Source organism: Pelodiscus sinensis, chromosome 2 (genome assembly GCF_049634645.1).
Source record: "Pelodiscus sinensis isolate JC-2024 chromosome 2, ASM4963464v1, whole genome shotgun sequence".
NCBI lineage: Eukaryota > Metazoa > Chordata > Testudines > Trionychidae > Pelodiscus > Pelodiscus sinensis.
This window is the reverse complement of record NC_134712.1, coordinates 197982399-198053725: the sequence shown is the minus strand read 5'-3', so window position 1 is coordinate 198053725 and position 71327 is coordinate 197982399. Positions and strand designations below refer to the sequence as shown.

Genomic DNA, 71327 nt, shown 5'->3' with positions numbered 1-71327 from the left:
CCAGTCTTCCGTCCAATGAGGCCATTCAGGTTGGGGCCAGTCTTGTGCTTGCCTCCTTTTTCAACCGTGTGGCACTGAGCACATTTCTGGACGAAGATCTTCTTACCCTTCTCAATGTCGCCCATGTCCGATGCTGGGAGGAAGAGGCAAGAATACCAAGGTCAGGCTGCTGTTCGCGCGCTCCGTTCAGAGGAGAGGCAGGAAAGCAGAGTTACAGTCTGAGCGGAGGCCGTTCCGAGTAGCACCCAGCCGGCTGCAGCCCCTCGGGCGCGTGGCACTGGGAGCTAGCGGGGCTGGACAGCGCTGACCGGGGGCTCAGGCCTCAGCAGCGGCGACACAGGAGGCTGCGGCAGCAGCTCCCCACACGGCGCCCGCGGGAGGGAAGCGCCCTGGGCCGCCGCTGACTGACCTTGGCGACGGGCGGGCCCCGCAAGGAAGCGGCGCTTCCGCCAGGCCGGGCGCGATGCGGGAGGCGGCCCGGGCGGGGCCACGCTCGGGGGGAGGCCGGGCCTGGGTCCCGCGGCGACCTTGGGATGGCGGGAGCCAGACGCGGCGCCCGGGCCCGCAGCGCGGACACGACCCCCCCCCCCCCGCCAGGCTCAGCGCGCACCGGCCCGGCGGAGACAAGAGCCCCTGCAAGCCCCTCCCCCACGGAGAAACCCCTTCTCGCGGCACCCACCTGCCCCGCCTCCGACCGCTGCTACCGCTGTCCCACGCTCGCTGTCTGAGCCCAAGGACACGCCGTACCCGAACCTATGTAGCCGGTGCCACCGCAACCAAACCGCATCGGCACTCGGCCCGCCCTCTCGAAGCGCCGACCAACCAGGTGCCGACTTGGAAAGCGTTGATTTGCCTCTCTACATGCCCATCAGCTCAAACGTCACACGAGCGCAAGCAGCAGGGTAGGCGGCTTCCAAGGAACCCGGTCACCGCCTGATCCGGGTTACGAAATGGCGCATGGCACGCGTCGGGCTGCGTAAGGGGGCGCGGCGAGGCGAGGGGGGGGGGGGGGGAGGAGAGAACGTGGTGCAATTAATGCGCATGCGTACGACCGAGAGACGCAAAGGTCGACGATGCAAGGGAAGGCTAAGTCCGCAGCGTGCACCTCGGCGAAGTCACGCGCTGCCTCTTGCTACAGGCTCCGGGGGAGGAGCCTAAGCAGTGACGTGGCCGGGAAATCCCTCCCCACGTGCGGGTTCCCCCGGGGAGCACGATCCATCCCCCGCCAGCCCGGCCTGGCCCTCGCTGCGGGCCCGTGGTGCCCAAGCCGGGCCTGACTCCCGCTGGCTGCGTGGCTCGTCATCGGGTAACAGGCTGAGCCGAACCCACCCCCACGCTCGTGTGTGTGGAAAGGCTCCCGCCTTGGTCTAAAAGCGATTCGCTCCCTGCGCAAAGCTGCCTGGTTTCTCCATGCTGGGCTCTGTAGTCCTGGCCGGTGTCTAGTCCTGGCCGGTGTCTCTTCCAGCTGTGCAAAAGGCTACCAAGGGCTGGTCCTCACTGAAAAGCAACATCAGCATCAGCCACACCTCTGTGTCACAGATAAGCTGACTTAACTCTCCCATTGGCCTTCTGTTGACCTGGCTGCCACCTCTAGTGAAGGTGAATTAACTACAGTGACTGGAGAATCCTTCTTCTTGTAAAAAAGACAAGGAGTCCAGCGGCACTTCGAAGACCAACACATTTATTAGTACAGTGGTTCTTAAACTTTTTGGACCACGGCCCACCCCACTCAAAACAAACCTTTCTGCAGCCCACCAGCCAATCACCCTTGATGACAAAATAGATGCAGGAGGGGGTGAGGCTGTGGGGTCTGGTCTGGAGGAAGGGTGCATGAGCGGGCTGGGGGTGGAGGGTCTTGGTGTGAGTGAGGGGGATAGGTGTAGGGGTTTGGGCATGAGGAGGATGGGGAGCACTTACCTGACTTCATGGCCCCTGCTGCTCTCTGGCACTACCCCCTGCTTCTCCCATTGGCCAGGATTCCTGCCAATGGGAGCAGCAGGAAAAGCCTCCAGGCTAGCAGTTTCCTGCATCATTGTTTCCCCAGCCAGGAAGAGGGGGAGCAACAGCGTGCAGAGCCACTTTCTGCTCCTGTGAGTCCAGTCCAGCCTGCAACTCCCTTTCCCTGCCCCAGCAGCAGGAAGCCAGTACTGGCAGTCCAATCTCGTGGGCGTGTGTGCGGCTGAAGTGCCAGCATGGGTTCCCTACTGTGGTGGCAGGGGGGAGGCTGAACCCCAAGCCTATGGCTCTTCTACAAGATGGTCATGCACCACTTTGGTTTCAGGCCTCAGCAGCTACAAAGTTAGAAAGTGGCTGCCTGCAGTGCTGCCTGGCACCCTAGGGCAAGACAGGGGCCTGACAAAGCACCTCCCCACACGGCGCCCAGGCTCTGGTAATCCACAAATCACATTTTGAGAACCATTGCATTAGGGTATTAGGCCTGACTCCTTGTTCCTTTTGCTGAAATAGACTTAACAGTGTTACCTCTCTGAAACCTTCCTGTTGTAGTAAGCCTCAACACTGTTACAGCTGCAGTTTAAGGGTTTAAGTGTAGACACAGCCTAACTTAGAACTGCAACTTTTCTCATTTGCTCTACAGCAGTTTGAATGGTCAAGACAGATGAGACTCAAGGCATTCATCTTCATGTGCTGAACTTCAGTACATCTGTCTGAGATTGCTGTGTACACTGAGAGCAATTTTTAAAACTGTTTTTTGCTTCAGCTCTAAAGAAAAGCTTTTTACAATTTTTTTTCCAGACACAACTCAGAAACAGTTTAACTTTGAAACTCAGTGTTTAATGTTCACCAAAGAGCATATCATGCCTATACTTGGAAGCCAAAACACATTGGGAATATGTTAGGAATGTTTGAGGACTATATCCTAGATAGACAAAGAAAAGGACACTTTTTAATGGATGTCACTGGGCACCTGTCCACTTCAGAGACTTAGACCAGCTTAAGACTTCATGCCACTATACATTCTTAAAGCAGCTTAGAGGGTGTTTTTAGCCCTTTCCTTTTTTAAGGACATAGGAAACCAGGAAATTAAAAGCAAAATCATTGTCAGTTTAACATGAAGGAAAATAAACTAAAACCTCTAGAGATCAGGGTTGCCATGTCTAGGGATTTTTATTGCAAATTTCGTGGTATTCCTTTTATTTCTTGAGGGCAGCTCTAGAATTGTGATTATATGAGAATCTCAATAAAAAAAGTTTTGTAGTTCTAATTGTGTCAAAAATCTTGAAGACATGACCTATATGGACCTTAAACATTCACAACCTGCCTGAATGAACACAAAATTGACCTATTTTTTAAACCATGTTTTAAAATCAAACCAATAACATATTGGACCTTAAGTTGTGATTTTTTAATGGTAGAGTTTGGTAATGATTGATAATGCAGAATCTTAAGATTGATATAATTAAAGTAACATGAGCATGTTACATGCAGGCTATATTTTTGTGATAGGATCCCTGGGGTAACTGCTGTGCTCCCTTAACTCTTCAGCTTGGTCTGTCTTTCACAATACTTTGCCAGTGATGAGCAGCAAACCCTTCCAAGTGCTGACACCATTCAGGCACCAGCATGCAGAGGCACATCCAGCTAAGTTGCATAAATACCCTCCAAGCTACTCATAATTTATCCATAGGGAAACATCAGCAAATTTCCCAAGCCCATAGTCATGCATCTGAAAAATATGCCGTCTTTCATTGCTCAAGACCTTCTTTTCAACAGTGCAAGCTTATTCATTAGTATGTCACGTTGCCAAAGGAAAGTGGATACACACCAGTTTTTGTAACCTGAGCAGATTCCCCAAGTGCTTTAGAGAAACTCAATGGTAAGGATAAAACATAGGTACAACTGAAATACTCCTAAAAAAGGACTGTTTTTTAAATATCTCTAACAATTATGCAAAAATGATGCATTTTCCCAACAAAATTATTTGTACTGATTTTTTGAAGAAAAATAGCAAAATCAAATAAATATGTACCGAGGTTAGGTCCAGTTGCTAAGTGAAAAATGGAGAAAAATACTGTCAAAGTTCTTTTAAACAGAAACCATGTAGCTAAGAGATGAACGATATCGGTGTAGAACTAGGCTGGGATTCAGGTACTCTGGATTTAGTTCTCAGTTCTGCTACAGGCTTTGTGCTGGAGCTTAGGCAAGTCACTTCATCCCTGAACCATGGATATGTAAAATGGAGATAAATATACTTCTCTGTCTCATAGAGATTCATTATCATTGGTGAGATACTCTGATAGAATGATGATGTGTCGTTAAAGTACCTATGTAGGTAACCGATACAGAATGTTCTATGCATGAAATACAATATGTGTGGAGGTTGAAGTCACTTTGCTGCTGCTACTTATTTACTGATGAATGTGACTAAAATTTTTGAAAGAGGATGTGACTAAAACTATCTGAAAGTTGGCAATAGAAAAACTGGAAAGTGTTAACTATCAGTGTGTTGAACAGTCAAATTTTTTCCCTTGCTGAGGCATTTTTTCTAACTTAATGGTGATTTAAAAAAAATGTCTTCCTTCCTCACAGTATGGTAATGAGTAGTTTCTAGCTCAGTATGTGATCAATGGGGAAAATAGATAAGTGTTGCTTCTGCTTAAAAATAACTCATAAGACTATCATAGATACTTTACTTAAAAAAAAACCTGCTTCTGGGAAGAGGCCGGCTTCTGATTAAATAACATGCAGAAAAGGGCATTCATCCTCTGAGCTTTGCAGAGTGCAGATTTGGAGAAAGGCTGTGGAGCAAAGTTTGGAAACAAACTCCTAAGAGTCAAAAATGCAAAGGGCAAATAAAAAGGAATCCATATTAATATTTTAAAATTTCATGATTTACACCCTTGCTCTGGCCTTTTTCCCAACGACCTGTCCCTGTCACTCTGTTCCCCTCTCCTTCTGTCACTCATTCTCCCCTACCCTCACAAACTTTTACTGGACTGGACAGGGGGTTGGGCTGCAGAAGGAGGAGAAGAATCCATTTGAGAGTGTGGGCTCTGGGATGAGACTGAGGATGAAAGACTTGGAGTGCAGAAGGGGGCTCAGGGCTGCAGCAGGGGTTGGGGTGCAGGATGTGGAAGGGAGTTCCAATCTGGAGCAAGGAATTGGGGGCTTAGGCTCAAGTCGGGTGGTGCTTACCTCATGTAGGTCCTGGTTGGTGGTGCAGCAGGGCTAAACCAGGCTCACTCCCTGCCCTGGTTCTGCACTGCTTCCAGAAGTGGTGGGAATGTCTGGCTCCTAAGCAGAGGGGCCAATGGGCTCTGTGTGATGTGCACTGCCTGCATCTGCAAGTGTCACTCCTGCAACTCCCACTGGCAAGGGTTCCCAGCCAGTGGGAGCTGCAGAGCTGGCACTGAGGGAGCGAGAGTGATTGTACCTGCATCTAGGAGGTGCAGGGATATGCCCGCCGCTTCTGAGAGTGGCAGGGAGCCTGCCCTAACCTTGTTGCCCCACCAAATGGATATTTTTACAGTCTGGTCAGTGGTGCTGATGACAAAAACCAGATGCCTACCAGTCCTAGATCTGACACAAGATTTTTAAAAACTTGGGGTTTGTCTTAGACTCGTGTTCTGTTTGTACAGAACCTAGTGCAAGAGGTTCTTGGTACATGAGTGTTTCTCCTACACTCCACAGTAATGCAAGTAGTAAATAATAATAATCCCCAGTGCTCAAGCAGGTCTGACTCCATCCGTAAGACGGCACAATACAACTGCACTAATTGCAGTTGGCCTACCTTGCTTCTGAATAGCTGGTCAGAGCTGCCACTAGCTCAGTTTACTTTTTAATCGTTTTTGCTAACGGCTAAAATAATTGGGACTAGGCTGTTCAGACACTTTCCTGCTGTGACAAGTACCTCTGCAGCTCTGTTATGGCCAGAGATTATCATCCTGTCATTGTGTTATCATTTAGTGCTAAGATGGGGAACCTAAGACCTGGGAGCTGGATGCGGCCCCTGACTTGCCTGGAACAGTCCCCCATGTCTCAGAGCTCCCCGCTAACATTGGGGAGCCCGTGCTGGTGCTCTAGTTGCTGCTCCCTCTGTGGGGCTGGAGCACACAAAATCTATTAGCCTGGTCCCCCCTAGATTTTGGTGTGTAAGGGGAACGTGGGGAGTGCCTTTCTCCTCAGTCGTGGGTCACATCAGTGAGGGTTTGTTTTATTTTGTTTTTCATTTGTGTTTTCATTTGGTTTTCATTTTGTTTTATTTTGTTTTCATTTGGTTTTCATTTGTGTGCAGCCCCCAACTGCCTTTTCTGTGGGTCAGCAGCCCCCAACTCAAAAAAGGTTCCCCATCTCTGATTTAGTGGCATTATCTAAAGTAAGTCTAAGTTATAGCATTGTAAATAGTTGTAGCAGAAGAGGTTATATGTCAAATTATTCTCCAAGGCATCAGCCTACGGCTGAGAAAAGCTTCACATTAAATCTCCCTTGTAAGGAGATTTGTATGGTTGAGTGTCCTTATGTAATGATATCTTAATCTCATGTAATCTACAGAGCCTTTGCAGTTCTTGTAGTAAACCAGGCAAGACATCAAGGTGTTTCTTAAATAAGAGCATCAGGATGGTGCTACAACTCATGTGAGATTCATTAAGAAGAAGAGAAGCCCGACTATGACCCTGGAATTTTCTGTGAACTAACCCTGATGCCATGTGTAGGACCAAATCCTGTCTCCTATCATGGAGGGCCAGGACCCAGCACAAACAGCAGTGCTCTTCTGCAGAAGGAGGGGAGGTGCAGAATTTGGAGGTTTTGTGTTGATGTCCATACACTCTGTGCCCTGTAGAACTCCATAGGGGCTCCTTGGCTACGTCTAGACTGGCATGATTTTCCACAAATGCTTTTAACTGAAAAGTTTTTCCGTTAAAAGCATTTGCGGAAAAGAACGTCTAGATTGGCATGGACACTTTTCCGCAAAAGCACTTTTTTGCGGAAAAGCGTCCGTGCCAATCTAGACGTGGTTTTGCGCAAGAAAGCCCCGATCGCCATTTTCACCATCGGGGCTTTTTTGTGCAAAACAGTTTTTAGCTGTGTATACTGGCCCTCTTGCGCAAAAACATTTCCGGAAAAGGGCTTTTGCCCGAACGGAAACGTCAAAGCATTTGTGCAAGAAGCATTGATTTCGGACAGTAGAAAGTCTGCTTTTGCGCAAAATCAAGTGTCCAGTGTAGACAGCTAGCAAGTTTTTACACAAAAGCAGGTGCCCTGGGCTGTGTCTAGACTGGCAAGTTTTTCTGGAAAATCATCTGCTTTTCCGGAAAAACTTGCCAGCTATCTACACTGGCCACTTGAATTTCTGGAAAAGCACTGACGATCTCGTGTAAAATCATCAGTGCTTTTCCGGAAAAAACTATGCTGCTCCCGTTCGGGCAAAAGTCTTTTTCCGAAAGACTTTTGCGCAAAAGGGCCAGTGTAGACAGCATAGTACTGTTTTCCGCAAAAAAGCCCTGATCGTGAAAATGGCGATCGGGGCATTTTTGCGGAAAACCGTGTCTAGATTGGCCACGGACGCTTTTCCACAAAAAGTGCTTTTTCGGAAAAGCGTCCTGCCAATCTAGATGCGCTTTTCCGAAAATGCTTTTAACGGAAAACTTTTCCGTTAAATGCATTTTCGGAAATTCATGCCAGTGTAGATGTAGCCCTGGTGTTTAGAGCTGCAGGCTGACCGGGTAAGATGGTGGATGCATAAGAATACATCAGTAAGCCATTATTCTTTGCAGAAAAGCACAAAAGCTATAGCAACTTCAGGGCTGCAGTGACAGCTGTGGAATTGCCTCACAGGGAGATGTGATTCCTTACTTCACAGATCTCCATATAGCACAGTCACTTTTTGTGGTATCAAGTATCAGAGGGGTAGCTGTGTTAGTCTGAATCTGCAAAAGCTGCGAGGAGTACTGTGGCACCTTATAGACTAACCAAAGTGTTGGAGCATAAGCTTTCATGGGCAAACACTCACTTCATCAGATGCATGTAGTGGAAATTTCCAGAGACAGGTATAAATATGCAGGCCAGAATCAGACTAGAGATGACAAGGGTCATTGGGAGAGTTGGTTTCAGCTCCCTGCTCCAGATAGGGGATTCAAACATGGATCTCCCAGATCCCAAGTAAATACCCTAACTGTAGGCAAGCATACTCGCATGCTTTCTCTTACTACTTGACCTGGTCTCCCTCAACTAACTTTAGGCCAAGTTATGTGTGGTTTGAGCATGACTACCAGATGGGGCCCTGCAAGTGAGCTAGTCTGAGAACCCTGTTGGGGTGTAAGTGTGAGGCAGGGCACTGAGCAGAAAGGAGTTTGGTAGTGTCAGGATTTCGGCAGCTTTGCTTTTGCCCACCAGCAGAAATCTAGTTAGTGTGTGTGGATAGAGGGGAAAGTTGGTGGATTTCAGTGGTACCTAAATGCTGGAAGTAGGCACCTAAAATAGCTGTGGATTTAAACCTTTGTCCATAATGAGACATTTGAGATCAGACTACCTGCCTGATAGATAGTTTGAGTGATGTTTTAATACCAAGGCCACAAAATTAATGCTCATTTTGTCTTGTGACTCTAGTAACGTGGGAACTGCTATACCAGAACATATCTGTGGTCCAGTCCTGTCTGATCAATGCTGAATGCTTTCATGGGCTCTTAAATCTGCCCTTGATCAGCTTATATCCTGAAGCGTAAGGGTTGATATCACTTAGAATGTTTATTCAATCTACTAGAACTGCAGATGCTCTTCTTATGCTCCTAGAATTTGTGTCTAATCCTTTTTTGAATGGTGCTAAGCTCTTTTCCTTAATAGTATCCTGAGCAGCATTTTAAACAAGTAAATTAGTACACCGTTTATAACGTGCTTCTTTTGATCTGATTAATTTCACTGAGCAAAAGGTCCAGTGGTTTCTCAGTATACAACTGAGACTATATTATATGAATGTCTGAGTGGTAATGTTTCTCATTATACAACTTTTCTATATGATGCATGTTATGTCCCTTAACAAACTAGTTCATCTATTTCCAAATAAATAGTCTTAGTCTTTTACAATCTTCGCGGTATGTAAATAACCCCCTCAAGTTTCTTATAGTTATTGCCTCTCTCTGGACCTTTCTTATTTCTAAGATGTTGTTTATGAACTGAGGTGAACAACATTTTATGTAGCAGACAGAAGATTTTTACACTAGCACCTCATTCTGTATTCTTTGTGGTTTACCATCTCTTTTGAGTGTTGCTGCACATTAAGTAGAAGTTGTTACTGATTTTGAAATGAGAGGTTACAACTAATTTAGAATCCATTAGCGTCCAGGTGTACCTTGCAGTCTGCTTGATGTGTCTCAATTAAATTTAATATGCCTTTGTGTTGTCTACTTAATACTGTGTTATATCCTTCAGGAGTCCTCATACTCAACCTTAGTATTAACACCTAATTTAACCATCCCTCATCTTAATAACCAAGGACCTGATTTTGTCCACATGCAGACAGGATGCACTGCTAGGGTTGCCAGGTGTCTGGTATTATACTCAACAACTTTGGTACCCCCCCCCCCTTTTTTTTCCTTCAACGAAATTTTTTCCCGGTGGTTTTTTTTTGGGGGGGGGGGGAAGAGAGGTGTTTGGTATTTTTGTTTCAGCTATCTGGCAACCCAACGCACTGCATGTTTTTCCCCCTCCCACACAAAGGGGGCTCAGGTAGATACATTGCATCGTTTCCTCTGTAACCTAGATAGGCAGATTGCTCTCTGCCGGTCTCGATATCTGTTCAGGGAAGACGACAATACTGGGAAGCATAATTCCTTTTCCAGTCAGCCTGTGGAGTTCTCACACATAGATATTATAAATCCCTGGCCAGAGCTGGCCCTACCATGAGGCAAACTGAGGCGGCCGCCTCAGGTGCCAGACTGTGGGGGGGGCACCACTAGGACCCAGAGTGTAGAAAATTGTGTCTGCTGCTGGTGCATATGTAGGTAGCAGAGCAGTACCATGAGAGGAGTAGAATGGGAAGAAGGCAGAATTGAGGCGTTTCAAAGTTTTGGCCCAAGCGAAGGGGCATGGAGGCGTCATTTGAGCTCCCCGCCTCAGGTGCCAAAATGTTGTGGGCCGGCCCTGTCCCTGGCTATGTTATCTTTCAGTGCCTAGCTAGTGCCTAAGGAGACTCCTGGGGGCAGCTTCTAGCTGCTTAGAGCCGTGGACTGAGGTCAGGGAGTCAGGGAGTTGGGAAGGGACTATGAGGGACACTGATTCTGACATCCTGCTAATCTGGGGAGTATGTTTATGGGGAGCGAAGAGGCAATTCCTGCTCCTTCGGTGGAACAGTTCAGCAGCCTAAAGTGAAAAAAGCGTTGTGGCATTTTCCCCCTCCACTTGGGGGCCTAATTTAATAATCCTGGGTTTAAATAACTAATTAAAAACCTATATAGGGTTGTGTCATTACCAAATGTTGGCACTGTACTAATCCCAATCTGCCTCCTAGCTCCTTAATAAATTCACTTGGACCATACTTAACCCAAGGATCAACACTGAAAAATCCCACTACAGGCAGTCCCCGGGTTACGTACAAGATAGGGACTGTATGTTTGTTCTTAAGTTGAATTTGTATGTAAGTCGGAACTGGTACATATTGTAGGGGAAACTCTAGCCAAACATATCTCCAGAGCTCAGTTTTATTCTCCCACACCTCACTTCCCTCAGTCCTTTATTCTCAAGCTGAGGTGTTTGCTGAGAAAAGCCGCTCCACGTCTTCCTGGTCTGCTCGGGGGGTGGGGGTGGGGGGCACTAGCTTCGCATCTCCCTGGTCTGCTGGGGGGAAGCAGCTAGTGCGGGGTTGCCTCACCCTGTTTGTAAGTAGGGATCCGATGTAAGTTGGATCCATGTAACCCGGGGACTGCCTGTATTAACCTCTCTTGGCAGTCAGAATAGCTGTTTAGCCTTACATTTTGTGTTCTTATTTCATGGCCAGTTCTTAACCCACAACAGGACTTTACACTAAGTTTCCTTAATAGTGTCTCATTTTTTTGGGAGGGGGAGAGAGGCTCTATCAAAATGATTCAGCTTGCTTAAATGCATTCTGTATAGTGGTTTTCCATTAGCTTCTATTCTGTCAATGTTGTTAAGGATTCCTCAACAGGTAGAGAAGTACAAGCCAGCCTTCCCACAATAGTGCTGCTCTGTTTCTATCTCAAACTTGAAGTCCTTTATACTTTTCCCAACTGTTTTTCCCACCACTGAGCTAATTCCCTTAATCAGCCTTAGGCCTTATTTTAAAAACAGCTACTATGGTGGCGGCTTGCAGTCCTTTGATGGTTGTCCTTAATGGCAAATTACATGTTTGGCTTAGTGGTTTCCCTATTAATTCTAGGGCTCCTTCAGAACCATTGGGTGAAAGCAGTTCATCCCCGGTGATTCAATACAATTTAATTTTGTATTCCATCACCTTTATTTTTAAACAGACCTGTGTCTCAGACTGTGGATGTTCTTTTCATTACTTTACCAGTGAAACTGAGAGAAAGGAGTCCAAAATATAAGCCAGAAAGCATTATGTTGTAAATACAAAGAGAGGGACTGATTTTTTTAATTTAAAGGGACAAAGGCACATGTCAGTTATAGAAATAAAATGAATTGAAGCCATAGAATGTGTGCCTCCTCCCTTCATGAATATTATCCCGGAGGTCTTTTACTTCTCCTTTAATAGAATTATGAAAACGTTTGTGTGCTCCTGTTTTAGAAAAGGAATTCTGAAGCTCAAGTAATGATGTCTGAGGTCGAGGCACCCCAGAATTAGGAATCCATTCAGGCAGTGCTATGTTGGGTGGGTTGCTCTCCAAACTCAAAGTATATTGGGTTTCCTCTTGATCACTGTTTTCAGCTTGGAAAATGCTGCCTTCTCCCCCCATTTGACCCTTTAGTAAGCCTGGCTTACTAAGACTAACAGGGTTGTGCCACACAATGTATTGGTCTAAATGGCTGGGTTTCAAATCTTCGTAGTAGAGGGAATTCCATGATGGGGCAGGAGGAGGTTCAGATTTAGGCCTGACTGAAAGCTGCCTTCTATACAAAGCTTCTGTTTTCCATGTATCTGTGATTTTCTGAAATTTGTTTACTGTAGGTCTGTTTTCCTGACTCTCACCTCTCTGGTAACATACATCAGGCAATTGAAGAGTCCGCAATGAGTCCTCTTCTCTTTTCTTGTCTTCATTTGTTGTATGTTTACATTGCCGATCCAGATTTGTTGCTGTTTTCCTATTGCTGAGTATCATGTCTGAGTAACTGGGTATGACAGCATGAACTGTGTACAAAACTGGAGGCACAGTGATGTCTGAGGAATCCTGTTCTTGTAAAATTGATTCATGGGGTCGCCGACCTTGAAGGAAACGTGCAATGCGCCCTTCTAAAGGCCTTACTTGTGAGAGACTAGGCAGAAACGATTCTTTCTGTGGAAGGAAAAAATAGGATTAGGGGTGGCATCTAAACCTAGGCATTTCATGAAAGAACAGTGTTGTGGCTGCTGGTCCTAATTGCTGAGTTTATCTCCAAGGGCGACATTTTAGGAGAGCAGGGGGGCAGCAGCTGTGCATACCAGGACATGGCTTGCTCTATCAGGGAGCAAGGGGCAAGTACTCGCATTCTGTGATTTACTCCAGGAGTAAGAGGCATGCACGGAATCCAAATACTTTATGGAATCCAAGTACTTTAGAATCCACATATTTTCCTCTCAAAAAAACAAACAAAAAAAAACCACACCAGGGAAAAAATTCTGTTGAGAAAAAAAAGGAGGAGACCATAGTTGAGCAAAAAAAAAGGACCCTGTGAGTTAAGCAAAAAAAAATTTCAAAACCAGTGTGGCCCCTTTAAGAAATGCTTTTGAGGCTTTTTCGCCCTAACAGGCTGCCAGCGGCCGTCCACCATCTTGTCTCCTTGCTCTGGGCCAGACAGCTCCCCTGCGGAACCAGATAAGCACCCAGGATTTTCGCCTCCTGGCCGGGAAAAAATTGGAAAATACTGGACATTTTAGGTGTCTGGTATTTTCTGAATTTTTTTACCAGACAGGAGGTGAAAATACCGGACTGTCCGGGTCAATACTGGACACCTGGCAACCCTACCTGGTACAGCTTGCAGTCTAAAACTTAAATAACTCAAATGTTTTATTTCTGCTATTTATTGTAAAGGGCTAATAGAATAATATTGTTGTGTGGCGTAGTGGGGGTGCTGTCTGCTCTGGATCCCTCTGCACGGTGAGGTGTAATTCCCACTGACTCACCCACGTGTTGTGATGTAGTGTCAGTACCTTGCTGGTTGCTGTGCTTGGGTTGTGGGCTGTGAATGACCCCTACTGGCCTCTGCCGGTGAGCACTGCCCAGCAGGTGGGCTGCCTAAGTCATGTAGACAAAGACCCAACAGGTCAGACAAGTTGGGGCAAGGAGGGAACTAGGGAAGTGAGTGTTTGGGGGAAGGGTCAGTCTTGAGCTGGAATCATGAAGGAACCAGTCTAAGGAGGGGGCTGGAATCTAGGGTCCCAGGGACCCCATCTCAAGGGGTCGGAGGCATCCTGGCCCAGAGTCCTGTAGCAATAGCACGTCTATGCTGTGCTGTATCTTGGAGAAGCAATAAACCCACTATTCTACTGGCTGGTGGAGTCTGTTGTTGCTGCTATGAGGGTGCAGTGTCGGGGGAATCCCAACTGCATCGTCACATGTTGGAACAAAGCTGTCTGGTCCAGGATGGACCTTTTCCACACAAAAGTTCTGAGGCCACAGGGCAAGATAAACAGACTTGTGTTTGAATTAATGAGAGCTGCCATTTGATTTTCTCAACTTGAAGCAATTGTTGAAAATACATTTTTAAGCCTTTTTCATACATGATAAAGGAGCAGAAAAAGGGCCCAAACTACTTTGTCCAGGTCGTCTTTAAAAGAAGACTCAGCAGCTTTTCTATTTACATTATGGGTAAATTTTTTTAGGGATGTCAGCTGAGTAAGAAAATTAATTGTGACTAATTGCAGTTTTAATCTCACTGTTATACAATACCAGAATACCAATTTAAATTTATTATTCATATATTAAATATTTTTATATATTTTTAAATATATTTATTTAAATTGCAATGTAGAATACAAAGTGTAAAGTGCTCACTTTAAATTACTATTTTTATTACAATGATTTGCACTGTAAAATAGATAATCTACAAAATAAAGTAGGAAGGGTCACAACAATGTTAGCATATCTGGCAAGAAAATATCTTAGAATGCTGGCTACATGACTGCCATGCGAGCATCTACTTTCACTGTCAGGTGATAGTGTAAATAAGTAGTAGACAGTATTATCTCCTGTAAATGTAAATAAACTTTTTTGTCTTAGCAATTGGCTGAACAAGAAGTAGGACTGAGTGGATCTCTGGCTCTGTAGTTTTAAATTGTTTTGTTTTTGTGTAGTTATATAAAATAGTTATTCTACATTTATAAGTTGCACTTTCATGATAAAAAGATTGCACTAGAGCATTTGTAAGAGTTGAACTGAAAAATACCATTTCTTTTGGGGTTTTTTTTATAGTGTAAAAATCTGTAGTAAAAATAATGTAAAATGATCACTGTGCAATTTAAAAAAAAAGAGTAATTCTATGGCACCTTAGAGACTAAAAACATATGTACAGTATCATGAGCTTTCATGGGCAAACCCCACTTCTCTAGGTGAGCTTGACTAACATGACTACACTTCTGAGATTGTGCACTTTGTACTCTGTGTTATAACTGAAATCAGTAAATTTGAAAATGTAGAAAAACATACTAAGTATTTATAGTACATTTTAACTGGTGTCCTATTATCATTTAACAGTGTGATTAAAACAATTGTGATTAATTTTAAAATTTGAGTTAATTTTGAGTTAATCACTTGCATTAATTGAAATGGACAGCTGTAAACATTTTCAAAAGCATCTAAGGCAGAGGTGGGCAATAAAACAGTGGTGGTTCACCAGGGTTAGCCTTTAGTGAGCTGCTGCTACTATATTTATCTGCACCTCCACAGGTACAGGCAGTCACTAAGATCTACTATACCTGGAAATTATATATCCAGCTGTTGTGTAGATATATACTAAATTAATAAGTCCTATTTTTAAAAGTGGCATAGCCACTTAGATATTTAAATCCCATATTTAAATTACTTTCATTTAGTGACCATGTCACTTTTAAAAATGGGATGGAGTTCTAGTAACTTAAGTGCCTTTGAAAATATTACTTCTTTCTACTCTGAAATCTGACTTTGTACAAATCTGTACCTTCTGACTCAGCAGAGGTGCCTCTTATGTGTATTCAAAATCACCTTGGATCTTTTAGTGAGAAATAATGTTTGAATTAATTTTTTATTCTTGCTAGCACTGCAAAACCAGCCCAGCTGTGGGGAAGTGAATTGGAATCCATTCCTTCTTGTGCATTTTCAACAGAACCATTTACGTAGTTCCAATCAATTATGCCTGGGCAAACCTACTGAAGACAATGGGACTGTATAGGTGTCACAGAGGGCAGAAACTGGCCTGCAGAACATGCATTATAGATAATGATGCATGAGAAGAAAGCAATTTAGCTTGATTGATATTGAGTTTGCATGGCTGGCAGTTATGAAAACAAATTTTCACTTGTAACATGAGCACATTTAATATTAAAATTAAGAGACAATAAACTCCCAAGGCCATTTTACCCTTTTGCAGAGTAGAACTGCATTTTAAAAAAGATTCAAAGAACTTTGAAGGAAAAGGAAAGTTACTCACATGAATGTAGCAGAATGGATCATGCAAGAGTAATGGAAAGCTCTCTCAAAAACCTCATCTAATGCTGCTTAGTAGACAGACATTAACCTGTGATGCTACATGGACTTTTACCAAATGGAAGACATGTCTATGCATTATCAAAAAAGATGGAGTTTGATAAAAGCAATAGACCAGATCCTCAGCTGATGGCTTCAATGGAGCAATTCAAGATTAGAAAGGCAAAGGCACAAAATGAGATCAAACTAGCTACAGGCATAAAGGGAAACAAGAAGACTTTTTATAAATACATTAAAAGCAAGAGGAAGACCAAGGACAGGGTAGGCCCACTGCTTAGTGAGGAGGGAGAAGCAGTAACAGGAAACTTGGAAATGGCGGAGATGCTCAATGACTTCTTTGTTTCGGTCTTCACCGAGAAGTCTGGAGGTGTGCCTAACGTAGTGAATACAAGCAGAGAGAGGGTAGGTTTAGAAGATAGGATTCACAAAGAACAAGTTAAAAGTCACTTAGGAAAGTTAGATGTCAGCAAGTCACCAGGTCCTGATGAAATGCATCCCAGGATACTCAAGGAGCTGATAGAGGAGGTATCTGAGCCTTTAGCTATGATCTTTGAAAAATCATGGCAGACGGGAGATTCCAGAAGACTGGAAAAGGGCAAATATTGTGCCCATCTATAAAAAGGGGAATAAGAACAACCCAGGAAACTACAGACCGGTCAGTTTAACGTCTGTCCCAGGGAAGATAATGGAGCAGGTAATTAAGGAAATCCTATGCAAACACTTGGAAGGTAATAAAGTGATAGGGAATAGCCAGCATGGGTTTGTGAAGAACAAGTCATGCCAAACTAATCTGATAGCTTTCTTTGATAAGATAACGAGCCTTGTGGATAAGGGAGAAGCGGTGGATGTCATATACCTAGACTTTAGTAAGGCATTTGATACGGTCTCGCATGATATTCTTATTGATAAACTAGGCAAATATAACTTAGATAGGGCCACGATAAGGTGGGTGCATAATTGGCTGGATAACCGTAGTCAGAGAGTTGTTGTTAACGGTTCTAAATCCTGCTGGAAAGGGATAACAAGTGGAGTTCCGCAAGGGTCTGTTTTGGGACCCGTACTGTTCAATATCTTCATCAATGATGTAGATATTGGGATAGAGAGTACGCTTATTAAGTTTGCGGATGATACCAAACTGGGTGGGGTTGCGACTTCTTTGGAGGATAGGGACATAATTCAAAATGACCTTAGCAAGTTAGAGAAATGGTCAGAGGTAAACAGGATGAGGTTTAATAAAGAGAAATGCAAAGTGCTCCACTTAGGAAGGAACAATCAGTTCCATACATACAAGATGGGAAGCGACTGTCTAGGAAGGAGCATGGCAGAAAGGGATCTAGGGGTCATAGTGGACCACAAGTTGAATATGAGTCAACAGTGTGATGCTGTTGCCAAAAAAGCAAATATGATTCTAGGTTGTATCAACAGGTGTGTTGTAAGCAAAACTCGTGAAGTCATTCTGCCGCTCTACTCTGCACTAGTTAGGCCTCAGCTGGAGTACTGTGTCCAGTTCTGGGCGCCACATTTCAAGAAAGATGTGGAGAAATTGGAAAGGGTACAGAGAAGAGCGACAAGAATGATTAAAGGTCTAGAGAACATGACCTATGAAGCCAGGCTTCATGAACTGGGCTTGTTTAGTTTGGAAAAAAGAAGATTAAGGGGGGACATGATAGCGGTTTTCAAATATCTAAAAGGGTGTCACAAGGAGGAAGGAGAAAATTTGTTCCTCTTGGTTTCTGAGGACAGGACAAGGAGTAATGGGCTTAAAGTGCAGCAAGGGAGGTTTAGATTGGACATTAGGAAAAAATTCCTAACTGTCAGGGTGGTCAAATATTGGAATAAATTGCCAAGGGAGGTGGTGGAATCTCCCTCTCTGGAGATATTTAAGAACAGGTTAGATAGACATCTGTCAGGGATGCTGTAGGTGGAGCTTGGTCCTGCCTTAAGGGCGGGGGGCTGGACTCGATGACCTCTTGAGGTCCCTTCCAGTCCTATTATTCTATGATTCTATGATTTACACTAGTTGAGGATCTGACCCAATGTGTTTCAGCCTCTGCTCTGGTGCACCACTCTTAAGAGACCTCCCTTCTGATTTTCAGGGTAGCATTACTAATGTTTGTAGAGGCAAAAGGTATTGTTAAGTGCTGTTGTGTGCTGGTGAGAGCTTTGAAAGACAGAGGAAATGCAACTTGGGTATAGAATCACAATCAAGAAAATTAGTAATTGAACATGTCTTTGATACATTATATACCTTCTGTCAACAAAATAAACCATCACAGATTTTAACTTATGAATAATTTATCTCCTATTTAGAGTGAACCTGATCTTGTGTAAATATATTACTGGGGCTAGTGTTTACTACTGCAAGTCATATCTGGATCTACTCCGATTAGTGGGTGTTAATTCTGGTTGCAGGCTGAGGTTTTTAGTGTTTGCAGGACTTACAAGTTCCACATCTTCCTCTAATTCTCCAGTCACTCTGCCAATTAGCTTCATGTCAGAATCATCCAGTACCAGGGGATTCATGGGACCTCTACCTTAAAAAGAAAAGAAAATTGGTTTCTATTCTTCTTTGGTTAAAAAATGCTTAGTCACATATATGGAAAAACTCAAATAACTGATACCCTGTGTGACATTTATTGTACAGCTGCTTTTTAAAAATACCCCAAATCTTAAAATAGGACTAAAAAATGGAAAAATAAATGCACTGGATAAATACTGATATTGTGTTATTTTTTGTTCTTTATCTCTATTAGTTCATATTCAAAATAATACATACCTGTGAAATCATAGTTATATGTTGTTATCCACTGGGCCTTCTCTACATTTCGTAGCATATTGGCAGTTCTTGAAGAGAGATTATTTTCTAGTAAGTTGCATGTAGAGTTAGGAGCCACAATCTTTGGTGGCTTTGGATAATATATCTGACTGCTTCCCTCAACAAATTTAGGAAACTGGAGGAAAAATAAAATAGGGAAAGTATAAAAACCTTGCTGCATCTCTGTGAGGTGACTGTAAGACATGGAATATCTGTGGATAATTTAAAGTTCTGATATAAAAGAATCCAGAAAATATGGTCTTTTGGGGAAACATTAAGTGGTAGCATGGGTGAGCTGACCATACATGTATTTCTGAAGGAAGGGCCTATGCACCTCTTACTCTTGTGAGTAATCCTTACTGTTTCAACTCAGCATTAGCCATTTTCCACACTGTTCTTCCAGCAATTTTGTTTATTTGATGGAATTACTCACGGGGATAGTTTGTATACCCTGTGTCACTGGATTTTCAGCCCTGTATTACAATCTGATTAGAATATTTAACAGCTGCATAATTCAGATGTAACAAAGCACTTCATGTGAGGCTCTTCCATGCTCTCATATTTTCAAGGGCACACCTAGGCTGGAGCCTAAATACCATTCATACACGTTCATATTAACAGGGCGCTTCACTGGGATTGTCTAGTTAATGGGCTTGTATCTCTCCATATCCATAGGAAATCCGTCCCCTGAAACTGTATCTGTTTCCTCTGTTTACCACTGGCCTCCCCTACACTCTTCATCTTTTCCTAGGTATGTTTTTCATCTAATTTAGGCTGAGCAGAGACCTCCTCTTTCTATTCACCCGAAGACAAAAATTGGCTTTTAAGGGGGGGGGAGCTATATGTTTAGGGTCAAAGCCATCCATTCGTTCTGTGTTCATGCAGGACCCCTGGCAATGGAACCAGTGTGCTTCAGATGATAAAGCAGAGCTAGATTCAGAGATTTGTGGACAGGATGTGCACGTATTGCAAAACATGGAGACCAGTTCTGCAGGGAGAAGAGAGAGACTCTCTGTAAGGCAGAGTGGGGATAGGACAAGGGCAAAGTCAGAGAGTATCTGCAACTATACAGATTGTCTGGTGGTGGTCACTCTGGTGGTGAGAGCTGCAAAGCAGTGTCTCACTGGCCATTGGCCATTTTGTTAATCTAGCACAAGAAATTCCTCCTCCTACATGTGTGATAAAAAATGTGAATTTTCTTAATCACAGCAACAGTTACCTACATGAAAGTATGTATGTTGTCCTGGCCAATGCAAGGCCTCCTTCTGGGAATCATATGGAATGTTGATGACTTCATGTCTATATGGATTACCTAAATGGATCAGAAAAAACAACAATGTATAACAATGGCTAACAATAATAATAATTAATAATATGCATCAGATACAGCCAGAGAGAGAGAAGTTCACTGGGGGCAGAGGTTTGTACCACAAATCATCCTCTCTGGGATGGGTTTTATTGCAAGGGCTCTCGTTTAATGCAAATCAGCACCAATTTTGCAAGACTCTGCATTCTTTCTGTGTAGTTTTACAAGCAGTAAACAACACCACAAAATACTGTAGGATAAGTAAGATCTGATGAATTGTAAGATTGGTCCTCTGCCCATAAAACCACTTTCAAAGGTGGAATTGAATGCTGCTGATCAGTGAAGTAGCTGAGCACGAGTCTGGGGCAATTGAGCCCTGGTCTAAGCTACAAATTATATCTCTATAATTACATCACTCACGGGTGTGACATAGCAGCTCCTGCCTCTCAGGGAAGTGGAGTATCTATGCCAATGGGAGAAGCTCCACTGTTGGGCTACGTCTACACTGGCCACAATTTCCGGAAAAGGGATGCAAATCAGGTAAGTCAGGATAGGGAAATCCGCGGGGGATTTAAATATCCCCCGTGGATTTAAATAAACATGTCCTCCGCTTTTTTCCGGCTTGGGGAAAAGCCGGAAAAAAAGTGTCTAGACTGGCACGATCCTCCGGAATAAAGCCCTTTTCCGGAGGATCTCTTATTCCTACTTCGAAAAAAGCGGCGGACATGTTTATTTAAATCCACGGGGGATATTTAAATCCCCCGCGGATTTCCCTATCCTGACTTACCTGATTTGCATCCCTTTTCCGGAAATTGTGGCCAGTGTAGATGTAGCCTTTGGTGTAGGCAGCCTCTTCACTAAACACCATAGTAGCACAGCGCTGCAAGTATAGATGAGTTCTCAGAGCACAAGGGGTGTGGAAATGTTTGCTGCATGTTTTTGTACCCCATGACTTCACAGTGCACATTCTGCCATTTGTAAACACCTGGGTTTCATCCCTGGTGTAACTCTTATGGTCAATGGAGCTACTTTGGGATGAATTTATTGGGCCCAGGATTTACAAACTTTTGATTCTTGCCATGGCTTTTTCTAGCCCTGTTACTAGCAATAATTATTCCCATACCTGGAGGGCATTGTACACTAAATTATATGCTTCACCTCTGCTGGAATTTGAGGGCCATGATAGCAGCATGCTTGATACCAGCACTTGAGACTCCTGCTTAAGCCAGTCTGCTTAGCTCCGTTGCTATTTTTGCACACCGCCTTCCTTTCCACAACATCACAAACTTCTGAGAACACCAAACAATTGCCCACTGCTGCTTTACCTTTGGTCTTTCTCAAAACAATCACATCATAAGGCTTTGTAGGGACGTTGGGATGAAAAGGCCGGTGGCTGCTTGCTTGGATGCCAGTGTCTCGGTCTTCTGGTGATTTAAAGGTTGGGAACATGGCATACCTGGAGATGTGTGTCTGGTAGGGGTGTGAGACTGGAAATGGGAGGCATAATTGTCTTGGATTGATTTTAGATGGAAAGAAGAGCAGAAAGAAACACGGTTACCTTACATTAAATAAATATAGATTTGTCTTAATAGTTAAATAAGGCATTGTAAATCCAACAGGGCCAAATTCAACCCTGGAATAGTTCTACTTAAGTCACTGAAGTTACAGGTGGGAGGAATGTAATCTGCTGTGTTTAAAACAGATAGTGAGTCATTGTGTGTCAGACACTTGTAAGGAGATGCAATAATTGCTTAATTGAGAGGAGGCCTGAGAGACAAAGAAGGGGGTCTTTTAGTTTCTTTAATCTTGTTTTCCCTTACCTCACCAAGAATTTTCCTGCTCACCTCCAGACTACTGAGGCACTTTTCTGCATTCCCTTCCCTTCTTCTGATGCAAAAAAGATAAATTGTCTTTGTAGTTTTTGCAACCCTTGGGGCCAGCATTTGGGCCACAGAAATGCCATTACTGGCAAAGGGGCATCAAATAAAACTGTACAGTCATCATGTCTCTAGGATCAACTCTGCAGCTGTGCAGACACGAAGACCAAAACAAATATCTGATTTCTATTTGTTAGATTTGAGAGGGGGTGTTTGAAATCAGAGTTCAGACCCAGATCAGAATTTTATAAGAGGTCCCTACCAAAATAATTTTCATGCTACCTATAATTCTACCTGGGCCCACACTACCTTCCTTGGAGAGGTCATCCACAGCTTCAGCCTGCAGAGTAACACTATCCTTACAGGCTCATTAGTCCATAAACATTACAGCCCTCCTCTCTTTTGGAAACTTGCTCCTGTCTCTGTAATGGTACATGACAGGAAGCTCTGCAGAGAAAGGTATAGTTTGAAGCTCTCTTAGCCAGGACTCTCTGGTCCGGCAACATCCATGGTGTGGCGCAAATGTTGCAGGACCAGAGAGTTCCAGTGGAGGGCCAGTGGCAAGGATCCCACAAAGCTGGCTGGGCAGTGGGATGCCCATAGAGAACCCACCATCAGCACATGGCAGCAGGTCTGCCCAGCAGTGTTGGGAGACACGCACATGGCTGGGTGCTGCGGTAGCTTGGTGGGGCAGGGATCTACAACATGCGGCTGCCTGGCGGGTCCTAGAGCCCTAGCGCAATCCATGTGGCTGCCCAGCAGGTCCCAGAGCCAGGGCAGTGATGGCTGCCCAGCGGGGTCAGCAGGGCAGTGTGGCCAGGAGTAGGTGAGGAACCAGCCGGGAGGCCAGTGGGATGGGCGGGGGGCTGAGAAATGATCTCCTCTAGTCCAGCAAAATCCCTTACCTGAGACCGATCAGGTTCTGAGGTTGCCGGACCAGGGAGGTCCAACCTGAACCCACAATAGGGTGAGTAAAAGACTGAAGCACACACATGAGAAACTTTCCTGGACAGTATTTTCCTATGGACTCAAGAACTGGTGTAGGAGGAAGCAGAGGACAAAGTGATAAGACAAAAAACAGACACAAGGAGCAGTGACAGAAAAAATTAGCAAGAGAATGAAAACAAAGGAAAGAACCAATCGCAATACAAATAGCATCCACCTGCCTCACATACAAGTACAAACTTCAGAAAAGCAAACAGGCGAGAAGAAGTGTGTAAGAAGAGTGAAGGCACAGGAGGTGAGATGCCATCTTACATATGGAGTGCTGAAATCAGCTGAGGTACTGTCAGGCAGCCAAAACAAGGATATAAAAGAGGAGACTAGAAGGCAAGACAAGACCTGCTTATTGGCACAGTACAGTTGTAATGCATTGCTCTGGCATGTGTGAGATTGACCTTTTTCTAGACTTAGGCCTATGCATGGGAAAAAAGGAGAGTGTAGTTGTGCTGCCTGCCTGTTGTTGGGAGAATGCTACCACTTTCCCCTTTTACAGTATCATTGTTCTAGGCACATTTATGCCCCAGTCCAACAAAGTTCTTAACCTGGACACTTAAGGTAAGTGTGAGAAGTCCCACTGAAATAATTTTGCTGGATCAGGGCATTGATTAATATAGAGGAAATACCAAGGTGCTTAACTGCTTTGTTGGCTTCATACCTTAATGCTACAATTCAGTGATGGTAACTGGCAACTGCTTTACTCGTGTAAAATAAAAAATCAAATACAAAACGTAATGTTTTCTAATATTAATTTTAGCTTAGCACTGCAGAAAAGATCAAACACATTAATAAGCAGAAGAAAGCTACAAAATAATATGTGTCCCGAAGACTTGGAGCAATTTATATTTTTTTAAAAAGGCAGGAGGAATGAGGAAGTGTGGCTTCATTATAGGCTATACTGTTCTTTGGCAATAAACAAACATATGACTTTCTAAACCCAAAGATCAAATCTTATAAATGCATGGACTTTGTACATAATGAGTCACATTTGCTGTTTACTTTTAGGTAGCAAATGGAGACGAATTCTACCCTCAGCTCCTAGCAGAGATCCCACTGAAGCTAACAGATATCAGGCCTGTGCATCTAAACTCAAAATTGTGCCTATTGAAATAATTTTTTCTGGGTAGGGAGGGGTGCTAAGAGAAATTCTCACCCCGGACACTGAGAACTGGAATTTCTTTCCCATACTGCTGGGGCTACTATTTTCATCTTTCAGTTTTTGAATAGTAAGGAAATCAAAGAACTACATAAAATGTCCTAAAATCTTGTGACAAGTGAATTAACAGAGATCCAGGGGTCTTTCTCAAGGGAAACAAACACTAGGTTTCTGTTTCAATACGAGGGAATAGCATGATCTGGCTTCACATCACAGTTTACAGTTGCTTATTGTGAACAGACATATTTTCCAACCTGCTTTTAAAAAAAATACAGTCCATATACTATATATAAAACCAAATTCACCCCTTTCCTGAGACTAGATTCCACTTACCAAAATATCAACAATAAGCAAACAAAGAATAGCTTAGCTAGGGAGTCTCGCAACACATTTTTGGTGACTTCAGAAAATAGCTACCAACTCTTGCTGGTGGCCACTCTGAGAAATTTTCCTAGAGTACTTAACTAACTTTTGGAAAACCCAGTTAATATGCACATGTCCTTGTACAAATCACTGTAATTTATGTATGCAGGATTTTTTATAGACCCAATAATAAAAATTATGTACCGTTGTCTCTATTTTTGAGTGGACCTAAACAGAATAAAAGCACAAGTAAGATGCTTTGCATGTTCTTATCTTTTTTGTTGCTTTTTTTTTTGTTCCTGTTTTGGTCGCTATTTTTTAGACTTGCTAGCTAGTAAGTCTGCTGCTGTGAAAAGTGATACTTGTATGTTCATGTCTCCAGGAAGGTGAGGAACCCACTGGCTGCTAGCTCCAGAGAGGAGCAAGGACCAACCCTGGTAAGGGGTCAGGGGGAGGGGCTGTGGCTTCCCCCCACCCCCACACACATGCACCCAATCAGTGCCAAGGATGCTGTGGCCACAAGAAAAGCCCCTGGTGGCTGCATGTAGCCACAGGGGTTGCACTTGAGAAATTCTGGCTTAGACTTTCTGACCAAGCTTGGCTTTACCTAGGTGTAAGGGAACTGTTAGCCCCTTACTAAAACTCTGTGGGAGTTTTTGGTTGGTCAGCTCCCCAGTATCAAAAGGGGAAGGGTCCATGAGAAATCAGGGCCCTGAGACTGACAGACCCCAGAGACAATAAAAAAGCTCAGCTCAGCCTGATTGACAGGTTGGACAGGCCAGTGAGGAAATTAGGAGGCCAGGCCCGTCCTCCTTGTGAGCTGGGATTTTCTGGGTCTCTCTGAGAAAAGGAGAGAGCGCTAAGAGCAGCAAGAGGAGCAAGCTGTGTGGAGAGACAGACCTGCAGTGTCGGAACCAGAGGCCCATACAGCCCACAGAATGCAGATCCTTTGCTAAGAAGCAGATCTGCAGTGTCAGAGCCAGGCACGCACAGCCCAAGGAGCAGACCCTGTGGTGAGGAGCAGACCTGCAGTGACCAGAGAGCCAAAGGGGTCAGAGAAGCAACCCAAGGAGGTGGAGGCTAGCAAAGCAGCACAGTCTGCAGCTGGATGTGGTGAGCAGCTGGGACCAGCAAAGTGAAGGGAGAGGCTCTGGACAGGGAGACACCACCAGCCAAGAGGCCCTGCAGGCCAGACTTGGGGTACGTCTAGACTACATGCCTCTGTCGCCAGAGGCATGTAGATTAGGCTACCAGACATAGGAAAATGAAGCGTCGATTTAAATAATCGCCGCTTCATTTAATTTTACATGGCTGCCACGCTGAGCCGACAAACAGCTGATCAGCTGTTTGTCGGCTCAGCGCGATAGTCTGGACGCGTGGGTGTCGACATCAAAGGCATTTGTCGACCACCCAGGTATGCCTCCTGGGATTTAAATCGCCGCTTCATTTTCCTATGTCTAGTAGCCTAATCTACATGCCTCTGGCGACAGAGGCATGTAGTCTAGATGTACCCTTAGAGAGGGAATGTAACTCCAACTGGGAGAGGGGTCCTGCCACCTAGAGCCTGAAGTCATGCGGTCACTTCTAGACCAAGCGTGTCCAACCTGCAGCCAGCCCGCCCCCTCCTCCCCCTCGCAGCATAACCAGGGCCTGAGAAAGATCCCTGGGACCTATAAGGAAGAGACTGTGAACTGTTCTTACACTCTGCAAACTGCTGTTTGTGCTGTCCCCGTGCTATAGAGCGGGGCTGTGTGTTCTCTTTTAACCTTTCTCATTTTTCCTTATTCTTTTCTTCTTAATCAGTTGCTGTTTAATAAATTGTATTTGCTTTGATCTGTATGAAATAATCACTGGGTCAAGAAAGCATCCAGTGTGAAGAGAGCACCCCAGAGTGGGGACACCCTAGCCCCTGCCCCAAGTAACTACAAGGTCAGGGATTAAGCCCCAGAAAACCTGGGCCCAGCCTTGTTGGGATTTCGAGGACTCTGCTACTCAGGAGAGTGGAAGGGGAGACCTCAGGGTCAGGGAGGCTTTTGGGTAAAGGAAGTGGTGCGGGGACTCAGATCCTTTCGCTGGCCCATTTCACCAGGGTAGTATAGAAGCCAGGAAATCTCTCCACAATAGCGGGACCATTCCCCCGCTTACATAGGGCCCCATTCTGAAGTCCATACCCTATATTTTCTTCACTAAACAGGAGCTTCCTCTCCCCCCTGCCCGTATATGTAGGCAGGGTAATAAAGTGTGACTGTAAACCCCCTTCAATGTCCACTGGCCAAGGATTCAATGTCATGTAGCAGCAACTTCCATCAACCCTGACAAGATCACTCCACTTAACACATTGCTATCATGATACTTATTGATAAAGAATGTCATGTAAGAGATTAAATGGAAGCTGGGGACATAGTGGTCATTAATATAATTCTGAAATGTGTGTCCCTGTACCACTCTGTGAGCAACACTGTAACTGCCTGCACTTTACATCTGCCCTTATAGACATATGCTTAGTTTAACACCAATGCATCCTGTCTGCTAAAACAGAGGAGTAACAAGATCACTCGTAATCCAGGGAAAGAATCACATTTGTATGAAGTGAACTGAAAAATACTACTTTTGTTGCCTTTTTAGAGTGCAAATATTTGTAATAAAAATAATATAAAGTGATCAATGTACACTTTGCATTGAGCTCTTAGGCATCACTCAGCAAGATCAACACCTGTAAATTTCAACTATTTCAGCATAGATACAACCTTTCTTTTGTGGCATAAGGAAAAATGAAAAGTGATATACACTTACTTGAGTGAATTATCTAGAGGTTTAGGAAGCCTGTATTAGAGAAAAGAAAACATTAGGTGAGTAATTTGGAGTGATCTATATTCATTGTGATGCTCTCTCCCCTTTTTTATCTAAATCAATACAATCAACAAACATTAGTGACAAATTAATATGTAATAAAAACAGATAATACTCTCACTGATATCAGTTTCTCTATGTGAAAGTTCTTTATATATTTATGTGCCAAAATATGAATGCTCCCTTGGAGGTGTAGATGTGCAATTTCAGAAGAAATGGGAAAGCATCAACCTCTAACACTTCCTTATGCTTGCCCTGCCTTAGTAAACATCATTATACAATACTTTTTTAAAAAAAAGCTTGTACTTCTGATAGTTAGGATTCAAACAGAAAAATCAGAAAATATATCCACTCTGTTTACCATGTTAATGGAGAAATTCTATAATAATTTTGCAATGATAAGTTAGTTATTCTTCATGGTAGAAGCTTATTTGTTTAAAGTAGTAAGATAGAGCACAGCACTAATTTTGGAGAGCAAATCTTTAATCACAGAGTCTCTTGGCATTACCATCAAGCCAGAAGGACTTATTCTTCAAAAACCAGAAAGTCTTTCAAAATGGGAGTACGCCATATAGATATATGTGTGTCAGTGCCAAATTTTGAAATAAAGCGCTATTTTGAGCCATCCCCTATTCCTCGTAGAATGAGGTTTACAGGGATGGCAAAATAGCACGTCTGCTATATTTTGAAACAGCGGACGCATTCAGAAGACACGGGGTAGACATACCGGCTGTGTCTACACTGGGCCACTTATTCCGGAAAATCAGTCGCTTTTCTGGAATAAGCTGCGAGCTGTCTACACTGGCCCTTGAATTTCCGGAAAAGCAACGATGCTCTACTGTACAAAATCAGCCGCTATTCCGGAAAAACTATTCTGCTCCCGCTCGGGCATAAGTCCTTATTCCGGAACACTGTTCCGGAAAAGGGCCAGTGTAGACAGCACAGTAGTCTTTTCCGGAAAAGCGCGTCTACATTGGCCACAGATGCTTTTCCGGAAAAAGGGCTTTTCCGGAAAAGCAGCCTGCCAATGTAGACGCTCCTTTTCCGGAAAAACTGAAAACGGAATAGTATTCCATTTTAAGCATTTCCGGAAATTCATGCCAGTGTAGACACAGCCACCCTGTATTTCTTCCATAAAAGAGGAAGCTCAATGAATACAGTATAATTAGGGTACGTCTACACAGCAACATTATTTCAAAATAACTAGTGTTATTTCAAAATAACTTAGTCTATTTCTACACAGAAGGCAGTTATTTCAAAATAATGTTGAAATACTGTCAAGCTGGAGGACTTCTTACTCCGACTCCTGTAACCCTCCTTGTCTGAGGAGTAAGGGAAGTCAGAAGAAGAGTGCTCTATTTCAAAGTAAATGCTGTGTAGTTTTGAAATAAGCTATTTTGAAATAAGCTACACAATTTACGTAGCTCAATTTGAGTAGCTTATTTCGAGTTAAGCTCTGCTGTGTAGACACACCCTTAGATTTCATATCTTAACTCTTGTACTTCTTCCTTGTTTTTATCTTTGCTTTATATTTTCTAAGCCCTTTGACTTCCATAACTCTCCCTGACCATATCATTTCTCCCCTTATATCTCCATCTCCCACTGCTTCTCCTCTGCTTCTTGGACATGATCCAAAGCCCACTGATGTCAGGAGAAAGCGTCCCTAATGAGATCATGCCCATGCTCATGTGATTGCAAAGCTACTGATACTTATGCTTGGTCTACACTCCAGAGTTACGTCAACATAAGGCAACTATTGTTGACCTATGTCAGTGTCTACACTACAGTCTTTCTCCTGCCAATGTAAGTGTCCTACTACAGCAACATCATAACTCCACTTCCACGAGAAGCACAGGGCTGTTGGCTGTCACTCTTGTCAATTTAACAGCTCCTTGTCAATTTAACAGCTCCATGAAATCAGCCTCAAAGCCAGTCCCCAGCTGGAAGGCTGTGGGATCTCTGCTCCAAGCTGGACTGCTACCAGGCTCCTGGCTTCAGCTGCCCCCCGGGTTCCCCAGTGTTAGCTCTGCTGCCCCCTGGGGTCCTGGTTCTTCGCTTCCCACCAGGAGCATGGCAGCTGACTGGCAGCTGGTGCAGCAGCTCAACCGCTCGCTCAGAGCTACTACAAGGGGACCCAGCTCAAAGGCAGCTTGATGGGATGTCACCCCCAAATCTCCTATGCATTTTGAGCACCTATGTAGAAACTTGGCTACCTGGAGGCAGTCAGCTGAGTGTGGTAGCAAAGGGGGGGGGGAGGGCAGACGAGAATGGACTTGAGGAATGGCAGCTATAAATGGTACGTTTGACCACTCCTGAACACAAAGTCTGTGTAAAATATCTAAATAGATTAGAACTGGTATTTACGCATCCTACACATTCAGTGAGCCCTTAGGATGGATCACAGGGATTGCCTGGCAGCCAATGGTGCGACAACTGCAAGCTTGTGAGGCTGACCTTGCTGTGGGGCAGGACCAGAGAGGAATGCAGTTGCACAGATCTTCATTTGGTGGGCCCCAGATCACTGGCATGAAGAGAAGGATTTTCTGCAAGGCCAACGAAAATCTGTTGGCCTTGCCCAGCATCTCTGGTGGCCTCTTGGATCAGGATGGTGAATGGAAGTGTCTGATGGTACGTCAAAGTTCCTATGAGGGGTTGATTACCCTTGTTCTCCTTTGCATATTTTTAACTGGGAGGGAAGATATGGCCCAGTGTTCATTCACTTTGAAATGCAATTCTTGTATATGCAAAGCCATTCATTGTCATGCAAAACTACGTAAGGATTTGTGGTTATTACAAATTCACAGTAATCCCATACTAGGATATGACATCTAGTTATTGCAAATGCACACTCACTTTCCATGATAGACCATAATGGCCCAAAAGAGCCATCCCAAGCTATAATGTCAATACACCGGGTGTAAAGAGCTCCTTAGTAAGTCTCCAGAGCAGCACTCAGCCAGTAGTTTTCAACACCGTTTTGCAAGGCTATCACCATCTTACAGTGTAATACTGCATAAATGTCTTCACTCTGAAAGGCCTGTGAGTACGAATGTGGCACATTTTCTATGCATTTTACATTTTAAAAGAGATCTACTCTTAACATAAAAAATATCTTTCAGAGATAAAATATGAGTAAATCTGGTCTTTTGGAAACAATGAACAGAGACTGAAACATTAAAAAGTGTAGAAGGAAGCCTTCTCTTCTAGATTACATTTTATTTTTTTAAATAGTTAAGATCATATTTAGAATAATTAAGAATATACTCTAAAGTAAAATATTCGGAGGCCACGGCTGGGCTCTCTTCAGTATATACTGGGACAGATTTTGATCTCCATAATGTAGCCTGCCCAAAGGCAGATCAGAACAGCAATCACTGGAAAGAGGCCATAGGGCCATGGCCCCTATGTAAGTCTGCACATAATGGGGCTGGTAATCTAAGCACCCCTGTCCTCGCATAGAAGATGGTTGGTTTCAGAACCAGCATCAAACATGGAAGCACATGGGGTGGGCCTGAGTAGGCAAGACTGAGTGTGTGATTATGAGGTTACTGTGGAAGAGATGGAAGAACCTGTTGCCTGAGTCTATGCCTTGGATTGGGGATGGATTTCACTCCATAGTCCTCCTGTATTTCATCTTTTGTTTCAGCTTTTATGCAGGCAGAGTGAATTATCTCTAGTTTGAATTAGAATTTACAGGGTATTCATCTAGCCATCAAATGACAAGGGGCCACTTCCTTGCCTGGTGTCATTCTAGTGAAATCAATGGAGTTACTGAAGGAATGGGTTAGGCCCATGAAAGGTAAGATAAAACAGTCAGCTGGCTGAACATCCCAGACACATGAGAGGTGATCTGAAACCCACCCAAAGAAAAAGACTGAGTCAAAGCTGAGTATCTTATTATCTTTAACCCACTGGGCCTGATTCTGCATTTCTTGTATACCTGCTGGGGTATCATGCAAAGGCTGGCAGGGCTGAGCTCAGTGTACCTAGAAACTTTTATTACATCAGTTTTCAAATGCTCCAGGAATTACAAATCTCCACACTATGGATAAATCCTCACCACTTGTGCAAAGCTCAAGCAAATGTGCTTTGTGTGTGTAGGGAAGAGGGGAATAGATGCAGGACTTGTAAGGAAGGATTTCTCCCCACAATCTGCAGTCACAGTTTGCAACAGCTGCACAGCCAATGCCTGTAGGCTGCACTGTTGGTCAAGGCCCAGGGAAAGTAGGTTTTGGCCAATGTCCTCTTTCAATTTACCAAACCCACCTTCCCTTGGTCTTTCAAATCTCTGTTCTTTCAAATCTTCTTTCAAATCTCATGGAGGCAGCCAGCAAATAGCACTACACGCTGGAGCACAGGGCTGCAGATTTACCCCGTGCCGCTTCTTTGTGGCCTGTCTGCACCCAAACACAGCAGAATTGTGATAGAGCTGCTACCTTTCCAGCCCTTGTGGGCTCACACAATATGCCCAAGTGGGTGGCAATGCCATGGCACACTATGGAATTTGGCAGACACTATACAGGGGAAGGGAGGGTTGCTTGCCCCCCGGCTGCTTTTAATCAGCTTGAATGGTTTTTGTACTGCATTGCCAGTTTCCGGTGAAAAGAGTTAGTGTGCTCGCCTTTCCCCTGGGGACCAACACTCCCTGTTAGTTGCTGGTATTTGTGGATGTGCGGTGATTTTGTAACTACCGCATGTCACTTGTCTGGGAACATAGCTGGCAACTGTTTCCGTGTGCTGGCCCCTCACCATTCTGAGACAGTAGCACAGGGATAGTCAATAAGCAGACAAGTCAAATCTGGACCAGCAGATGCTTTTGAATGGACCCTAAAATCTTTTTATTTACTTATTGTTATTGTTGGGGTTACTTTTATATTCCTCTGGAGTCTGCACCTCGGCTATACCTTGATCAAGAAATTTGTATCTTGACAAAGAATCACTTAATATCCCTGATGAAGCTGGTCCTCTCAGCCTGGGGAACCAGAAAGCAAGAAGGACTGAGGCTCATCAGCAGGGAGGGGAAGGAATGGGGAAGAGGAGGCAGGGGATCCCAGGAAGGGACTGTCATGGGGCTCCCTCATGCTCCTGTGAGTTGGTGAGCTCACAAGGGGAGAGGCCCGTGTTCCTGTGTGTCTAGAAAATCAAAGAGGGCTGTGGCCACAGGTGTTGAGTAATAATTAGCTCCTGTTAGCACTAGGATCCCTATTGGTGGTGGTGGTGGGGTGGCCAGGGGCTAGTTTTTCTGAATCTCAGAGATGGCAACTCAGATTGACAGGAGGAAGGGGTGAAGGTGAATCACACAGTGTTGTTCACACTGGCCGACAATCGGGGGAAATTAATGCAGCCTTAACTGTAAGGTATACATAACTAAGCATATATAATGTTGCTACAAGGACCTTAACATGTTCATTTCCTGACTGTGGAGTGTTTTAATTCTGACTGATGTCTCATTAATCTAAATGGTCTGGGGTATGAGCTGCATGTTTCAGTGTTTTGCTGGTTCCATCAAGTGGTAGAATGGTGTACTACAGGTTGAACCAGCCACATTCAATTTCAGGCAAGATAGTGATAGAAATGTAGCCGTGTTAGTCTGGTGTAGCTGAAACAAAAAACAGGACTATGTAGCACTTTAAAGACTAACAAGATGGTTTATTAGGTGATGAACTTTCGTGGGCCAGACCCACTTCCCCAGATCAAATAGTGGAAGAAAATTGTCATAACCATATATACCAAAGGATACAATTTAAAAAAATGAACACACATGAAAAGGACAAATCAAATTTCAGAACAGAAGGCGGATGAGGGGGGAGGTAAATGTCTGTGAGCTAATGATATTAGAGGTGATAATTGGGGAAACTATCTTTGTAATGGGTAAGGTAATTAGAGTCTTTATTCAAACTTAAGTGTAAAGTGTCAAATTTGAGCATGAATGACAGTTCAGAGGATTCTCTTTCAAGTGTATTCTTAAAAGGCCTTTGAAGCAGGATGCAGGTAATCAAGTCGTTGAGACAATGTCCTTTCTGGTTGAAATGGCAAGAAACTGTTTTTTCTTTGTGATCCTATCTAATATCTGTTTTGTGGGCATTGATCCTTTGGTGAAGTGTCTGAGACGTTTGTCCAATGTACATAGCAGACGGACACTTTTGGCACATGATAGCATAAATTATATTTCTGGATGTGCAGGAATATGTGTTCTTGATCTTATAACTCACTTGGGGTATGTCTACACTACCCCCCTAGTTCGAACTAGGGGGGTAATGTATGCATACCGAACTTGCTAATGAAGCCCGGGATTTGAATTTCCCGGCCTTCATTAGCATAAAGCCGGCGCCGCCATTTTTAAAAGCCGGCTAGTGCGAACCCCGTGCCGCGCGGCTACACGCGGCACGGACTAGATAGTTCGATTAGGCTTCCACGAGGCGTACAGATAGTTTGGATTAGAAGCCTAATCCGAACTATCTAGTCCGTGCCGCGTGTAGCCGCGCGGCACGGGGTTCGCACTAGCTGGCTTTTATAAATGGTGGCGCCGGCTTTATGCTAATGAAGCCCGGGAAATTCAAATCCCGGGCTTCATTAGCAAGTTCGGTATGCATACATTACCCCCCTAGTTCGAACTAAGGGGGTAGTGTAGACATACCCTTGGTTAGGTCCAATAATGGTATCAGCAGAGAGAATATGTGGACAAAGCTGGCAACGGAGTTTGTTGCAAGGGAAGGTACCAGGGTTGGTACCTCAAGAACACATATTCCTGCGCATCCAGAAATATAATTTATTTCGCCAAAGGATCAATGTCCACAAAACAGATATGAGCTGTTCTTCCACTTTTTTCAGGAAGAACGGCTCTTGTGCAAGAGGGGTTTTTTGCACAAAAAGGAGCTGTGTAGACGGCTTCTTTTTGCTCAAAAACCTCTTGCACAAAAATGAAGTCTCATTAATTATGCAAATGAGGCGTGGCGATAGTCCATGATTCGCCTCATTTGCATATTTTTGCGCAAGAGAGGGCAGTGTAGATGTAGCCTATGTGTTTTCTATAGTCACTGATCAACCACATTTTATACAAAGTAAAGCAGCAGGTCATATTTCATCATAAACATGAACCCATGATGCTGACTCTTCCACCCTCATGACTTCTCATTGCATTCACCACACTAAATAAATGATCCAATCTACATGGTAATGGAAACTTACAGATCATCATTCATACGAACATCACTTTTTTTCATTTGGGTTACATCGTAGTACTGCTCAATGGGAAGACCTCTGCATAAAGAGAGAGAAAAACACAAAACAACATTTTACTTATTGGTTATAAAACTCCAAAGAAACACATTTGATTTTTTTTTCTTGTAAAAAATGCAGACATGGCATGTGCTTTTGTCTGCAGTTCACACACTGCCCATACTACCATTCAGAGATACTGGAAATTTGGATTCTTACTATCAGATTCAGACCTTAACACTGAAGTTTCACAGGACCAGATTTTCAGAAGTGCTGACTGTAGTCAGTCAGGCAGGGTCATTCTGATGGGTTCCTGTTCCGGGAATGATGATAACTGGAAGGCTGCTTGCGTGTGTGCTCAGTGATGTGTGCTGTGTCGACTTGCACAATTAGTTGACACAGCAGACCAAAATGAGCCCCCAAAGACCACAAACCAGATAAGGATCGAAGGTGCCTAGCCAGATTTATTATTAAGTGAAGTACAGTAAAAGTTATCAGTAGACTCTACCGAACCACTATGCATATGTACCCCGTAACAATGGAATCACTCAATCAGTGGGTGATCGCACTGCCCCCTAGGTTACTCAAAGACTGTTCCCCCAAGGCACCACTTTATATACAAGTACAAACAAGTTACATGGACACTCCTGATGTGTCAAGTTGACACCCTCTGATGTTGTCAGCTTATCAAACTCTGATGCTACTTAGATACTATCTATTACCCTGTACCTCGTAGTTTGATTAGATCATTTCTATCCATCATGCTGTCATTTTAGTCCCTTTCCTGAACCTGGGTCTGTATCTGTGGGGAATGTTACTAAGGTCTTTCTTAATGAGCTGGTGGTACCATGTGCTTTCAATTTATGACCAGTACCAGTTACTGTTCTACACCTGGTCCTATTACCCAGGTAATAGGTTCTACCCTCTCAGCCCTGATCTTGCCGAGTTCTGTGAGTAGGGGCCTGCCTCTTACTCACAGCTTAGCTTTGCTTTATGTTAGCCATGTTTTGTCCATTGTTAACTAGGCCTCAGTCCTCTAGCCAGACCTTTGCAACATGGGCTTATGTTTTAGGCCTTCATTTTACTACATTAAGAGGCAGGCTCCTGCTCACACTGATCACCTTCATCAATGATTTCTATAGGCACAGGATCAAACCCTAAGAGCCTGATCCTTCGAGGAGCTGAGCATTTTCTAGAAGAAGCCGAAGATCCTCTACGACCATTGATGTCATAGGTGCTGGAACTAGGCATGCTGAGGGTGCTGCAGCACCTTCTGACCTGAAGTGGTTTCCATTAGATACAGGCGTTACAAATTTGGTTCAATGGCTCTCAGCACCCCCACTATGCAAATTGTTCCAGCATTCCCGATTGACCTCAACGGACTGACAGAACTGGACATTTAGTGGGCCAAAATCCACAACTTTTTTCAGTGGTCCTTCTTGCTGCTGAAGAGACACATGACCTCTGAGTGAGACGACAGCATCTTAGCTGCCTCTGATGGCACAGATGCTGGTTATCAGCAGCTAACATGGGGCAGGACAGAGAAAGGGAGAACAAAAGGGACAGCAAACTGAAGAACATACGACCAGAGAAACTAGTTATAACTGGCAATGTTATCCTTGGAATAAGAACAGCCTGTGGGCTGCTGACCCTCACCTGCAAAGGCTAAGCTTGCATAGAGGAAAAGGAAGCCTGGTCAGGAAGTAGCGAGAGGAAAGTGCTGGTAGAGAATGGCAGGGCATGTATTAATATATTCTGCTTGGCTTAACATAGTGGCTTGGATTGTTGGAGAGTTGACAGTCATCTCTCCATGTAGTGTTGCTGTTGACATATTGATCCCAGGATATTAGAGGGACAAGGTGGGTGAGGTAATAGCTCGTATTAGAAGTTGGTCTCAGTGGTTACATATGGCAGAGGAAGGAGGAGGGGCACCAGCCCCATCTTTCTGTGCCCCTTGCTCCAACCCTGCCCCACCCTTACTCCACCCCTCCCCAGGGCTGGAGCTGCCCGGCATGTGCCTTCCCTGCTGCCACTGCCGATGAGTGGAGGGAGGGGGGGAGGGTGAGGGGGCTGCACCACACTGCGCTATATAGATTCCAGCTGCCCATGCCAGCCCTCCTGCTAGCTGCTGGCCAGCCCTTTTTGCTTTGGGAGGGGAAGTATGGGGAGTGCACCTCCACACATCACCTGTGGTTGGTCAGTGAAAGATATTCTCTCACTCACCGTGTCTACCTAGTAATCGCTCTCTGGGGCTATGTCTAGACTACAGGCTTCTTTCAGAAGAAGCTTTTCCAGAAAGAGAGTGTCCACACAGCAAAAGTGCATCGAAAAAGCGATCTGCTTTTTTGAAAGATAGCATCCACATTGATTGGACGCTATCTCGCATTTGAGTTGTGATTACTATGGACAGAGTGGCCACCTGTGCTTTTTCCTGGAGGCCTCTTCTTTTGAAAAAACACTGGCCCTTTTTCTGGAAAAACTCTGCAGTGTGGACATACCCAGGATTTCATTTAACAGCTACTGCTAACACCTTATGTCTGTGTGAGATGTGAGGATGTATGCTCCCCTCTATCAATACCTGCAATAGCAGTCAGTGGACTACCCCTCATAGGGGACTCTAGTGGATCAGTGAAGCTTGCATTAGTCATCCCACCTACCTACCTACCAACAAACTTTCTCTGATAATTGGCTAAGTTGCACTCAGTATTCTGGGACATGTTAGCCTTGAACACAGATCTCAATGGGAACACCTCACATAAACTATTTCCATACTATAAATTCTCTTTTCAACTTTACAATAAAAATGTAACGATGATCTGGAACTTTTCAATTTTTATCTGTTTTACACTTCAAAAGTATAATGCTGCAATGATGCGTTTTCAGATACACACACAGCCTTTGTATCTCTTCCAGCTGAGTGGAATAACGTAGTAAATGAGATACAGCATCTGGGATTGGAATAACCTTTGGTTCAATGCATCTGCAGGGAGTCATTAGTTTTGTCCGTCAAAGGAGACACTTTGGCTTCCCACGCATTTTGTGTCAGTTGACAACTGAACATTTTGCATTGGACACTGCATCCCCCAGCACTGACAGGATTATAAATAATTTTAAATAACTCAATGCTTCTGAAAAATAGTCTTCCCTGTTTTGCTACTGCACACTGACATCTGCTGAGGAAAACTGCACATTACTTCAATTATTTTTCCACGTAAAAGCAGCTCTGCCAATAACACGGGTACCTCTCTGAAACATGTAGTCAGAAAATTAAATCTTCCTTAATGTGTGCTCACATAACAACTTCACCTTAAGGAACCACTCCAGAATACATTTAAAAGCCAAAGATTTGTCAGACAGCAGTTTGCTGGAAAAATACTTTCCCCACTTTTTACCCTCCATAAACTTTCTATTGAATTTGGGTTGTGAAAATGAAGCAATGAAGCACTGGTTATAATCACAGATATTGGAACTGTACAGGCAGTCCCCGGGTTACGTACAAGATAGGGACTATAGGTTTGTTCTTACATACAAATTCAACTTAAGTCGGAACTGGCTCCAGATTCAGCTGCTGCTGCTGAAACTGACCAGGGGTGACTACAGGAAGCTGGAGGCAGAATTGCTCTGCCCCCAGCTTCCTGGAATCAGCCACTGATCAGTTTCAACAGCGGCTGAATCTCGAGCCTGGGACAGAACCGCTGGGCTGCCAGGTAGGTCCCTGCAGGACCAACCCGGCAGCACCCCAGCTGCTCTACCCCAGGGTCCACAACAAAAGCCTGGTCTGCTGGTGGGCGGAGGCGCACTAGCTGCGCCTCCCCCAGCAGACCAGGAACACGGGAAGCAAAGCCGAAGTGGCGGCGGGGTGCCGCGCCTCTGAGACTTTGCTCCGGGTGTCCCTGGTCTGCTGGAGATGGTCCCCAGCAGACCAGGGGCACCCGGAGCAGCTTTTCTCACCCCGGAGGTCGAGGTGGCAGGACCGCTGTGCTCTGGGCGGTCCCGCTGCCTGCAAGCTCCGGGACGAGAAAGCCCTGTTCGTAAGTGCGGATCCAACGTAAGTTGGATCCGCGTAACTCGGGGACTGCCTGTAATACTTACAGGCTGCGTCTAGACTGGCAAGTTTTTCTGCAAAAGCAAATACTTTTGCGGAAAAACTTGCCAGCTGTCTACACTGGCCGCTTGAATTTGCGCAAGAACACTGACGATTTAATGTAAGATTGTCACTGTTCTTGCGCAAACACTATGATGCTCCCGCTCAGGGATAAGCCCTCTTGCGCAAATGATTTGCGCAAGAAGGCCAGTGTAGACAGGTAAAAACTGTTTTGCGCAAAAAAGCCCCAATGGCGAAAATGGCGATCGGGGCTTACTTGCGCAAAACCACATCTAGATTGGCACGGACGGTTTTCCGCAAAAAGTGCTTTTGCGCAAAAGCGTCCGTGCCAATCTAGACACTCTTTTCTGCAAATGCTTTTAACAGAAAAACTTTTCCATTAAAAGCATTTGCGGAAAATCATGTCAGTCTAGAAGCAGCCACACTGTTTGCTATACTTCCTTACCAGCAGGCCAAACAAATGTACAGATGATACCAAAGTAGAAGTATACTCACTCACAGAAATGAACGAGTAAACCAACTCCTAAATATGGAATTTAAAAAAAATGCAAGTACTTTTGTGTGGGACTCACAAACAGACAACAGCCTCCTAACAGAATCAACTATCTCGTTCCACGAGGAGTAACGTAGTTCGGAATAGGAAGCCTAATCCGAACTACCTAGTCCATGCCGCGTGTAGCCGCAGGCACGGAGTCCGAACTAGCGGACATTTAAAAATGGCGGCGCCCGGCAAGATGCAAATGAAGCCTGGGAAATTCAAATCCCGGGCTTCATTTGAAACTTTGGTTGCCTACATTAACCACCCTAGTTCAAACTAGGGTGGTAGTGTAGACATACCCTCAGATTCTAGTAAGTTTTCTTAGTATTTTAAATACAAGTTGCATATTTTTGTGTGTGCATCTGTGCAAATGAATTCAGGCTTTTTGTACCTCCAAAAAGCACAATGAGTACAGTCACAGATTTATACAGTACTTCCCTTGCATTTTTACAGCTTTCCGACCCAGACTAAATTGTACCGTAAGAAGCACTTAATACACTTCTAACCTGCCTTCTTGGTAAAATTAATTGGAAACAACATGCTAAGGCAGCTGCAAAGGGATTCTGCTTCAACTGCCAGAAACCAATATTCACAGCCCTTAAAATGTAGAGAAGGAGATAGATAAAAGGACCTAAATAAAACTTTCCAGGCAATGTAGAAGTAACATTGCTTTTCTGTTTGGATGGTAATATGAATGTTTACGGAAACTATTCCAGTGTGCAGGCCAATACTCAGCTGAGTGGTAACTCTATTGGACAGTTAGGGGTTACTTGGACTCTATCTGTAATTCAGACTTCAGGGTTGCTCTAAAAGCACCCGCAGTTCTGGCCCCCACGGGGCCACTGAGCTGGCTTATGATCACAAGATCTTACACCTTGGTACATTCCTGAAACACCTGTTATGCTGGAGACTAAAAGCAGATGGCTAGACTGACTATTGTACTATTAAAGCTAATCTTCTGTACCCCTTTCACCACCAGAGTAGAAGAGAAGGGGATGAAACAGGGGCCAGGATCTGGCCCAGTATGTCTACACACCAAATACGTCTAGGATTTATATATTTAAAAAACCCCAAGATCAATAAAAATTCTTGTTTGGAGTCTTTCCAAGGAATTGTCACCATAAAGTCAATTTCTATAAGGAAAATTGATTACATGATGGGGGAGGAGAGGCGCAGGACAATGCCCTTATCTCCTCTTTGTCCTCCCCTTCTCATTTAGCAGAGAGTAACACCACTGAACATTATTCCATAATTCCTTTGCAAAAGGGTTGAGATATCTGAAGTCATATCTATTGCCCAGGCTCCTCCGCTGGTGTTACAGAGCCAGAAAGTCAGAGAGATATTCAGGGTAGCTAATGTAGGGTATCTTGGTATAATAGGATTTTCAGACATTTTTCTTTCTCTTTTGTTTTGGAAGTGGGGTGAACCTGATGCTACTTGTATTGGAAGCACTAAGCTCAGTGAACTTCACCACACACGTCTTGAAGGTTATGCAATCTTTGGAGACACCTGTCATCTATGTATCTCCTTTGCATTGCACACACACATAGCTGTAGGAAATTACCTTTTAGAATGGTAGGAAGAATAGATTGGGGCTTTCAGAGACAAGGGAATGCACAACTGCGAATTCTGAGCCTTGTTTAATTTGATCAGGCAGGGCTGAGTGGCAATTTTCAAATGGAGATAATGGGCCACATTCTGGCAGTGCAAAGCAGCTAGAAAGCAAACTCCCCAGCTACCTGGGTATAATTTTGAACAAAGAGGAATTCATGGGTCTTGAGGAGTCGTGTAGAATTATCTCCTCTCTCAGCCATGGGTGCAGAATGCATAACCATGGAAAGGGAGCATGGCTGATCACCTGCCTATGGTTCCTGGGACTGCAAGATGCTGGGTGTAAGTCAGAGCAGTCTTAAAAAAAATGCTGAGAGCCAAAGTTCCTCCTGACTTCAGTGGGATTTGTGGATGTTGAATTAGTGAGACTTTCCTTATGGTCAGAGAGGAAGTTTATGACAATTGATAATAAATACTACACAGTTACCAAATGATAGGAAATATAAACTAAATGTGGAGATCCAAAGCTCTAAGAGTGTTAGTAAATACATGGAGGGTGACCCTGGATACTATGACTGAAGAACATTGCAGGATAGAGCAGTGTCCAAAATGGACGTAACAAAGTCTATCCCCAGAGTACAAATTATGTACACAGCTCTATCTGCATTGCTGTCCAATCGCACTGCATTTCATTAGCTGTTTCTAGACTACAACACTTCCAAAAATTGGAATGTATGAAACATGCAACCAACTGACCTTGGCCAGGAATCTCCACCATAAGCATAATGTTGATGTCCTTTAGCAAGCAAACAAGGAGGCTCATTCTTTGGTCTGTGATCTTCTGGCAGTGAAACTGGTGCAATTCCTCCATATTCTCTTTCAGTTCCCCAGGGAAGCCTGCACCACTGATGTGAATCTCTTAACTCCTCATATCTAAAACAAAGAATAAAGTTCTTAAACAGCAGCAGTGATGGTGCCTCAAATAACGTCGTGGATGTTTTAACCATGAAGGCACTGGATTTATTATTCCCTTGGCTATTAGCTACTCAACTTTTTGATCACAGCTGTCATAATGTGCCTGCTCCAGTTGAAGTCAATGGAAGTAGAAACAAGTCTAGTATGTTTTGATTGGCTGGAGGAAGAGGTAGGTGAATGTATGTCCGACCTCCTATAACATACATTGGGTGTCTGAGCTGCTGAAACATGGGCAGGCACTTTGTCCTTTAGGTGCTAAATACCATTGCATAAGCTCATATGCTGAGGGAGTTTCACAGAACCAAATGTCAGTGAGGCATCTAATTCTCAGGGTCTGTCTAGACTACAGGCTTTTGTCGACAGAGGCTTTGTTGACAGATACTGTTGACAAAGCTTCTGTCGACAAAGTGTGTCTAGACTACAGCCAGTTCTGTTGACAAAGCACCCACTTTGTCAACATGACAGTGTAGACGCAAAGGACAGTGTAGATGCAATAACGCCTTCTGTTGACAGAACTCCGTCGACAAAAGGCGTTAGTCCTTGTAGAATGAGGTTTACCGTCGTCGACAAAACTGCCGAGTTCTATTGACATGATGTCAGCAGAACTCGGCGGTAGTGTAGACGCAGGTATAGTTTTGTCGACAAAAGTCCACTTTTGTCAACAAAACCCCATAGTCTAGACACAGCCTCATTGACTGCATGAATTAGACACCTAAGTACAATTGTGCTTTTGAAAATCTTCCCAGAGGGCAATTGCCCTAGGCCTGGCAATACTAAATGATCTGGAGCTCCCAGCCATTGTTGCTGCTACTGCGGCAGCAGCAATGGCAGTGACTGGAGCTTGGGCCCTTTAAATTGCTGCAGGAGTGATGTGCAGTGTACTCTGGGCACCATTGAGGGCTGGCGGAGTGGAGAAGGGCATAGCATGGTGCTCTCCAGGCATCACTATGGGCTGCCTAGTCCCAACCCCACCCCTTCTGACTGAGTCCCTACCTCTTCCGGGGCATGGAGCAGGCTCCCCCTCTCCCCCCGCCTTACCCAGGGGCTCAGCAAGGCTGTTGGCCCTTATATTGACCTCTCTCTAGAGAGTGGGTGAGAGATATCCTCTACACCAGGAGTGAGGAACTATTTTTGGGTTGGAGGCCACTGATCCACCGAAAAATCAGTCAGGGACTGCACATAAATGAGAAGTGAAAAAAGAAAAAAAATCGTCATTGACAGAAAAGGAAAAAGACACTCCCCACATTCCCCTTGCACACTCGAGCCTAGGGAGCCTGACTAGTATATTTTGTGTGCTCCAGCCCTCTGGGGGGTAGAGACGGGGACTGACTACAGAGGGGTTAGTGTGCCAATGCTGGTGTGGGGGAACTCTGAGCCCCGGGGGCAAGCTGGAGGCTGCATCCAGCCCCCAGGCCTTAAGTTCTCCACCCCTGATCTACAGTACCTATAGTTCACCAGGGCACACAAGCTCTATCAGTTTATCTGACAAGTTTCTGAGAATGGTTGAAGAGTTCCAGCAAAATTCAGTGTATCCAAACGACCAACAGTTCTACAGTACTATGTGTGTTGTTTACATCACTTGTTTCATGAAGATGAACACCAGTGAATATTTTACACACTTCCTTTTCCTCTGCTTGTTTTCATCTGGCAGGAATTTCCAGATAATAATGTAGGTACAAAATCCACCCTGTCATTCTTATGGATGGAGAAAAGGGCCAGAAAAAAAAAAAAAAAAAGATTGTTTCCCCTAGAGATGATGATTTTCTCTAAAACCTCTCCACTGAACAGATCAGTTAAAATACTTTTGAAATTGAGACAATGAAAAAATGTGGGTACTGGCTCTGGGAGTTGTAGCCAGACATGAATCCCATCTTGTTCCCCCCCGCCAGAGAGCAAGAGAAAGGCAGTCAGCCTTTGATGCCCTGGGAACGCAGGTGTGCTGCCTGTCCCTGACTCTACCATAAACAGAAACCAGATAGTAAATGGGCTAGCTGACGACCCAGGGCCTCCCGCCGTCCTGATGGCTAGTACCAGTAATTGACACGCCTGCACTGTCTCAGGAGAGGAATCTTCGCCCATCATATACCAAAGGTGCCCATTGTCTGCATTTTCCCAGGTGTGAATTATGCTTTGCACCCTTCGTGGGAAACTTGGCATTCAAAGCCATTTTTCCTAATTGGCCACTTGAGACCAGGAAGAAGCCTACATGACCCAAGGGGCATAAGAGGGGTATAGTAGCCCACCCCATTTGAGCTCTAATCATCTATACCTGCTGGCAGGTATTGATTGTCTCCCGAGGTCCGTGGGATGCCCAACCTCGCCCTACTTCTTCCCGAGGGATTGAGAGAAAGACGCTGGCCACGCCAAGTCTGGAACGCAGGGGTGAGAATTATACCTGCTAGGTGTCTATTTTGCATGCATTTAATAAGAGCTCAGACAACCAAAAGGGTTTCATGGTACCTGTAAGTGACTTATTAGTGTAATTTCTGTCCTGTCCTTTGTAGTGGCTGTGTTATCTGTAACACAGCAGTAGCATTTAACAGCTAAGTTTACCCTGTAACAATAAAATAGTAACTGTTTAAGCTTTAACCTGACTCCTTCAGTTGCTGTAACAGAACCAAGCACAATTTAAAAGAACTTCAGCTGGTCATAAGGGACTCACTGCCCTGACCGTCGGCTGACAGGAGTAGGAGTCCAGTGATCCCTCCCAAAAAGACTGATTATGATGCTGTGCTAAGAACAAGCATCTTCATCTTTCCAGTTTATATGCCTGTCCAGCTGGCAGGGCAAAGAACTAAGATCCGAGTCCCCTGGACCCTATTTCCAACCCTGTCATTATATGGCCATGAATCTTTTCTGGCATAAGCTATGTCTCCACTATAGATTTCTTCTGGAATGTTGATCAGGAGTATTATTTGTGATTGGGATGGATTGATTCAAATCAAAGCAATTAAAATCATGATTCAATCACCAAATGGAAAGCCTGGATTTAAATCAACTTTACCATTTGTACTTCAGCTACTTTCTAAAGTGTGGTGAATGCTCATTGGTTGATATAATATAATAATTAAAAAACTTGCTGATTTAAAACTAAATAGAGCCTTCCCATTAGATTTGATACATCTTTTTGCTACGGAGGAAGGTACACAAGAACTATATACATTTATTTAAGCAATTATATAGCCTAATATTTTCAGTCTCATTACAGTACTTGTATATTGTAGTATGTTAGAAAATAGTGATTATATTTTGCTTATTTACAAAATAACTTTTGGCTCATGTCATGTGTCAAGCTGTACTTGTGTGGTAACTAGAATCTAATTAAACAAACAGCAGCATAGAAATGTATATTAGTTAAACAAAACAAAGTGAAACATCTTGGATAAGTGAACTTCTCTTATCAAACATGTTCCACATCTTAGCCTCATGTCTTCGTCCCCCCATGTCAGCTTCCCAGGCCTATTCCTCTCCCTATGCCTGGCTGCCCCTCCCCTGGTGTCCTCTGCATCTGAGTCAGGCTACCTTAGTGTCAGGAGGAAGGAGGAGATGCGCTTAGTTCCAATATCCAGCTGAAGGGAGTGAGTGTCAGGAAATTCCTGTTCTGCTTCAGGGGGTAGCATGCCCACTTTAGACAGAATCTTTGTAGAATTCAGCTGCCATCCTCTAATACGTTTTTACTGAGTACGTGCAAAGTGAGACTTTTCAAAGGCTTGTAACTTGGCAAATTTGGATTTCCCTCACCTGCATGGGAACAGCAAAGGGCACATCTCTGGGACCCTCCTACCAAATGTCATCAGATGGCTTTCCATTTGTAATCAACAATCAACTAGGTAATTCTCAGGTCCTTGACTGAGGTAAGAGAGTTCAGTTACAGATTTTAGGACACCACAAAAATTCAACCTATGCAATCTATTTTATAGACACAGACACTTAGGGCCACATTTTGCAACTCAATTGAAATCAATGGTGCTGCACTAGTATAAATGGCAGCAGAGTTTGGTACCAATACTTGAACAGTTTCAGCAAAGCACATTTTCTTTTAGTAGGCATGTCTTACCTTTCCTGAGACACAGTGGGGCGTGAAGGAATTTGCAGTGGTGTCAGTGCATCATTAGACTCTATGGTTTTCGATAATATGTCAGTTCCCTCCCTTTCTCTATAGTAGTATGGCAGGCCATGTAGAAGCTCCATGCTTCATATTTGCACTTTCTGGTTTGCAGGGAGGCTACCTGGATAAAAGATTAAATCATCAAAAGAACCAGCCAGTGCCTCAGGATACAATCTGAGCAAGTACCACGGATAGCTTCTGCTGAACCCTGATACCTTTCAGCTGTGGAAACAGTGACCACTTTCACTATTGCAAATGATCTCTTCTATCAGATTACAATGTAAAATAAACAAAAAGGCCATTTACAGACACAAATATAGCACTAAGTATGGCTTTTTTCATCTAACAAACAATAGCTGGAAATAAATTGCAGGGAAAGTAAAATCTTCCCTTGGAACATGGACTCTGAAAAGATTCAGTAGTTATTTATTGGAGCAAAATGCAGGACAATGTAGCACTTTAAAGACTAACAAGATGGTTTATTAGATGATGAGCTTTCGTGGGCCAGACCCACTTCCTCAGATCAAATAGTGGAATTTATAGTTATTTATTGGATTTATCCTTAAAATTCAAGGTCTTGCTTGCTCTATGGACATTAATGATCCCATGTCTCATTTCACAACATAAGGAGTTTGCACACTGTATAAAAGTAGGAAAAACTTGGCAAGGGAGCAAAGTGGAAGGTGTTTTGTACCCTTGAAGCCAGAAATGTTTGCATTTCGGTGATGCTGTACGTATTGTATAGATAAACTATGGAGCATGGAAAACACTTTGGGATGAAAAGTGATGCAACAGAATTAATGCAGGATTCTCTACTGCCTGTAGCTTTGTGCAGTCATCTACAGAGAGCAAAGTGCAACCATTCTGATTACATAGGAACAACTTAACCATGCAGGAGAAGATGGCAGGAACAGGAGTAAGCACTGTGTTTCACTTATCCACACAATGAAACTCCTCTGGCTCACAGCACAAGAATCCTCTCTGAAAAGCCACAAGTCCTTCCCTACTTCCTTCTGCATCATAAACCACATTAATGCCCTCTCCCTACCTAGACTCTACTGCTTCTGGCAGAACCCTCTTGCCTCTCAAAGAGGACATTGGGAAGAGAAAGGATAAGCTGTGAAGTGTATGAGAATCTGAGGGAGACTATGTCTGTAGGTGGGGATCAGGGGATATGGGGCAGTGAGAGATCTGAGGGGAAGTGGATATCTCTTGCTGTAAGTAATGGGGGAACTCTGAGGAGCAGAGGGATCCAGGCAGAGGAGAAGCAGCTCAAGACACAAGTGGAGAGAACATGGGGGTTGGGAAGCACTAGAGTTTCTTTACCTTCTCTACCCAACAAATCTCCCATTTGGAGCTTTGCATGTTACGTAACCCAAGTATATATTGCTTCCTCCTTCCCCTTCTCCAGCAGCCTGTGCTGCTCCTCAGCTCTTCCATTCTGTTATTTGTCCTCCATCAATGTTGTCCCTTCTTGGCCTACCACATGCCTAGGGCTCATAGGGCAAGCATAAGACCCCAGAGACACCCTTTATGGTTCCTGGAGATGTCAGAGGGCTCAGTGGAGGGTTGATACACTTACTGGCAACGCCATACTCCTGTACACCTTCTAAGCTCCACTGGAGACAGGTTGCTTGCCTAAGACAAGTGTACATTAGTGGGGCTTCCCAACTCAGATGGCAGGAATTCACAAGGAAGGGGGGGGGGGAGGGAAGAGATCCCCTAAACTTTGCTCCCCGCTCTGCTGTTACAACTCCCCAGTACATATACAAGAATTTAACAAATTCCTGATCAGGCAAACAGGATACTAAAGGCAACCATCCATCACACTTCATTAAGGGCCAGTACTTCTGAGCTGCTGAAAGCACTGAGTATCTGACAGGATTAGCCTCTGCCTCATGTGGTAGCTAATTACTTAAGTGTCACTAGACACAGAGCTAATTGTCTCTTACCAGACAATACTATCAGAGAACATACAGGAAAAAAGGAGCTTTTAGTGCTCAAATCACGCTTACTATCTGAGATGTGTGTGACATGAATTATTAAACCTGTGTTCTATGACTCCATTTTTGATACTCTCGTGGAATGAGGAGTAACGGTAGTTCGAACTAGGAAGCCTAGTTCGAACTACCTAGTTCGTGCCCCGTGTAGCCGCGCTGCACAGGGTTCGAACGAGCGGGGTTTTAAAAATGGCGGCGCCCCGCTTATGCAAATGAAGCCTGGGAAATTCAAATCCCTGGCTTCATTTGCAAGTGCGGTATGCCTACATTACCCTCCTGGTTCGAACTAGGAGGGTAGTGTAGACATACCCATATATAGCAACAGAACCAAAACAGTGCCACTGTGGTTAATCAAAAGTAAAAAAGCAGGGAGAATAAAAGGCTTTGTTTAAAAAGTGAAGTTAAAGCTTAGTGAGGAAAATCAAAAGGAACATAAACTCTGGCAACTGAAATGTAAAAATATAATTGGGAAAGCCAAAAAAGGATTTGAAGAACAGATAGCCAAAACCTCAAAATATAGTAGCAAATATTTTTAAATACATCAGAAGCAGGAAACCTGTTGAACAGCCAATAGGGCCACTGGATGATCAAGATGCTAAAGGAGAATTCAAGGATGGTTAGGCTATTGTGGAGAAACTACATGAATTCTTTGCATCAGTCTTCACGGGTAACGCTGTGAGGGAGATTCCAAATCTGAGCCATTCTTTTTAGGTGACAAAACTGTCCCAGATTGAGGTGTCATTAGGGAAGGTTTTGGAACACAATGATAAATTAAACAGTAATAAGTTACCAGGACCAGATGGCATTCACCCAAGAACTCTGAAGGAACTCAAATGTGAAATTGCAGAATTACTTACTGTGGTTTATAACCTATCTTTTAAATCAGTTTCTGTCCCAAATGACCAGAAGTTAGCTAGCACAACACCAATTTTTAAAAAGGGCTCCAGAGGTGATCCTGACAATCAGTGGCCAGTAAGTCTAACTTCAGTACTGGGCAAACTGGTTGAAACTATAGTAAAGAACAGAGTTGTCAAACACACAGATTAACATAATTTGTCGGTGAAGAGTCTACATGGTTTTTGTAAAGGGAAATCATGCCGCACCTATTTACTAGTATTCTTTGAGGGGGTCAAATAAGCATGACAGGATACTGGGCAAGATGGACTTTTCGTCTAACCTTGTGTGGCCATTCTTATGTTCAATATATTATTTTAGTGTCTTATGTACTAGGAAATAGATAGGAAGTGTGAGATCAAATTTATATTTTGATTGCCTTTATCAGATAGTAGCTGATATGGTAAGCTGAAAAGAAGTGCAAAAAAAAAAATCTCCTTTAGATATGTGGGTGTACCTGGTGGGCACATTGATTTGGCATGTGGACTTTGTGAGTATTTGACATTCATGTACAAGGGCCTACTTGACCACTACTGTGACCATATGCTGAAGCGTGAGATTCAGTCACTCACTATCACCTTGCAAAGGAACCAATGATCATAGTGTCTGGTTTGAAATTTGCAAACAGGTAAGAAACAGTGGTCAGATTTTTCTGCTAGTGATACTGCTGCAAGTCTATACTGATCATGTAAATGTTCTTGAGTCTGGATTAACACTGGTGGGTGGAGGAAATCTGGTCCCTGCTTACTAGAAATGGATCCTAGCTGAACCACCCAGTGTGTTCCCTGGTGAACCTCCAATACTCACAGGGCCTTCTCAAGGCCCTGTTGCCTCTAGGAAATCCCCCCAACACTCACCTGTTGTCCCTGGGGAACACTAAGGTGACCACCCATCCCTAACTGGAAAGGACAGAGCTGAAAGGTACATTTCAAGTTGTGGTCCTAGACTGCATGACTCCCTAGGGCATCATTTGTCCTGGATTCCCTTCAGAGCAACTCAGCACATGCCATCCTCTCAGGGGTGAAGTCAGCCTCTTCCTTCTTACCAGAAAGCCCCAAACCTGCTCCTCTTCTTCCCCACAAGACCCTACCCCTGACCCAGCCAGAAGCTGGTGCTGGGCTGTAGTGAGAGCTGCCCAGGGACTGGAGGCCACCATTAGAGGTGCCAGGCATCCAGTTTTTGACAGCAACTCCCAGTCTAAAAAAGACCCTGGAGACTCCAGTCTGCACTGCTGATCAGGCCATTAAAAGTCTGGGAAATGACACAGCAGGGGCCCAGGACTAAGGCTCTCTACCTACCTGCCGTGGCTCCGGGTGGTTCTCAAAAGTGGACACTAGGTCCCTGCAGCCCTTAGGCACAGGAAGGCTCCATGCACTGCACTTACCCCGAGTGCTGGCTTGCAGCTCCCATTGACTGGGAACCATGTCCAATGGGAACTGTGAGGCAGTGTCTGCAGGCATGAGGGCAGCATGTGGAACTTCCCTGACCACTCATGCAGCTAGGGGCTGAGGGACCTGGTGACCGCTTCCTGGGAGCCATGCTAAGCTATATTGGGACCTCTATGTTAAAAAAAAAATAGAAAAAAATAGAAAGTAGCCCAACATCAACAATCTGGCATTTATTAACCAACCTTTCTATAGTAAACCAGGAGCGTTCCCTGACAGAATAGTGAGAGAATGGATTTTTAAAACATACAGTTGGTTTCAGGCTTCAGGGATTGTTACAAACAGCTTAGAGGGATAGAAATTATACTGACCATTCTGAAGAATGCTAAAACTGTTGCTTCCTTTGAAAAAACATAAAGTTCTGTATAAATTTAAAGCATAGGAGGTGTTGCAAACATAGTGCTAACCCATTCTCCAGGGAGCTCTCAGTGCTGGGGGCCAGTTTGTAGTGATCAATCCTCCTTATCCCCCAGCTCAATGTCTGGCAGACTGCAGAATGAACACCTAGTGGGAAATCGAATAGGGACAAAACTATAAACTCAAGCCTACCTTCTGGCTCAGGGTGTATCCTGTGGGCATATTCAGACCTGCACTCAGGGTAGGCTCTGACATCATAATGACAGATGGCTGTAGCTTTTGAGTATATCCTATAGTACAGCTTGTGATGTAGGCAGCTTCTCACCCAGGACTAGCCCCTGTGGTTTGAAATGGCAGGTGTTGCAGCAGTAATCAGTGGAATCCTCAGGATCTGGAGAGAAGGATGTAAAGGAAGGGGTAGCTGATGACCTGCTCCACTTCTTCTGAGACAGTAAAGGTTACTATGTATGAACAACCTAGAAGCATCGAGTTAGCAGATGTGGTGCTGGGATTAGCAGTCAATGTAGCTCAAAACAACACCATGGTTGTTAAAAATGTCTACCATGTTTATACACGACTGAAGAATCAAGTAGCTAACGCAGGGAGATTCTTCACAAATGGGATCATGTACACAACTCTTTGTAAAGTAGGCAAGCCCCAAGACAGCATGATATCAGACAAGCATCATTCCTTATAGCCCAGCCCCGGAAACAGAAATGTCCTTTCCATCTGCATAGGACAGGAATCTTATACCATTCTCTGCAGGATTGTGTGGTTGCCTCTATCAGGGTATGTCTACACTACCACCCTAGTTCGAACTAGGGTGGTAATGTAGGCAACCGGAGTTGCAAATGAAGCCCGGGATTTGAATTTCCCGGGATTCATTTGCATAAAGCCGAGCGCCACCATTTTTAAATGTCTGCTAGTGTGGACTCCGTGCCGCGCGGCTACACGCGGCATGGACTAGGTAGTTCGGACTAGGCTTCAGACTATCGTGAAACGAGGAGTAACGGTAGTTCAGACTAGGAAACCTAGTCCGAACTACCTAGTCCGTGCCGCGTGTAGCCGCGTGGCACGGAGTCCGCAGTAGCGGACATTTAAAAATGGCGGTGCCCGGCTTTATGCAAATGAAGCCCGGAAAATTCAAATCCCGGGCTTCATTTGCAACTCCGGTTGCCTACATTACCACCCTAGTTCGAACTAGGGTGGTAGTGTAGACATACCCCCTGAGACAAGATACTGGGCTAGATGGACCCTTTGTCTGATCCAGTATGGCAATTTCCTATACTTGACAAAGCTCCTTTGGTCTCTTGATTGGCTTTGCTTTCTTTCTTCAATGTGTGTCTTCTTGGAGATGAGCTGGAGCTAAAATAATCTGGTAAGTTTAAGAAGAAAACTGGTTTTCACTTTTGTGTGCAGCGAACAGAGTAGGAATAGGAGGATCTACTTTTTTTGGTTAAAGAAGATGGAAGAAAATGGAAAGCAACCCTTTGGCAAAGAATATTGTATAAGCAGCTCCTCTTAAGGCATAGAAAATACTTTATTTTATCATTCAGAAGTCCCAGTAGCCAGTTTACTGAACTTTTTGGAACATTGTACAAGTTGAACCTCTCTGGTCCAGCAACTTCCGTGGTCCGGCAAGCTTTTAGTTCAACAGATGTTCACTTATCACAAGTATGGCCAAGATTTCCGTGGTCACATAAGATGACACCCACCAGTCTTGACTCTCAGTGTTCTGTGCTGTTATTTAGCTCTAATTTACCCCTAAATGTCTTCTAAGAGCCCAGTAAGCTGTGGAAGTGCTGGTAATGCTGCTAGACAATATTGACCTCCCGTGGTTCGGCAAATTCAAGGCCCGAGGATACCAGACTAGAGAGGTTCAACTTGTATTACTTTTTACCTATCTGGACTGGTGAAGTACATTTTAGTGTTTATTTGCTAGGGCCTGCACAGGTTTGGAAACACCAAGTCCTCTGGCTTGTATTTCCGTGCAGTGTCGATATGCCTTAAGGGCACAGAACATGAACTTACAAGCATATGATTAAATATTTTTAAACCCTGGGAAAGTAAGAAGCAAAAGTGGCGACGTGGCAACATTTTTGATGGCAAAAGTGGCGATGTGGCAAAGAATAGGAACATGTGAGGAGGATTTCTTCCAGGTTATTCAAGAGAACTCAAGAAATTGTGCCTTTCACATGATTTTGAAACAACATTGACCAAACTGACAGCCGTACTGCAGGCTTCAGCACTGAATGGCTGCAGGGAGATTCCACAGCAACTTTTCCAGCTCTCTGTTCCACATAGGTACATTCTGGCTCTTTTCTTTTCTGCCTTGCTCGTTTGGGAATGCTCCATTCTTGTGGCTTGCTGAAGGGGATGTTTTCATTCTTCATTTCAGGACTTTGCAACTTTTGTCCTCCCATAACCCAAAAGCTACTGCTAAATTTCTCCCCATATCAGGTGCAACTCAGTGGAAAGGGGAAAAGGTCAGAGCATAGAAAAAGCAGAACCATGGCTCCAAAACCAAGCAGAACTCTGGAGAGCAGAGAAGAAAAAGCCCTATAAGGAGGTGCTGGAGATTTCTCTGCCCACAGCACAAGGAGGCATTCTGCCTCTCTGAGCCATAATGCCTCCTAGTGCTGCTCCAGGTTAACACAGCTGCACATCTCCCCTTCCTAAGGGCTCTGAGCTATTAGCATCATCTAGCCTATACGGCTGAAGTGGATCAATCAATGGGAAAAAAGAATTTTAGCAGATCTGAATGGCAAGTAGAAAATCATCTGTCTCTGGGTAGCAATAAATTAGGCACCCTGGCAGATGTATCTTCTTAGGTCACAGCCATTTCAAACCCTCCATTAACTAATGTGGAAAGATCAAAGATAGCAAAGAAAGCTGGCAGAATTTAAATTGTCACCCATCCTGCTTAGAACTGAATGAGTTTAATGTGCCATAATGCATTTTAATAAATGGAAACAGAAAAAGGAATGATCATTTCTCATAAAAAAGAATTTTTCTGATACTTATAGGAAAATCATTTAAAGGAAGAAAAGTATCTTAAATTCAATCAAGAGAAAACTTACTATACAAAGTCAAATGTATCCCCACATACATGCAGGGGTTCCATTTAGAGTGCCTAGGGGGCTGCAGCCCCTGAAGTTTGAATCCCTATATTTGATACTTGTAGTCTGCTTAAAGTACCTGCTGTAGCCCCAGATAGAGTTCTTAACTTTGCCAGCTTTGCCTTTTGGGGCAGGGAGTTTGTTTATGAACAGAGGGCAACAGGATGATTAAGGTAACAAAAGGCTTATCATTCAAGTAACTGAAGGATCATTAGATGATCACGTGAACTAGTGCTGTTCAACTTATTTATAAATTATCTTGAAAAAAAGGGTAAACAGTGAGGTAGCAAGATTTGTAGTTAATACAAAAATATCAGTCCAAAGTGGATTGCAAAGAGTTCCAAAGGGATCTCGCAACTCTAGGTGATTAGTCAACATAAACGCAGTTGGAATTCAGTGTTAATAAATGCAAAGTAATGCACATAAGCTACATCTAGGCTGCGTCTAGACTGGCATGATTTTGCGGAAATACTTTTAACAGAAAAGTTTTTCCGTGAAAAGTATTTCTGCAAAAGAGCATCTAGATTGGCACTGATGCTTTTGCACAAAAAGTGCTTTTGCGCAAAAGCATCCATGCCCAGTGTAGATGCGCTTTTGTGCAAGAAAGCTTCAATGGCTATTTTAGCCATCGGGCTTTCTTGCACAAAAAATTAAGGTGCCTGTCTACACTGGCCCTCTTGTGCAAGTATTCTTGCGCAATAGGGCTTATCCCTGAGCGGGAGCGTCAAAGTATTTGCGCAAGAAGCACTGATTTTGTACATTACAAAGTCAGTGCTCTTGCGCAAATTCAAGTGGCCAGTGTAGACAGCTGGCAAGTTTTTGCGCAAAAGTGGCCGCTTTTGCGCAAAATCTTGCCAGTCTAGATGCACCCCTAGATTGTAGAGTTAAATCGGAAAGAGATTTCTGATTTACTTTAGAAAGAGGCTTTTCTGAAATTTGGCATATCTACGTGGTGCCAAATTTAGGAAAAAACTGCTCTTTCGACACATCTTTTATGCCTTGCAGAATGAGTTTTACAGGGATGGTGAAAGAGCGTGTCTGCTTTTTCGAAATTCTTTTCAGAAAAGCGGACACATTCCTTGGACACCACATTGCTCTTCTGGGATACCTCTGGTATCCCGGAAAAGCAATGCAGTCTAGATGTGGCCATAGATAAATATAATTCCAGCTATACATAGAAAATGATGGGGGTCTGAATTAGCTGTTACAACTCAAAAAAGAGATCTTGGAATCATTGTGGATAGTTCCCTATAAACATCTGCTCACTGTGAAGTGATAATCTAAAAAGCTAAGAGAGGATCTTATTCCTACTTTGAAGTACCTGGCATTGGCCACTGTTGGCAGATGGGATACTGGTTTAGATGGACTACTGGGTCTGACCCAGTATGGCTGATCTGATGTTCTTATATAGAGCCCAAATGTATCTGCCCCCTGTTGTAAACCTCTAGACCCTACTCCCCTCTCAGAGCTAAGATAGAATCCCGGAGTCCCTAACAGACTCTCTTTCACTCTCTCCCCCTCTCTCTCAACAGAGTTAGTAACATAATAAGAATATACATTAAAATTTTAAGTCTAATCAGTGTCCCTTAAGTGACTTACCATAAGATGTCAGAAATATTCATTTCAGAGGGGTAGCCGAGTTAGTACGTAACAGGAAAAACTTTAAAAAATAACGAATAGTCTAGTAGCACCTTAAAGACTAACATCTGTGGTCATCTGAAGAAGTGGGTTTTGCCCACGAAAGCTCATGATACCATCAACATGTTTTGTTAGTTTTTAAGGTGCTACTAGACTAGTCGTTATTTTTTAAGAAATATTAGTATTAGAGCTGAGTGGGTCTTAATATTTATTTAAAAGTGGCGAGGAGTCCTGTGGCACCTTAGGGTACGTCTAAACTACATGGCTCCGTCGACGGAGCCATGTAGATTTGTTGTTTTGGCAAAGGCAAACGAAGCCACGATTTAAATGATCGCGGCTTCATTTCAATGTACATGGCTGCCGCGCTGAGCCGACAAACAGCTGATCAGCTGTTTGTCCGCTCAGCGCGCTAGTCTGGACGCTCCCCTGCCGACATCAAAGCCCTTTGTCGGCAGCCCCGGTAAACCTCATCCCACGAGGAATAACGGGGCTGCCGACAAAGGGCTTTGATGTCGGCAGGGGAGCGTCCAGACTAGCGCGCTGAGCGGACAAACAGCTGATCAGCTGTTTGTCGGCTCAGCGCGGCAGCCATGTAAATTTAAATGAAGCTGCGATCATTTAAATTGTGGCTTCATTTGCCTTTGCCTATGTGTCTAATCTACATGCCTCTGACGACAGAGGCATGTAGTCTAGACACAGCCTTATAGACTAACCGAAGTGTTGGAGCATAAGCTTTTGTGGGCAAAGACCCTTTTCGTCAGATGCATCTGACGAAGGTGCCACAGGACTCCTTGCTGCTTTCGCAGATTCAGACTAACATGGCTACCCCTCTGATACTCAATATTTATTTAATTTTCTTTTTTATATGGGAGTTAGATGCAGTGCTCCTATCAGCTAATTGCTAAGTTATCTGCCAAAAAACCTAGAGTTTTCAAGTGCCTTAGTAGCTCTTAGAAAGAGATGATGATGATGATGATGATGATGTGTGTGTATGTGTGGGAGGGTGGATGGGGAGGAATCCCACTCCCTGATTTGCTGCTTGGCTTGTGCTGAGCATGCTCAGTAACACTGCTGTAGCGGCTGTACTCACTTTGCCCCCTTCCCATGTCCTCATTGTGTCCTCCTCTGCAGTATCTCAGTCTGCACAGGTTGCTCCCTACCCCCAAAATCTGAACAGGTGCCCCTGCCCATGTCTGATAAAGGAAATGGATACTAGGATTTAGATGGAAACTACTGAAGTGTCATTATCCTGCCATGGTGCTGATTTTTTTAATGTGGAGAGTTGGAGAAGATCATACACACTTCAGTGTTCCAAAGGAGGCTGAAACAGACTGATTTTTAGAGAGAAGTGACATTATTACCCAAAGGTGATATACATTATACTTATGCCAGTGACATAAGATATAAGGTAGACAGTATTGCTGAATAAATCCATCAGAGATGCAGTCAAACACAGTGGTTTTACACCCTATATTTTTTCAGTTTCAGGTTTTGGGAAATGGTTTTAAAGTACAAGACTGTAAAGATTAGTATAACTAGCTTTCATTTATGTGAAAGTCTTAAGATAGGCAGTGTAAAAATAACTTTATATGCATTTGCATTTTCTTAAGCCAAAGGCCTGTTTCAAAAGTCTGCTCTCCTATTCTACACTGAAAGGTGAAAATATTTTAAAACAATACTACATTCGGTCCTAAATAGCACCTGGATGGTTCAAAAGCATTTCTCCTGTTTAAAAATAATGCTACCTCTGCCCTCTTGTGGCAGAAGAGTAGTTTTGCAGATGCTCTGGGATCATACCTTCAAATATCTGAGTTCGATTTTATAATCACAAAGTCCCTTTTCCCTTAGAAAAGATATCTGATATTAATGTCTAGAATACCAGGGTCTGATTTCTGTCTCACTTTTACCCCAAAGCCACTTCATTGATTCCAGTGGAGTTACTTTAGCTCTGCCTATGTGTATATGTAGAATCAGTCCCTTGACGTCATTTTACATTAAAAAAATCATTGGTTGTAGCCTGATAGGCAGTTTTAAATGTACATACTTATACATAAGAGGAATCAGCCTTCCAAATAAGATTAGCACATGGGTTGGGTTTCAGAGGTTCTGAACACCTGAAACCTCAGCTAATGTCAACAGGGACTGCAGCTGCCCATTACTTCAGCAGATCAGGCCAATCAAATATATTCATGGGGAAAGAGGGTGAAAGCAAAAATTTATAGCAGTGGATGACAGTGGTCAACTGAGAGAATCCAGAAAGTACGTGTTGACAACTATTGCAGTTTTCGCCATGCTGAAGTAAAATTTACCGTGGGGCTGGGTCTACATTGGTGTTCTAAGGTATAAAATCAGGGCTTCTTGCACAAGAACTCTGATGCTCCCACTCAGGAATAAGCCCTCTTGTGCAACTGTTCTTGTGCAAGAGTCCAGTGTAGACAGGTAACATGAATTTCTTGCTCAAGAAAGCCCTATGGTTAAAATGGTCATCTTGCGCAAGAGAGCTCTACAATGGCATGGATGCTCTTGTGCAAAAGCACATCTCTTGTGCAAATGCACATGCCAGTGTAGATGCTCTCTTCTGGAAGAGTTTTTGCACAAGAACTCTTCCACAAAAGAGTTCTTGCGCAAGATAATGCCAGTGTAGACATGCCAGGATGTTTCACCATTTAGGTTTAACTCACTTCTTCATATGCATCTAAATCAAATAACTGACATTGTAAGCCAGTGCCCAGGTTGATCTGAAATGCCCAAGAGGAGAAATATCAGGCGTTCTTGCACTTCAGATGGCCTTTTATTTCCTAGCAAAATTCCACTACTCGCTAATAGCGAATATGCATTGCAGTCATTTCAAAACATAGCTACAGCCAAAATTTAAGTCAGCACCAATCACATACTTTTATTTTTCATTTCTTGAGTCTTTTTTTTTATACCATGGTTCAGGGGAAACTAATCCCATTTCCCTTTTCAAATCAATATCTACATATCATAATATACTGTAGTGTAATCTATGCACTTTTAGGAACATTTTTAATCATCAGATGAAGGTGACACATTTATTTTTAGCAACCAATGAAGATGCATTTCTTATGAGATGTTTAAAAAAAACCTCTCACTGCACTTGCTCATTAACTCGTGCAAATAAATCTCATCCCCCAAATTCAACCCTCCTGATTCTCAGGATACATACGGTCCTATGTCTCTAAATCACTTCCTGCTTGAAGTGTTAATATATTAGTCGAGTTCTGCAGAATTTCTGATTTTAAAACCCAGATTACCTATTCTACACCAGGGATAAAGATGATGCACATACATCTCTATCTCATTAAGGTGAGATCAGGATGGTTATGATGGAAGGAATTTATTTAGTTAAATGTCAGATGAGATACCCCCCATTTCCACTGCAGAATGTTGTGGATTTGATTCAGAACTGTGTTACTTCTATTCTATGCTGGATTGAGACCACTGATTTTACTCCTTTATTTCTATGATCAAATGAATCGCTGTTGTATTGTAATGATTTTTCCTGCTCCTACTAGTGCTCTTCAGCAATTGTTTCTTCTGGGTTGCTGTGCCTCTGCTCTGGGCACCTCTCCAGTAACAGGTGATTTTAGCAAACCTCTTCTTCTTCCTCTCCCTTTCTGTGAACTTGGAAAAGAATAAAATGTTGGGCTACGTCTACACTGGCACGTTCTCACGCAAAAACTCTTCCAGAAGAGAGCGTCTACACTGGCATGTGCTTTTGCGCAAGAGATGTGCTTTTGTGCAAGAGCATCCATGCTGGTGTAGATGCTCTCTTGTGCAAGAAAGCTCTGATGGCCATTTTAACCATAGGGCTTTCTTGCGAAAGAAATTCATGTCGCCTGTCTTCACTGGCCTCTTCTGGAAGAGCTCTTGTGCAAAAGGGCTTCTTCCTGAGCGGGAGTGTAAGAATTCTCATAAGAAGCCCTGATTTTATACATTAGAACGTCAGTTTACTTGCACAAGAACACGCGGCCAGTGTAGATAGGCAGCAAGTTTTTGCACAAGAGCAGCCGCTTTTGCACGAGATCGCGCCAGTGTAGACACAATTGAAGTATAAAAGCATGAGGGTTAAACATGATTGGTCATGGCACACTTTGATGGATGAAACTTGAGGATGCAATATACAGAGGGCAAGATTTTGCTTCTGTTTCTAGTATTGAGCATTTGTAATAATGAATTGGGGGGAATGGGTTTATGGAGAGCGGAAGAGGAGGAATTTTTAAATAAATGGAATGTGCAGATTGTGGTGGAGAGGGTTAGATTACCCTGGGACTCTTCATTGTCTCTCCACAACATTATAAGGGTGTAAGATCACCTGCCAGTTTTGGCTGAAACTTGGTAGCTCTGAGATGAAGCTCAAGAAGGAGGTTTTTCCTGGCCACTGTTTTCAGCCTTGTTACAGGTGGTCCATAAAATGGCTTTTTACGCCACTGAATTACACTACTCCTTTTCAATCTATTGCAGAAAGGAGTGTGGGTGGAGGCCATTCTGGAAAAAGATGTGGATGGCACTTGATAAGTAATAGACTGACTCACTGAGTAAGCCCCCTCACTTTTTACACTCTGTGGCAGGGTAACCTCACTCCTGGGTCCCAGTACCCTGCTCAGTCCATCATCAGGCAGTCTCCATACTGTATTACTAGCCCTTGGCTGGGTTTAAGCTCCGGTCCCTCAGCCAAAAAAGGCATCGGGGCCAATGCTCCGGGGTCAGCCGGGGCTGCCGAAAGAAGTCCTTTCCAGCTCTCAGCTGGGCTCTCAGGCTGCCTGGAAAAGATGGGCCTAAAACCCCTTTGGAGCTCCTCAACCCCAGTTTGCTCTTGCTGGCAATGTTCCTGTTAACTGCCTTAGTCTGCTCAGGTCTTCTCTCACTCCACTTCCTTCCTGCAAGGAGGGCTTCCTTTTAAAAGGCTCAGCAGCAGCCTCAGGTGATATCAGCTGTCCCTGATTAATTAACAGTAGCCCTATCTCCTTTGCTCCTGACTGACCAGGGCTCTTGCTGCCTTACTCTCCCTGGCTATGTCTACACTGGCGCAATCTTGCACCAGAAGTATGCAAATGAGGCTAAGCGTGGAATATCGCCGAGCCTCATTTGCATATCTTATTAGCCGCCACTTTTGCAGAAGAGGCTCTTGCGCCAGAAGGAGCTGTCTACACTGCCCCTTCTTGTGCAGCAAAAACTCTCTTGTGCAATGCCGTTACGCTGATTATTTTCAGGAATAACAACATTGCGCAAGAGGGTTTTTGTTGCGCAAGAAGAGGCAGTGTAGACAGCTCCTTTTGGCGCAAGAGCCTCTTCCGTAAAAATGGCAGCTCATTAGATATGCATATGAGGCTCGGCAATATTCCACGCTTAGCCTCATTTGCATACTTCTGGCGCAAGATCGCACCAGTGTAGACCTAGCCCCTTAGTTGTAGTCCTCCAGCCTGACCCTTTCAACTGCTAGTATGGAAGCTTTAAAGGCAGGATAAATACTCTGAGTACAGAAGCTTCAAAGAGAAGTTGAATACATGCTGTTCTGAGTGTTGCAACAGTGGCTGACCCCCTTGATAGCAGTGAATTCCTGCAGTAGAGACTAATTAGAGTACTTTACCTTTGGACAAAAGTGTTCTTCTCTTCATTTTATTACTCAGTCTTCTGCTGTAGAGACTGCACCATACTAGATTGGCAAAGGGGGACATTTACCATTCTCACATTTTTTAAGCCTAAGAAGATGAGTATGTATGTTTCTCTTGACTTATATCTGTACTAATCATTCTGGTTGCCTTTGGGAATGTCAGAGAATGGGACCAACTTAACCTATATCTGTAGCTCTATAAAGGATACATCAGACAACCTGTGGGCCACAGTATAGAAGGAGGGATGTTGTGACTGCTGGTCTGGAGCAGAAAAGCCTGTGCTATGCCCCTGTGCTTTTCTGAGTCTTAAAGAGTTAACAGCAAACAAACTGAAGATTTGTCTGTCTGCCCCTCTCCACCAATACGGTTGCCAATGCTCCAGTGTTGTCCTGGAGACTCCAGGACTTAAAGATGGATCTTCAATTAAAGATTATATCATTTGATGAAACCACTAGGAATACTGGCAACCCTAAACACAAAAGATAACTACTTAGCCCAAAACATCAAGGACAGGCCCTTTGCTTAAGCACTGCACTAATACTGAAATGCTCTGCACCTTTTCTGCCTCAGTCCCACTTAGTACACCATTTAAGGAAACTTGCCAGATTCTTCTCAGGATTAGTGCTGAGTCCTTATTGGTCAGTATCTTTTCTTAGCCCTTTTATTCCCTTGGAAGACTAAATGCCACTGGGTACGTCTACACTACAGCGCTAATTCGAACTTAGTTAATTCGAACTAAGCTAATTCGAACTAACGCGTCTAGAACTAAAACTAGTTCTGCTAATTCGAACTAGCAAGTCCACATTGAGTGGACCCTGAACAGGGCTTAAGGATGGCCGGAAGCAGTGCCGGCAGGGCATAAGAGGAGGACTTAGAGCGTGGAGATGCTGTCTCAGGCTAGCCGAGGGCTGCGCTTAAAGGGACCCAACCCCCACCCCGGACAGACAGTTCTCAGGGGTGCCCCACTTGCAAAGCAGTCCTGGCTTGGATTGCCCGGAGTACCCACACTGGGCACATCACAGCACTCGGCCATCAGACCAGCTGCACTTGCTGCAGGCTGCCATCTGGGGAGAGGGGGCAATCGGGGGGCTGCAGGAGAGCTTCCACCCCCAGAAGCCTGCAGAGCCAGCCCAGTCCTCCCCATCGGGGGCTCGTACCCCATTCCTCCCTCACCTCCTTCCACTTACCCCTCCCTAGCCCCCCTTCTTATTGATGTACAAAATAAAGATAACGTTTCTTCCAACATTGACTCTGTCTTTATTGAACAAAACTGGGGGAGACTGGGAAAAGGAGGTGGGAGAGGGGAAGAGAAAGGCTGGGAGAGGGGAGGGCAACTAACATGATCAGGGGTTGGGAACAGGTCCCAGATGAAGAGAGGCTACAGAGACTGGGACTGTTCAGCTTAGAAAAGAGGAGATGGAGCGGGGACAGGATAGAGGTCTCTAAAAGCAGGGGTTGGGTGGAGAGGGTGCATTCAGAAAAGTTCTTTATGAGTTCCCATAAAGAAGGACTAGTGGACACCAAAGGAAAGGAATGGGTAGCAGGCTTCAAACTAGTAAGAGAAAGTTGTTCTTCACAAAGCAAAGAGTCAACCTGTGGAACTCCTTGCTGCAGGAGGCTGTGAAGGCTAGAACTAGAACAGAGTTTAAAGGGAAGTGAGATCAAGTCATGGAGGTTGGGTCCATGGAGTAGTCTTAGCCAGGGGGTAGGAGTGGTGTCCCTGCCCAAAGTTTGTGGAAGACTGGAGAGGGATGGCACGAGACAAATGGCTTGGTCACTGTCTTCGGTCCATCCCCTCCAGGGTCCCTAGGGTTGGCCGCTGTCGGCAGACAGGCTACTGGGCTAGATGGACCTGTGGTCTGACCCAGGACGGCCATTGTAAGCTCAGGGGCTCAGGGTCGGGGGTCTCAGTGGACCCCCTTGATTTTCATGCACACCTGCTCCTGGGTGGCCAGGCTGGCAGCTCTCCTGCCCTAGACGGCCACTTTCCTGTGCCTAGTGCGGAGATCGTGGACGAGGTCCACGATGTCCGCACTAGCCCAGGAAGGTGCCCACCTCTTGCGGTCCAGGGCAAGCTCCCGGGAGCCGCCAGCCTGGTCCCGGGAAGAGGGGGTGGGCTGGGGGACATCGGGTGGGTGGCTCTGTGCTGTGCCAGGTTCAGGGTCTGCTGGCTGGGTGCTGGCAGGCTTGCACCTGGCACGGGCACCGTAGCCAGCCCGTGCCCCTTTAAGGGGTCCGGGGCCAGGAGGGGGGAATAGAGTTTCCCTGGTGTTGGCCACCAGGGAAACCTGGGGAGGGCTAGCCTCCCACTAGTTCGAATTAAGGGGCTACACACCCCTTAATTCGAACTAGTAAGTTCGAACTAGGCTTAATCCTCGTAAAATGAGGTTTTCCTAGTTCGAACTAAGCGCTCCGCTAGTTCGATTCAAATTCGAACTAGCGGAGCGCTAGTGTAGCGGCTATGAATGTTAGTTCGAACTAACGTCCGTTAGTTTGAACTAACATTGTAGTGTAGACATACCCACTGGTAGCTTGGCCTAAGCGGATTTTCCTTAAGCAGAGGGTGGAGTCACCACCAATACCCTTTAGTATGGTGCAGAGAAATCCCAATAGATTCCACTGTGATGAGATCCCTGGAGTGTAGCCTGGGACTGTGGGACCACTCACTAGCTTAGGCTGTCTTTCACAATGCTTTGCTAGTGACAAGCAGCAAATCCCTCCAAGAGCTGTGATCACTTAGCACAACCCTACACACTACACATTTCATGAATGATCCTAGAGCTACTTATGAATCACACTGAGAAAGACACCAGCCAATTTCCCCAGCGCCCAGCACTATATCTCAGGAATACTCCATCTAGTTTATTAATCAGTTCACCACTTCATCAATGGAAAGTGGAGATATACCAGCCTTCGTAAAACCTGGGCAGATACCAAACACTTGAGAAAAACTCAGATGAACAGTAAAACACATTTATTGACTACAAGCAGCAGGCAAAAAGTCAAAGTAGTTACCAAAAGCAAAGAAAATATAAGCACACAGTCTGGATTCTCAATCCCTATTAGATGGGGCAACATCTAGATTAAGAAGTTTTTCTCACCCCACTGGATATTGCAGTCCTTAATATATAGGTTTGCTTCCTAAACCTGGGCCAGTCTCCTCTGATGGAAATTCCATTCTTCTTCTCAGTGTCCTTGTTGCTTGCAGAACAGGTAGGGGGGAGGAGGGAAAAAGGAGCCAGATAAAGCATGGACTTGCTCGATTTGGTTTTATACCCTGTTCTCCATGTGCTTGGAGAACACAAGTCCAGGAATATCTGGGAGCATTGGCGAGTCCACAGGAAAGACTGAGCAGTTCTTCTGGTGTGGCCTTATGCAGGTGAGTCATTGAATTTTAGCTGCCTTGCTGGACAATGGATGTTGATGGTTGTTTGATACCCCATCTGGCTATTGGTTACTTTCCTTGCTATTGTCTCTAGGGAGCTACTATCAGTCTACACTGTGGAGATATTTCAGGATACCACAAATATCCCGAAATAGCTATTCCATGTCCATTGAAGCAGCCCGTTATTTCAAAATCCATTTTGGAAAAAAGGGCAGCTTATTCCAACATCCTGGAGACGCTCATTCCATGAGGGTTAAGGGGCATTTCAGAACAGCGAGTTATTTTATTTCAAGCTAAGAGTGCTGTGTAGATGCATGGAGTCTGATTCCCCAACTTAAAGCATGCTTAGTGACAACCATACAACACTATTGCATAACTTCATATGCACTTAAGTTATATAGATTTAGATAGAAAAATGACTGTAATGGAGGTGCTAATTGTTCTTATCAGCCTGTTGTAACTATTTGAACCATCTACTCTCTCTCTCTTTTTATATAATTTTTTCTCCTTTCTTTTCTTCCCCGCTTCCCTTATTTATTCTTGGATCTGGACTTCTAATACTCCAGTCATCTGAAGAAGTGGGTTGCACCCATGTAAGCTCATGATAGCATCTACATGTTTTGTCAGTCTTTAAGGTGCTACTAGCCTATTGGTTGTTTTTTAAGTTTTTCCTGATACAGACTAACTTGGCCACCCCTCTGAAGCTTTTAATCAGATCATAACCTTTCCCTTGATACCTTACATGGCATACTTTTTATGCAAGATCAGTTATATTACATGAAGATAATGAAGGTTACATGGGCTCCCCCAAGGTACAGAATGTTGCACCACTCCCATATGTTTTCCAAAATGTGATTAAAAGCCGGGGTGGAGAGCTGCCAGAGTGGTCTGGAGTGTCACTCTGGCAACTGAAATCCAGGATGGTGCAGCACTCTAGTTCTTCATCTGGCACATGGAGTTACAATGCCACTCAAATTTGGCTTGGATGCCTCTCCCACTCATTTGTGATAGCTGATAGAGGGGCTGCCAGGCTAAATTTGAGTGAGCAGTGTTGAGACCTGACACTACAATGTCAGTCAGGTTTGGCCTACCTCTCTGTCACGATGGGGGGTGGAGTTGTTGGGCCAATTTTGAGTAATAGCATCATGGCCTCATGCACTGAGTTGCACTGCTGCTCAGGGCTGGCTCAGCCACCCACTCGTAACAGAGGGACTGTTGCTGGGGATGAATCTGAGCAGTACTGCAATCCTGTGTGCCATGTTGCAATGCCATTCATCTCTCAAATTTAGCCCACGTTGCTTTAGTGCAGGGCAGGTGATGGGAACAAGTAGAACCACTGGATGGCCATGATTGGAAGGAGCAGCCCTAGCTCAGGACAGAACCGGGATGCTGAGACGCTGAGTTGCCAGGAAGGTTGGGAGGGTAATGAGCATGTGGTTGGTGGCAAGTTGTTGGTTGGCTACAGGTTGAGTGGGGAGTGGTGGCTGGTGGGGCTGCGATGTTGAGAGCTGTGTTGAGTGGGATATATGTCAGGTGTATTGAGATGGTTTGGGGGGCATCAGGATAAATGGAGAGCTGGTTTGATTGTTCAGTTAAATTGGGATTATGTAACTGAAGCATGCAAGCGAATCTTGTTCCTATTTGATGTTTGCACAGAATATTAATATTGTAAAAACAGTATTTTACATGCACTGTGAATGAGCTTTTTGACTAATTACATGTCTACTTTGGCTGTGACTTGCTGCTTAGCTTAAAGTTAGACATAATAACTGAGATACATCTATTTAATCTTGATATGTACATTTATTATTAATGTGTGAATTCTCATCGTTGGTTGATTGTTGATGAGATAACATTTACCGGTAAAGTGTAAGTTAGGTTTTCAATATGTGTACTTTATTTTATGACATCACTCACAAAATGGATTGCAAAAGCATGTGTGATGGAATTACCAATTTGAGATCACTGTCGCAGGGCTCCTGCATTGTAAAATATTGCACTACAGCCCTTATAAAAGTCAATGCCAAGATAAAAATAACGCAGCGTAAAAGAACCATCTGTAACAAAAGAATTTTAAAAATAATACTTGCTTATCACTGTTTTATGCTATTTGTTTACTTATTTCTTTGGCATTTTTCTCTGGTTGGACAAACTCACTAGAAAATGAGGATAAGCAAAAATTACATTGCCTACTCTATTCTATTTTACATAAAGGTTCTTATGCATTAGCACAATTTAAACATATCAAGGTTGCAACAACAACAGTGCAAGGGAATGTTTATTTAATTAAATAGTTTTGGCTGGAATTTAAAAATTCCCCTTGATTTCACATTGTGGGCATGTCTACACTAGGACAGTATTTCAAATAACGAAAATAGATTTAATAAATCTCAAAATAAAAATAGTGTGTCCTCATAAAAGGGAAGCCTTGAAATGAATCCAAGGCAGGCTCTGTTAATGTGGACACGCTATCTCAATTTAGCGGCCCAGGAAGCACCGGAGAGTAATTAGTTTGAATGACTCTGGGGAGAAGTTATTTCAAAATAGCGGCACTAAAGCGTCCACACCACCACTATTTTGAAATAACTATTTTGAAATTAGTGTTATTTCTCAAGGAAAGCAGGAGCACAGATTTCAAAATAAGCGGCCTGTTCTTTCAAAATAATGGGCTTGTGGACACTCTGCTTATTAATTGGACCCGAAGGGGGTTATTTTGAAATACTGTGAAATTTCTGTGAAAGCTTATTTTTGTGAAACCTAAATGTTAAGCTGAACCATCCTTTAAAACAATCTAGGCTGTTCTCTGCCAGATTCTCAGCTGATTTAAAACACTGGGGCTCGATGGACCAGACAAAGGTCTAGCCTGGTGCATTTTGGGAAGTGGGAGAGCCTGGTTTTCTGCCCTGAAAATAGTGGCTTTAGAGTCTATGGCTTCTTCTGGGTACAATGGTTGTCTCTTTACTAGGGTTGCCAGATGGTTTCAACAAAAATACCGGACACACTTGACATTACATCACAATCTACATTACATCTTATTTAGAAAATACCGGACATTTATATTTTCTCAATTATATTTTCTCCATTTGTTTCCTGAACTGAAAGCTCAAATACTGGACTGTCCAGTTCAAACCAGACACTTGGCAACCCTACTCTTTACACTCTACTAAATCTCTTCAAAACAATCCATAGAAATCAACCACATGCTGAGGCCCCAGACCTTTAAATTTGGCAGCAAATTGTCCTCTGCCCACTTTATAAGCTCAGGTAGGATTTTCAAGTGAGCATGTTGGTTTTGCCTGGTGAGTTTAATGGTAAGCATAAATATTGTTTGCACAGCAGAAAAGGATAGGAGCTTCTGAACCCTACTAGAATTAATCCCAGTGAGTTTGGATGGTCTGCTACTTGATTTACTTTAATCCCCTTCTTGCTTTTTCCCGATTCATGAATAATATCAGTATATGACTAATAAATAATCGGGTGAGTAATAGCTATAGCTATGTAGCTCCTTCTTGTCCCTTTACACTAGCCAGTGATTGTTTACGTCGCTCAGATGCGCTCAGTCCAAAGCAAAATTTTGCATAGCATCATATAATTTCTCCTTTATGTACTTTGCTCCTAGGTTTTTATATGCTAGGGGAAAATAAATCAACATCCCTCCTCTCTTGGATCTGTGCTGCAGAGCCTGTAGTGAGAATGCATCCTATTTGCACTTGTAGCAAGGGCAGCTTTCAGACTGCTGTGTTTCTCCCATTGCAGTCATCATTAATGATAATCTGTATATGGCCTAACTTTGTTGCCAGGTGGTATATCCCTTAAGCAAACGGTTGCTATTGCTGCTTACAGATTCTTGCAAGTGGTGCTTACTCTTTGTTCATCTGAGGTGCGAGAAGCATTGAAGGATCAGTCCACAAATCAAAATATTAGGAATTTCAATTTTGATGCTGATTCACTTAAAAGTGAGTAATATAGTCCACTGCTTTCCTGACCATGGAAAAGCCCTAGTCAAGGGAATGGCAAAATTCTCAGAATATTTGGGAGGGAATAATTGTAAAAAATATTGTCCAAATAGTAATTACATTATAAAGAGACAACAATAGATTCTATTCCTTTGTAGGGATCTAAGAAACTAGTGTTTAATTTGTAGCAAAAATGTCAGTGGTCACCTTAACAGTTATATCCAAATATGTCTCAAACAACAATGTTCCATGTATGCTTTTTTCACTCACATCTTACGCTGCCTAAGACACAAAGATGGTAGTATCTTTTTTCCTTCTTGTTTTTATTTATTATTCACAGAGTAAGCTCCTTTGTAGTTGCAATATGCTTCTTTTTATTTGCTTAAAATGTTTCCAGCTATACAATACAATTATTCCTCAAAAATTTACAACAGACAGGACATCAACATGCAGCAGTCATTAACATTTATGATACCCTGCCATTGAAGTGAACTAGTACAACAATCACTACTGTTATCATTGCAATAAACTCAAGTGTTTGTACAGCATCAAGCACAGTACAATAGTATTAATATTATTATGAAGGTAAACCTGGATTTCTGATTGCATCTCTATTTCCCCTATATCATCTTTTGGTTTAAATAAAGATCCCAGCACTTCTGGTTTGAGTCTTCATCATTTGATTCTTTTTTAATATAGTTGTTTGAATACAGATTCCTAAACGTTCAAAAATACAAAACAAAATATGTTATATAATCAGGTCAGGCAATCACAGAGGAATGAAAAATGGCACATGCAAATGATACTGTCTCATTCAACAGTGGACCCTTCTGAAATGGACTTCTCTTTTGTTTAATGCAGGCAAAAATGTGGTTTCAGAGCTAGGCCCCCAAATTAAGGAATAGTTTGGATTACAGATGCTTTTAAGAAATTATTATTGTATGTAAAAATAAAATTCAGAGTAGACAATAGTTGTTGCAAAATACTATAGTAAAATGAGTTGGGCAGGAAATGACTTTCCTGCCACAGGAAAAAAAATGAAATTTTGAAAATATTTCCTGTCTTAAATCTGGATGAAAATTTGAAATCTCAATTGTTTTTTCACAAATCACCAGACTTTTTTTTTTTTTTTTTTTTTTTTTAATTTTGGGCTCATATCAGTTGAAATATTTCATTTTGACATTTAAACAAATTTGTTTTCACCTTTAAAAAGAATTTCATCATTAGCTAAAATATCACAACAAAATCTTGGGACTTTTCATTTTGAAAATATTGACTTGGAAAGTTTCAGCAATTATATGTTTTTGTTTTGATAAATTGTCATTTTCCAACAAAAACAATTTTGTTGAAAAATTCCTGACTGTAATGATAATGCTTTTTAATTTTATGAGCTTTGGGCTTGATTCTCCTACCTTTACTTAGGCAAATCAAACTCTCAAAGACCCAGGGGAGATTGCTTAAGTAAAGCCTGAAGAACTGAATCCTGACTAATTTACCATTCCAAGTGTATTCAGCATGCTTTTAAACAAGGGCTGACAAGCAATTATAAAAATCAATTAATTTAAATAATTAATCGTGATTAATCGCACTGTCAAACAATAAAATGCCATTTAAATAATGTCGATGTTTTTGCATTTTTAAATATATTGATTTCAATTGCAACACAGAAAACAAAGTGTTCAGCGCTGCTTTTATTTTTTATTACAAGTATTGTCATTGTAAAAAAACAAAAAAAGCATTTTCAATTTCACTATTCAAGTACTTCAGTGCAATCTCTTGATTGTGAAATTCAAATTTACAAATGTAGAACTGGGAATATAAAAAAACTGCATTAAAAATAAAGCACTGTAAAACTTTAGAGACCAGAAGTCCACTCAGTCCTACTTCTTGTGCAGCAATTTACTCAGCTTTTGAAGGGCACTTCAAACTTTGGAATGAGTGTTGTAGCTATCTTTAAAAATTCTACATTGGTATATAGCATTTTGTCAAATCTTCAGTGTTCTTAAAATGAAGAACGTATGCTGGGACATCATTGCTATGATATGAAAAATATGGCACAAAGTGGGTAAAAACAGAGCAATAGATATAGTATTCTCCCCCAAGCAGTTCAGTCACAAATTTACTTAACACATTATTGTTTTAAATAAGCGTTATTAATATGGAAGCATGTCCTCTGGAATGGTGGCAGAAGCATGAAGTGGAATATGAACATTTAGCACACCTGGCATGTAAATAATGCTCTGCTACAAAAGTGCCATGTGAATGCCTGTTCTCACTTTCAAGTCACATTGTAAAGAAGCAGAGCAGCATTATTTCCTGCAAATGTAAGCAAACTTGTTTTTCTTAAATGATTAGCTGAACAAAGAGGCCTGCGTAGCTTTATAGGCTCAAGTCTGATATTATTTTCTTTTTGAGTGCAGTTATGCAACAAAACAAAAAATCTACACTTGTAAGTTGCACTTTCATGAGAAAGAGATTGCAGTATAGTATCTGTATGATACAAATTGAAATATTCTTTTATAATTTTTACAGTGCAAATATATGTAATCAAATTCATATAAAGTGAACCCTGTACACTTTGCATTCTATGTTGCAATTGAAATATTTTAAAATGTAGAATGACATCCAAAGATGTCTAATGATTTTCAGTTGGTAGTCTATTGTTTAAAAGTGCAATTAAAATTATAATGAATAACGACTAATGTTTTTAACCACGATTAATTTGAGTGAATTGTGTGAATTAACCACAGTTAATAAATAGTCATATTTAAAAATACATACCTGGTATTTTCTTGTTCAGATTCTTGAGTGTCTTGTGAGAAGTGGGCAGGTAGTGATTTGCCAAATCTTTGTGGCAAGTTGGGAAATAACTGGCTGGAAGTTTTAACAAAGGGAGTTCTACTGAACCTGTGTAATAAGTTAGAGACACATTTAGAAATACTGCCTTCAAAAGCTCTCCCAAATCTCAAAGGCAAATTAGCCACTGGCTTAATAATTCTTTTTTCTTGAGCGTTTCTTCCAAACCTCAGTGGTAAGTTAGCAACTGAATTTGGCATCTTGTTGACTGTGGGAGTGCTCATTTTAATGATGTTTTTTGATCCCCAGTCTTTCGGTTCTTCAAAATTGAGACTTCTCTGCTTTTCTTCTAAGAAGTCTTCACTGGACTAGAAATAGAAATAATGCTAAAATCATCTTTTCACACTGATGAGAACCTGTCTACATACAAATTACAT

General features: G+C 43.5%; 3 protein-coding genes across 4 annotated transcripts in view; all 3 read right to left on the bottom strand.

Moving 5' to 3' along the window:
- CYCS (cytochrome c, somatic) overlaps nucleotides 1-840 on the bottom strand; it is a 1520-nt gene extending 680 nt beyond the window's left edge. The window contains exons 1-2 of one of the 2 annotated variants that reach the window (XM_075922182.1): nucleotides 680-840; nucleotides 1-133 (exon numbers count right to left, since the gene is read on the bottom strand). The exon at nucleotides 1-133 is cut by the window's left edge and continues 44 nt beyond it. In XM_075922182.1, the coding sequence (XP_075778297.1) occupies nucleotides 1-125 (125 nt within the window). In that variant the 5' untranslated portion in view covers nucleotides 126-133; nucleotides 680-840. Of the gene's footprint in view, nucleotides 134-409; nucleotides 566-679 lie in introns of those variants that run through there. The other variant, XM_075922183.1, reaches the window with a different exon arrangement.
- Nucleotides 841-11572: 10732 nt separating this feature from the next.
- On the bottom strand, nucleotides 11573-50600 carry SPMIP4 (sperm microtubule inner protein 4). The gene is made up of 10 exons (XM_025179109.2): nucleotides 50553-50600; nucleotides 45614-45785; nucleotides 41338-41514; nucleotides 34358-34429; nucleotides 27113-27142; nucleotides 21250-21434; nucleotides 19842-19930; nucleotides 18580-18754; nucleotides 18246-18337; nucleotides 11573-12419 (listed from the first exon to the last, which is right to left on the bottom strand). Exons 2-10 carry the CDS (start codon nucleotides 45745-45747, stop codon nucleotides 11586-11588), a joined length of 1788 nt encoding a protein of 595 aa, XP_025034894.1. The 5' UTR covers nucleotides 45748-45785; nucleotides 50553-50600; the 3' UTR covers nucleotides 11573-11585.
- A 17867-nt stretch (nucleotides 50601-68467) lies between these two features.
- Nucleotides 68468-71327, bottom strand: part of NPVF (neuropeptide VF precursor) — a 4918-nt gene continuing 2058 nt past the window's right edge. Inside the window, exons 2-3 of the mRNA XM_006138408.4 lie at nucleotides 70876-71258; nucleotides 68468-68811 (exon numbers count right to left, since the gene is read on the bottom strand). Of these exons, the coding sequence (XP_006138470.2) occupies nucleotides 68715-68811; nucleotides 70876-71258 (480 nt within the window). The 3' untranslated portion in view covers nucleotides 68468-68714. The remainder of the gene's footprint in view (nucleotides 68812-70875; nucleotides 71259-71327) is intronic.

What these genes read in the sequence shown, in the direction of transcription:
- SPMIP4 (XM_025179109.2), bottom strand. Translation starts at nt 45,747, where the DNA reads ATGGAGCTTCTACATGGCCTGCCATACTACTATAGAGAAAGGGAGGGA. An exon ending in ATATAACTATGATTTCACAG is followed by an intron (nt 18,338 to 18,579) that starts GTATGTATTATT and finishes TTTCTTTTTAAG; the next exon opens with GTAGAGGTCCCATGAATCCC. An exon ending in TAGAGGAAGATGTGGAACTT is followed by an intron (nt 12,420 to 18,245) that starts GTAAGTCCTGCA and finishes TTCCTTCCACAG; the next exon opens with AAAGAATCGTTTCTGCCTAG.